Raw genomic sequence first — 62697 nt, 5'->3', positions numbered from 1 at the left:
AACCACCAGGACCTGCTTGACCATGAGGAAAGCGATAGTGCCTACTAGTAACTACATGGGTGAGGTGGGTGGTGGACTCGGTCTTCGTATGTGATCTGCTTATATATGGCACATCTTATCCACAGCATTCGCGGTCCAGCAGAAGCATCTCCCGTATATCCGGACTTGCATACTTGCCGTCGCACCAAACAGGTGGATTTAAAACAATCTAGTAGGTGCGCGGTGCGAGACATCGCGTTCGACACGAGCTAGGACACTCAGGCCCTTCAGACTCGCCGTCTTTATATACAAGGCTGGAGTTCCTGCCACAGACAGCTAGTAAGTTGCATTCTACAGTGGTCCCGGTTATTTCGGACTCACGGTTATCGACTAGCTGGCTTTGGTGTCGTTCTTCTCTCTGATCCATTCCGTCTCAGAGTCCCGCTAACTTTTCTCATTCTATCGTTTTCTCGCACCCGACGACTAACTTGTTTACAGCACTATCACAGAGGGTTTCTTGCTCTGACTCGTCAAGTACGGATCCCTCACGCCCTGATTCATCCTCGAGCAGATATTGCGAATGTGTCACACGGTCAGACGGCTCTCGGCGGGACTTCGCATGCTTCGAAAAGGCGGACCTCAACATCGAAACAACCACCTCGTTTGCCCGATGCGGCCACCATGAAGTTAGGCGTAAGCAAATCATACTTGTGTTACCCCCAAAGCGTTTGCACTTACTAATATCCAGGGTATCGTGAATCTAGCTGCTGCATCTATATGTGCAATCTGACATGACGGCATCAGCCTGCGGGAGGTGACCTTCCGGCCGTTTATTTTTGCAACGTCAATGATTTTCCTAAATAGGAATCACTTTCAAACGACTTAATCGCTTGTGCTAGTGCGATATACTAGTATTCTTTTTAGGCAACCAGCCCTGGTCTTGACTAACGTATAAAATGCGAGCTGGCCCAGGTTAGCTTCATTCCTCACTTGCACTCCCTCAGGCTTGACTGTTTCATTCATTCTCTAGCCAATTTGAGCCCCTGCCACTATGTCGTATGTCGAGGGCCAGCAAAACGAGGGTAACACCTCTGACGTCGATGGCGAAGGCGAAGGCAGCACCTCGCGCATCGAGAACCAGCTGGACGGAGATGATGTTCAGCCGCAACAATCTCAAGCAGCAGCGGCACATGTGCAAGCTCTGCAGCGACGGAAAATTGCTCAGCTGGAGGAGAAGCTGGAGGTCCTGCAGTCGGGGCGCGCAGTCAAGGAAAGGTGCGGTTGCTAACGCACGTATTGGGACGCATTGCTTACCATCTGTTAGGCAAGCAATCTGGTATGTAGCTAAAGGAAGAGCAATCAGGCGTGTTGTCGCCCTGTTCGACAGTATCGAGGACCTCGTCGCCGAAAACGACAGAAGATACGAGACCGATGACCCAGATACTACTACCGAGTAAGTGTTTCACCCTTTGTTCGTGCACACTACTCATTAGCATGGATACGTAGACAGGATCGACTGCAAATAGGTTACACCACGCTTACTAGAACCTTGCCGTGGTTTTACAAGAAGGGTTCAGAGATGGAGTACGAGGAGTATTCGCACATGTTGAAGATGGTTTGTTTAATAATATCGATTGTCTGTGTCATAGCTAAGTCTTTGTCTAGCTTCGACAGGGGGCTGATGGCGCTCGAGGAGATGACACCTCGAAACTGAAGACCCTCGTTTCGGAATGGGTCAATCGTGAATTCAAGCCGGCTTCCCTCGTTGACCCCAACGATAAACATTCCCGTGGATTCGCCCATGATGTGTGTGGCAAGTTACTTTGTCCGGCCGAGCTTGATTGGGATAACCCAGAGTAAGTCGATGTGCCCTCGGTATCCCGAAAGACAAGGTTCACCGTTCACTAGAGTGAGGGCAGGAATCAGAAATCGCTCGGATGGGTATATCGTCACAGATCTATCCTTCCCCGCTTACTTGTACGACAAGTACACTGCCAATCCGGACGACCTTGAGGAAGGTCTTTTCAAAGGCAAGATCCTCATTCAGGTTTGTTTTACTGAGGCAACTTGACAGCAAACTAACTTATGTTTTAGGGCTACAAGGCCGTATTCACGTCCCCTTCCTCAGCAAAAGATGTCGACGGCGACGGCGACGGTGCAGATGTCATCAGCAACAACCGACGGGCCAGGAAGTCTCTGTCCGGAATCAAGGTCAAAAAACACGTGGCACAGATCATCCAACTGGAAAAAGTCACTCCTCGCTCGATCGCATACATCGTATGTCAAGTAAGTTATCATGTTTAGTCAAATTTATTATACGTTTTCACTACATACTGGCAGGTGCGATTCGCACTTTCTTCCATTACCTCATGGCGGTCCATGGATGGCGACTTCGACTACGAACAGTTTTGGCGGACCATCGTGGACTTCTTCGAAAGGGCCCCTGGTCGAGAAGCGCACCGCAGGGTGGAAAGACTTCTCGAATGGTGGACCAGGTGCGTTATTTACCCTCCATTCCAACCTTTCCAAAACGCTATTTCAGAAAAGTTTTCGGGAGGAATCGCCGAGGTGAACTTAACGACGTAATGAAGGCCAATATGTCTGTCAATGCTCTCGCAAGGCAGAGAGAACAGCGTGATGACGCTGCGTTTGATTCACCCTAGATGTATAGCTCATATTAGATCTCTTATACCTTTGTTAATTAGTTTGCAAGTAATCAATGAATGTTCTGGAGTACGATTCAATAACTAATGATGAGAATACATCAGAAGGTCCCACATCTACGCGTAAAGTGTATTAAAATTGCTCCAAAATCTACGAGTAAAGATTTCCTCCTGAAAGTGTGAACAAACACACTGCGCTGATGTCAAGTCCTGGTGCGCGGATCCCTCAGCCTGAGTCGGATAGGCTGAATCTAGATGATAGAGCGCAGGCTGCGCTGTCCTTGTAACTGTTCAGTGTCGTGCGAACCGGCCGTCACCATTGCGAGCAATCCCCGGGCCATCATTCAAGTCCTGGTGCGCGGATCCCTCAGCCTAAGTTGAATAGGCTGCATCTAGATGATAAAGCACAGGCTGCGCTGTCCCTGTAACTTTTCAGTGTCGTGCGAACCGGCCGTCACCATTGCGAGCAATCCCCGGGCCATCATTCAAGTCCTGGTGCGCGGATCCCTCAGCCTAAGCTGAATAGGCTGCATCTAGATGATCAAGCACAGGCTGCGCTGTCCCTGTAACTTTTCAGTGTCGTGCGAACCGGCCGTCACCATTGCGAGCAATCCCCGGGCCATCATTCAAGTCCTGGTGCGCGGATCCCTCAGCCTAAGTTGAATAGGCTGCATCTAGATGATAGAGCGCAGGTTGCGCTGTCCCTGTAACTTTTCAGTATCGTGCGAACTGGCCGTCACGCATGCGAACAATCCCCAAGCCATCATTTAAATCCCGGTGCGCGGATCTTTCAGGTTGAGTTTGATAGGTTGTATCTGGAAGATAGAGCACGGGCTGCGCGGTTTCTATATTTTTTAGCTTTGTGCCAACAGCCTGTAATGAACACGTACTTGCGCCAAACGGTGACTTTGTTGTTCTTTGGAGGAATTATGTTACCAGGGTCACCAATACGCACGCGCAAAAATCCTGCAGCATGGTGCAGAGACACCCAATTGCACTGATACGTATGTACTATATGAGATATCTATCAAATGGTAAGTGAGATATCAAGGCAAGCTATGACCCACTGTTGTCAAGTCCTGAGCTAAGATAGTGAATCATGAAGTTGCAACATTGGTGCTGAGCTACAGAATCTTGGGATGCAGGGCAAGTGGATTTACAGCTGTCAGTCATTAGAAACTCATGGAAGGTCATGTGGAGAGTCGAAGGAGAACATAAATTGATTATCGCCCGCTCTGCGAACACACCTCGGCTGGTGCGCAAAGGAAACGCTTCTTCCCACGGATTGCTAACCGATGTAAAGCAGATGGTCATTAGATAATCTAAGAAAAGACTAACCAAAATTCGAAGTCCAAAGACGGTGGCTCAAAATTTCAAGGAGAACATGAGTTAATTGTTGCTCGCATGATGAACATATTGTCACCCTCCGGAAGGCACTTTTCGTCAGTGTTACATGGACAGTTGTCCTCTGATTTACAAACATCAAGCATTTCAAACAGATGGCGTCAAAATTCAAAGCGGGGTACAAATTTATTGTCGCTCACTTGGTGAATGCATTGTTATTCTTCGGAAGGTGCCCGCTTTACAGCTTAGCTTTCAGGTTAAGAATATTACTTCCAACATGGCAGCTATGGTTCGCTCGGCTCTACCATGATATTTGCAGGGAATTAATTTATCATCGCTGATCGGTAAACACATTGTCGTTTTTTGGACGGCGCTCGCTTTTATGCCTAGTTTCGACATTGTGGCCCGTAATTCCAAGATGGCAGTTGTAATCCATCTTGCTTGTTCATCGGTGTTCGCTCCACCTGCCCTCAAAGTTTGAGTTTGAGCAATGCGAGAGTTTTTTCCCGATCACGAGCTGGTTTAGGGACATCAGAAACGCCTCTTTCCTCTATAAAGTCAAACATGGTAATGTGACGGTCGATAGCAGAATTATGCCGATGCTTGTGATTATTGACTATATATTACTATATATGTCATTTTAATTTGTTCACCAGTTCACTGATGATGGGTTGAAAGCATTGTTCATACTAAGCATGAGCGACTCAATGTGGAGGAACGATACACGCGGGAGGTTTTACGACACGCTAGAACAAAGGTACGAGTCTCAGTATTCGTTTCGAATCTCTATTAACAATTGTTTGTACCTAGAACAAAGGTACGAGTCTCAGTATTCGTTTCGAATCTGAGACGCATCGACGAAAACAGCGTCCTCTTATACGGTGAGTCTGCCAGCAATAGCTTTGATGAAAAATATATACTTAAAGAACGAAAAGATTGCCGACGTTGACACGTCGTCGACGTTCTCCGTTTGGAGACGCTCGCACTCGATGTGCTCTATTCTTCGGCCGTATCGTCCTTTCCTTTCTCGGCTCTCTCTCTCTCGGCCTTACTTCCCTCGGACACATCGGCTCTCAACACTCAATTCCTTCAAAAATCGATGGTGTGTCTCACTTTTCTCGTCTTTCCATCTACTCCACGACATCTACTCCTTCGCCTGGGAGATGGTTGCGCGCTGATGCGAAAGAAATCGTTGATGGGGTAGTGGGACGGGAATGGTCACTGGTTCACTTAGAATAGTTGTTGTTTACTATGTAACAGCACGTAAAATTTTAGCATCAGGGGAGAAGTTTGAGAATTACAAAGACTGGGGCGTTGCAAAGAGACGGAATCAGAGACGGTTGAAGTCAACAATTCCCAAAGTGTCTCTGTTTCGCGGGAGAAATCGGAAGGGGAAATGTTTCCCAAGTCTTAGAAGTTAGAACTTAATAGCGCTTGGCATCTGGTAATTACGAACTACACCCCGCTAACACAATAAAATTCTAGTAACAGTAGGTCGTGAGTAATCAATTCAATACGCTCCTGCAGGTTCTACCGAAATTTCTGGCAACTTCAAATTCTGCTAAATCGTGCCCACAACTTGACAAGTATGTGCACGATATAAAAGCCAGCTGTCGTCCTATACTATCCCCCTATCCTCTGAAATACCATTCGAGATCCACCTCAGAAGATTCCAAATCACCTCGCACATAAAATGCGTTTCTCTTTCCTGGCCGTTGTTGTTGCTTCAACAGTATCTATGTCTGTCAGTGCATGTAGCATGGTACTTTGCAACACAATTGCAGATTGCTGCCCAACCTGGACTTGTGTGAGAGATCAGGCGAGTCTGAGCAGGTCGCTGTGTAACCAGGATTCAACCACATGACTCACCTACGCACCTTAGATGGGGGGCCCTATGTACTGCCAGTAGGTTGAAAATTGAGCTGGCAGCCCGAGCAGCACGTCGCAACAGTGCAGTTGAGCCGTGTTTCTGCTTTCGCTTTGGCAGTATCATGGCGCACCATCTAGTTCGGATTCAATCAGTACAGTCGTTTTGGAGAAATTTTCATACTACTCGAGCAATGCGGACGTTCGGATTTATCTGTCAATGATCGACCGTCCCTAGTCTTGCCCGCGGTCCACTAAGCTTGAGTTCGAGAGGGTGTCGAAACGAGCGATCATTGCTGTTGATGATTACACTGCACAGACAATCTCGAATCTGTTTATCTAACCTTGGCATCAAAGGTTAGCTCGTGAATCTCTCTCTCTCTGCCAGTTCGTTGCCGATCGTGATTCGTAATCCGTGGCAGATGTGTTATTTTCTGGTCGGAAATCAAAGTCCAAGGTCGTGGAGCGTGCGTTATATTTCTCAACCTCGTCGATGCGCAGGGTCACCAAGGCAAACCAAGGGTTTGCGATACGTGACAGATTAGTATGAGACATCGAGGATTCGAGCGAGCGTTGATGAGGAGAATTGTCAATGCCTGCTCAAATTTCAAGTGCGTTGTCTGAACCTAAAGAAACAATCATTTAAAGTTCTCCTTGATCATTTGCCGAGTTTGTCCCGAGTCGATATAACATCTTGCAGTACGCTTCTTTCTGTACTCGTCTTTGATCGCACTGACGGTGATTCAGTGAGCGTTGACTATCCGGATGTGTGACACACATACCACCATTAATTGCGCGTCAAGTCTCGCCCATGTCGTGTGCGTCCTATCCACCCGTATCGTTCCGCATCAAGCCTCACCGTGCCTGTGTCGTGTAAGCCTTACAAAGGCTACATCAGTGACACGACTCGGGCCGTCTTCAGTCTCAATCCAATCAGCGAAGCTAGCCACAAGTGGAAACTGAGTACCAAGATCAACCTTGAGATAAGCTATCAGTGCAACAGCTGTGCCACGTCTGCGGCAAACACGGCCAACAGAAATGAAGCAGCGGATGCCAGGTCACAGAATGAAAAATTTATTCTTAACTGGCGACACGCAAATAGCTTAAGTGGAGAAATTGTATTTTCGATTTGCAAAGACTGGAGGCTGTGAAGAGACGGATTCAGAGACGCTTCAAATCAGTAATTTATGCGGCAGAACTCACATAGCATAGACTATACCCCTCACACGATACGAATCTCAGCAGCCCAAATTTGCCATCTGACGATTCTGCCAAATGGATCAGAGTCGCGCCCATGAGGATATAAAAGCTGGTTGTCGTCCTATAGTATTCCCCCACCCTCGGAGATATCGTTCGAGGTCCCTCTCAGAAGATTCCATATTACCTTGTACACAAAATGCGTTTCTCTGTCCTTGCCGTTTTTGTTGCTTTGACAACATCTATGTCTGTCGGTGCATGTAGCACAATAGATTGTAATACAACTGCAGATTGCTGCAAGGACTATCTTTGTCAACCTGATGTGAGTATGAGCAGGCCGCTATGCAACCAGGATTCAACCACATGACTCACCTGCGCGCCTTAGGAGTTAAAAGTCCTGACCTGCACATTTCAATAAAATTGAGCCAGAAGCCTGAGCGGCATGTCGCGGCAGTGAGTCATGTTTCTGCTTTCGCTTTGGTATCGTGGTTAACAGTGCAAGACCTAGTTAGGAGCCAATCAAACAGCGGTTCTCGAACAAATTTTTGTGCTGCTTAAGCAATGGATGTTTGAACTTATCTGAAAATGACCAGTCGTGCCTGGTTTTCCTCGTAACTTAAGTTCGAGGCTGTAGAAGCGAGCGATCATTACTGTTGATGATTAATATTGGCAGGTCGAACGAAGACAGAACGCACTGCGCAGAGTCGCAAACATTTCCTCACAACCTTGAACTTGTTCGCATAACGTTGGCCCGAAGGTTGGCTAACGGATCTCTCTCGACGCATGTGATAGAGCCAACGAGACGTCACAAGTTCGTTGCCGATTGTGATTCGTGACTGACATGTTATTTTCTGGTATGTAGTTGAAGCCCAAAGTCATATGGGAGCGTGCGTTATGATGAAAGTGAAATAGTGGGTGACAAAGGTAAAGATAAAAAGGATTATCATTACTGCCTATGTCGTACTTTCCATCGTGGGGAGCTCGAGAGTAACCCTCTTCGTCAAACAAGTGTTGGATAAGGTGCAAGCGACAAAGACACGGCTAACAAGGAAGAGGAACTTGCAAGAGCGATGTACCTTGATAGTAGTTTTGTCAACACTGTTCATCGGTGATTCGGCTCCAAAGAAGTACAGGGTTGTCTGGGAAAAAGTGCGACGGAAATTCGGAACTAGATAAAGGCCGAGCTTCGCGCCGGCAGCGACCAAAGTGTACCATTCAGACCCAGTGAAAATCGACAAGAATGAGGCAGATAGGTAGCGATACACGTCTAAGTACCAAATGATATAGATAGAAATCTAAATAATTCGAGATGGAAAAATGCAAATTGTAAAATTAAATGCAAAGTCCAAACTTGCGAGAAATTTGCAGTGTATTTGCTAGTGTACGGTCAAATAGAGGGGTGTAAATTTACAGGCGTAAATTTACACCTGTCAATTAGCGTTAATCAGCATGTGAATCTCGAAGGGCATTTTGGGGGTGTAAATTTGGGTGAATTTGGAGTTTGCCAATCGGGCGTCTCCGTGGTGGTGAATCTGTGAATCTTGCAAAATATCTACACTGGCTAGGCCATTAAATGGAAAACATTCGCAACCATGAATTGTGAAACGAGAAATAAGCTACAGTTACTATCTCTTTATCTTCAAAATCTCCCCGAAACCATTCCTTATGCAGACCCTTCGATCCCACAGTATGGCTTCGATTTCTTCACCTTGGATGATGAAAAGATCCAGGATTATGGTCCCATCGGCGCAGTGAACCATGAACTCGAAGTGCGCATGGGTCAGCGTAACAAAGGTCCCATTTCTTTTAAGGAGCGCGGACCTAGCCTCAATGCCGTGACCAATGTGCTTGGTGGCTACTTGGATCAGTATCACGAGTCTCCCGAGACAGTACTTCTTGTCAAATGGGTGGATGACCTTACAATAGCAGCAGCTGCTGCATTCAAATCTGCCAGCATTCCAGTAAGCTCGTTTTTACTGTATTTAGGGGTGACAAATAACTTGCCAACAATTCAGTTACCATTCGAGTCTCGCACGATGGCAGCAAAACCTAAGGAGTCAGTGGTTCATCAGCCGATTCAGCCCCTCTCAAACTCCATTGACCAACGGTACATTGACTTACCCGAAGTTGCTGATCTTCGGACAAGTGGTGCCAAGATACACCCTCTCCTTCTTGAGGGAACAAGGCGCTGTTATAAGGTCCGAGAAGGCGAAGTTTGGAAGGAGGGTGTCTTGACTGCTCCTGCAAAGGTGCAACTTCGAGTCCGGTGCATTGGCAGTAAAAAATGTGGGACAACATGGAATGCCCCTCGTTCTCGTGACCGAATCATGGGACACCTTGCAAAGTGTAGTCACATTGATGAGAAGTTTCACGATCGTGCAACTGAGTTCTTGGCGGGTGTTGCCAAAGGCCCTAAATTGTCCATTCCAGATGTGACAGTGGAACAGTCAAATGCAAAGGACTCGGACGACGGAGAAGTCATGGTGATGACTCACCATGGCAGTGATGACCAGAAGAAGACTGCCAACAAGTCAGTAAAATCATTCAGCCCTTTTATCTCCAAGGGGAAGCAGGATCTCAAGGAACGAGTCGACCATGCTGTAATGAAGTTCATTGTCTGTTGTGGTGTTCCTCCAACGGTTGTGGATTCTGAAGAATGGAAGCAGTTACTTTTGGCCCTGAATCCAAACTACCATACAACGAGCTCTACAGCACTTACAAAAAGTCTGATTCTCAAAGAGGCAGCAAAAATCAGCGAAGGTATCAAGGATTATCTCCACATGGCTCGCCACCTCACAATCACCTTTGATGGTGGCAAAGTACGTCGTCCAAGATCCCTCTACACCATTCACATTACGGTCCCTGGTGGTCGAACATTCTGCATGGAGCTTAATGATGCTGTGCGCAAGAAACATACAGCAGAATACATACTTACTGCCCTCGACCGAGTAAGTACTTCAATTGGATGCAACGTCGTCACCTGTCATTCATCCCTAAATTTAGGTGATATGCAAAATAGGACCATACAAGTTCAGTGCCACATCTTCGGACAATGCAGGCAATACGAAGAAAGCTCGCAGGTTGCTTTGCGAGCGCTATCCTCACATGCTCAATCTCCAGGATCCCTGTCATCTTCTTAACCTTGCCATAAAGGATATATGTCTTCTCCCTGAATTTGCCGAGGTAAGCAGTGAGGCAACATATTTCTGAAAGTTTATTACTGAAACGGTGTTACCAGGTAATTCGTCAAGTGCGAGGAGTTCTTTCATTCATGAGCCACTCAACTTTTGCTGCAGAGCACTTTGAACACCAACGTGCTCTGCTGAATATCGGACGAGGCCTTGAGGGTATAGGCGATACTCGATTTGGTACCCTCTACTGGGCTGCTTTGTCAGTCCAGAGAGGAATACCAGCTTTTCAGGCTATCATTGAGGATGAGAGTCTTGGAATTGAAATTAGAGGCGTGAGTTTGATGCTATTGAGTGTTACTACATCATTACTGATGCTGACAGTAATAGAACCTTAACGAACTTTTTGTCCCTGGAGGGCCAAGGTACCGTTTTGAGATGGACCTTTCCAAATTCCTGTCCGTTGTCGGTCCCTGGGCCAGAGGGTTGAAGTGCCTCGAGGGTGCCCAAATCACTGCTGACCATGTGTACTTCGTGTTCCTCGGCATAATGTCACAGCATGAAGAGGAATTTCGTGAAAACAAACATAGGCTACTCAATAGTACAATGGAATCTACTCGCCAGATTGGGAATGGGCGTTTCGACGAGCTTATTAATGAGACACCACAGTCTCATGATTTGTATGTGACGACCTTTGTGCTGAATCCAGGTATGTTTGCTGTGGTTACACCGTCCTGATCAGATCTAACCATGAGATAGTATACCGAAATGCACCCATTTACAAGCAGGTCAACCCCATGGCAGGCCCGACTCTCACAATCACTAAATCTGTTACTGGTGTCATCACCTGTGCCACAAAGCCTCCTCAGGACATGGTATCGCGTGCTGCCCTTGCCCTACAAAGGATTTTACGACGCGAGTATGGAGATTCCTACGAGGTTGGAAAGTATCCTGATCCAGTAGGCGAGATGAAGCTGCGCAATCCTATGCTTGCTGAGTTCAGCCCCATGGATGCGCTGGCTTCTTTTCGGACCCAATTCAAAGCCTACATCAAGGGCGAGGACCCATTCAATCGGAAGATGAGAACAAATGAAAGTGCTCTTGGCTGGTGGAAAGCATTGCAGAGAGACGAGTTAGCTAATGTTCTTGCAGTAAGTCTGTGAGGTTCCCACGTCCAAGACAAAACTAAATATTTTGACAGCCTCTCGCAATCAAGGCTTTTTCAGTGTCTCCAACGTCCATGCCGGATGAACGCACCATGTCAACGATTAATTGGCTCAACTCTCCGCGCCGAAGTAGGCAGGAAATCGGTACTCTTCAAGATCATATTAAAATCCGACAATGGCATCGTTTTGATTCTAATGTGAGTAACATTTTTTCGCGTGTTAAGTTCTCAGTCTCATACTGACTACACAGAAACTAAAAACACCATACAAACCTCTCGTCAAGTGGCGTGATATGGAATCCACTATCCTTGGCAAGCGGTCCGCTGAAGATTTGCCTCCTGCTGGTCGAATGCCTCCTCCACCTGAAGCAAGGACAGTGGACTCGGACTCGGACTCGGACTCAGAAGAGTTTGACGATGGCGCAGATTGGTTGGATGGTCCAGCTGCTCTTCCAGGGTTTAGGACAGCGGAGAAAGACTCATTCGTGCTTGTGGCATCCAGCGGTATTGATTTGCGTGCACCCTACCTACGTGAACTGCTTGATTCAGTCGGAAAACAACCTTTACAATCGGGTCCCGCACCAACAAAGAAGGCCGCAAAAACTGTGTCTCCATCCGTCCCTGACCCTTCTGCTTGGGACGAGTGGAAAGTTGAATAACTCACCTAATTCACTGTAATTCACTGTACATTTGACCTGATTCACCTGTAAAATAGCGTTAATTTACAGACATGTTAATTTACGGTAATTCACAGTGGTGAATTTGAAGGCCTCTGGGCGCACTGTAAATTTACCCTGTGAATTTCGGACAGTTCCAAATTGACCGTACACTAGTATTTGCTGCAAATGTTGCAAACGACACTTTGCAAATTGCAAAGCTACGCCTAGATTAACATTGCGATTGCGCATATACGCTTCCTTGATCGCGATCACACAGCTACATGAATTCTATAACCTCCGAGAGCCTCGAGGCTGGCATACATCGACTTGCAAACGGTACTGATACTTACATATGCGATTGTGATGCCTGTCTTCGGAAGAACAAAGGCAAGCCCAAGCGTGTACCCCGAACTACTTACTTCCGGCACAAACCCAACAGACTCGCTAGACTTTTTCCCCCACCACTTCCTGCACAAACTCCAGCTCCTATACCGGCGCCATCGTCTAGCAAGCGTCCTCTGGATGCTTCTGATCACCCCGAACAGCCACCCATATTGAAGCACAAGGATGATCGGATTGATGGCGCAGAAGACGGTGTGTTCATAACCCTGTGATCAATATCAATTTGCTGATATGAATAATAAGATTTTGATATACCTGAGGCTGCTGACAATATTCCAGGCCCTGACGCACTCGATGGAGCTTTCGATCACCTTGAGGACACCAATTTTGGTGATACGGGACCCGAGGACAGGGAGGAGGAAGAGGAAGCTCGTGTTGAGGAAGTGCAAGCTCGTGTTGAGGACACCAATTTTGGTGATACGGGACCCGAGGACAGGGAGGAGGAAGAGGAAGCTCGTGTTGAGGAAGCACAAGCTCGTGTTGAGAACACCAATTTTGGTGATACGGGATCCGAGGACAGGGAGGAGGAAGAGGAAGCTCGTGTTGAGGACAATATACCCGAGAACTTCGATCAAGACATGCCCCCGGATGACGTCGATCTCAAGGGTGCGGACACTGACTTGGGAACCATGGGCTGGACGGACGAGGACTTGGACGAGCTACAGCAGATGGCATGCCTTGAAGATGCCCAGGATTCAATGTCATTCATTACTGCTCTCCGAAAAGCATCCCTAGACGACACACACTCTAAACTACCTCCAGACGCACTAGACAGACTTCGAAACCCTCCCCGCGAACTCCCCGATATGTCAGATCCTGATCTTATCCTTTCATTAAAATATTACTTTGCAAATACAACAATCGCTGCTTACAATCTTATCCGCGAAGCCACGATCGAACGACACCCCGAAGATGATGTATATAGTCATTACCGGGTTAAGCAAGCTGTCTGTGAACTTAGTGGTGTCGTCCCGATCGTTAATGACATGTGTACCAACACATGTCTCGCATTCACAGGTCCGTACGCCGAGCTCGATCATTGTCCTCGATGTGGAGAAGATCGATGGGACACCAAAAAAAGCTCACCTCACAAGAAGGTAGCTCGGAAAACGTTTGACACATTTCCTGTTGGACCGCAGCTCCAGGCCCTATGGCGCCATCCAGACCAGGCAAAGAAGATGCGATGGCGCCAGGAGTACACCAACAAGATCATCGATGAATTGAAGACAACCGACGGCGTTCCGGAGGTATATGAAGATGTTCTTCATGGGAAGCAATATCTGGACGCGTGCCAATCTGGCAAAATTAAAGATGGTGATGCGGTTCTTATGTTCTCGATCGATGGTGCCCAGCTCTATGAATCCAAACAATCCGACTGTTGGATATATATTTGGGTAATTTTCGATCATGCGCCAGACGTCCGGTACAAGAAGAAGTACATACTCCCGGGCGGTATCATTCCTGGCCCCAAAAAACCCAAAAATCTAGATTCTTTCATTTTCCCCGGCCTACACCATCTTCGCGCAATTCAGACAGAAGGGCTTCCAATTTGGGATGGCGCGAAGAAGGCTCTATTTCAATCTAATCCCTTTCTCTTTGTTGCAACAGCTGACGGCCCCGGCATGGCATTTCTTACTGGCCTCGTGGGTCACCATGGCAGATTCGCATGTCGTCTCTATTGCGGACTCCCAGGGAGACACAAACCAGGTGCACCTACGTACTATCCTGCCCTACGTCAACCTGAAGGTACTGATCAACCTGATCACCCCAACTTCTTCATTGATCGGCTTCCCCTTCCCGGATCATTCGATTATGAACGGAACCTCAAGCGTGTGATCCGCTGTTCCAACATGGCCGAATACGAGCTTGCACGCCTCGAGACAGGCATTACGAAACCAAGCATCTTCTGTGGCTTCGACACTGACCGTATTTTGCTGGTGCCGCTGTGCTTTGGCTCTGACATCATGCACATCGCTGCCATCAATACCGGTGATCTCCTTCTACCCCTCTGGAGAGGAACCTTTAGAGCCGAGACTACGGATGATAAATCCACGTGGGCCTGGGCTGTTCTGACGAAGGCGACTTGGAAGGCACATGGATCTCTGATCACAGATGCAACACCCTTTCTGCCGGGTTCGTTTGATCGACCTCCTCGTAACCCAGCAGAGAAGATCAATAGTGGGTATAAGGCCTGGGAATGGCTTCTCTACCTGTATGGGATGGCACCGGCCACACTCTACGGCATCCTTCCTGAGCCCTATTGGTCGCATTTCTGTCGTCTTGCCCGGGGACTACGTATAATGCAACAATACCATATATCTAGATCAGATCTCATTGAAGGCCACCATCACCTTCTTAACTTCGCGGATGAATTTGAAGAGCTCTACTACCAGCGCCGGATCGATCGACTTCATTTCGTTCGACCATGGCTCCACTCGATCACACATATCGCTGGTGAGACAGTCAACAAGGGACCACCTATCTGCTCATCACAATGGACTATGGAGCGAACTATTGGCAACCTAGCTCAAGAGATACGACTACACAACTCCTCTGTCTACGCTAATCTCTCTCAATGTGCTGCCCGTCGTTGTCAAGTCAATGCCATCAAGGCTATCATACCAACAATCGAACCATCGGATAATGCTTCCCCGAAGGGCTCGTTGGATATCGGCCAGGGATATTTACTGCTGCGGCGAAGAGAGAGGACAGCTCACGCAGTACGTCCCTGTGAGGCCCAAGTACTACTTCGCTACCTGTCCGACAACAATGTTCATGTTACCTCCGCCCCTCTCATCACTCGATGGGCTCGTCTTCGCCTTCCAAATGGGCAAGTTGCACGGTCTGCATGGAAGGAAAATGCTATGTCCAAGCAACCAAGAATGGCACGCAATGTGAAGGTATGTTTTTCATGGTCACTCTATTAGTATTATACATTGACACGTACACTAAAGTTATTGATTGACGGCAAGACCACTGTTGCCGAAGTCTTATTTTATTTCAATATGATGCTTCACGACAAAGAGAAGACCTTTGCTTTCGTATCTGAATTCAGCCAGCCGCACACAGATCTATTTGAAAACTCGTCGCAAACGGTCTTTGCCTGTCGTTATCGTGGAGACGCTTCATTGAAACTTGTCGAGGTTCATACTATACAGTCTGTGGTGGCTATGATTCCTCATAATTTTCCGGGTATTGATGGCGTTCTTTTCTACCTCGTGGAACGACCAGGGTTGGACATTATAAGAATGAGTGGTGTGGAAGAGGAGGGTATTCTTGACGAAGAATGAGTTCAATTACTTTTTTATACGAGATGCAAGCATGTTTATTTATCTGACTACTGCATCACTAAAGAGCTTCTTCAAGTTCTCGTTTCATTGCACGAACCACAAGAAAATTCTTGTCTGTACGCGATCGATCGTACCATGCTTCATCCTCCTCCTTCGACACGTACTTCCAGTAAATTGATCCAGGCGGTGGTGGGCTTGGCGTTGCAAATATAGACTTCATATTACTTTTGGGCATGGAGAGAACTGGTCGGGTGATAGTGGACGAGTGTGCCATTGGCTCAGGTGGGTCGCTTTCAGGCTCGGTGACGCTGTCAGGATCATTCACACAAGGAGGGGTGATGACTTGCTGTGGTGTTGGCTCAGGTGGGTCGCTTTCGGGCTCGGTGATGCTTTCAGGATCGTCCACATGAGGAGGGGTGATGACTTGCTGTGGTGTTGGCTCAGGTGGGTCGCTTTCGGGCTCGGTGATGCTTTCAGGATCATCCACACGAGGAGGGGTGAAGACTTGCTGCAGTGTTGGCTCGGGTGGGTCGCTTTCGGGCTCGTCAGGCCAGGGAGGCATAGTATTTGGGTGATGCCTTCAATATAAGTTGTTGAACCGAGATATAATCATATAATAGTGACTCACAACAGTTGCTGTCTGATCAAGTGTTCTTTCTCTGGATGCGCATGCCAGTATGCTGGGTTGACAAACATATCATCCGAGGGTGTCATCTTTGGTGTGCTGGAACGACTGTCTGAAAAAGATATGCTAAGATACATTAGTGATAACAGTGTTAGAAGTGATGGAGAACATACCTAGTATCAGCATCGTAGCCATCATTATCCTGATCAAAAGACATATCTAAAACTCGTTGAGTGGATGTAGGATGAATTGATGATACTATAGAATGAATTGGACTTAGTCCGAAGTTTCCTTTCTTGACTTGTACTGCAGCGCCCCTTCTCATCATACCATCATTATGCCCGACACAACGACTTCACCGACAGGATACGCCAATCTCCTCATGTCTCAAATTTCTCCACAACATTCTTTTAATTCACAACTTAATTCCGGCGGCTCACATAATTTTCAAAATACCCGGCGTGATTGCGATACCAATAATACCGTGAGTTCTATGATAGAGAACTTGTTACATTAATGAGATACACGTGTCATTAGTCTACCATGTTGCCCGAAGGGCTCTGGGCTCTTCTTGATCAGGGTCGTTTATCTCCCAATGATCCTGACGTCAACATGATCTCACAATTGAGGCGAGAGATATCGGAACTCCAGCACACAGTCGCCTTTCTCCAGTCGGAGAAAACACAACTCGTCAATGAAAACTTGTGTCTGAACACAAAATGCGAAACATTGCAGTAAGTTCCAGTCATATCATGCGCATATATGCGCACCGTGTTTGCTGATGCGATCAATGATGTCATGGTATATCTTCTCTCAGGACCATACTTGTTAACAGTCGAGGTTCTGCCAGCTCGACTGCATCAAGTTCTTCTTTGTCGGTTGCAAGTGACAGTACTGCGGATCGAAAACCTACTCTTCTGGACGTCGCTCGTGAAGATTCTGATCATGACCTCAATGCAATTGATTACCCACTGGTCAGATCATGGACGAAGAAAGACTGGCAGGAGAACATGCCGTCAAGTACATCAGCCAATCCTGGATCCTCTGGGAAAAAGCGAGGAGCCACACGCATGGCACGAGGCATCAATGTAGCATGTACCTACCTGCAAGACCAAGCTGGCCAGCTGGTGTCTGCACAACGGGCAAAAACCATCCGTCTTTTCATGCTGTCATGTTTTCGACAACTCGAATCTCAAGGTCTCGCGCCCGAATCCATCGGCCAAGCATCGCTCAAAGTCCTACATTGGCTTATTCACATGCTACGCAAACATTACATTGAACTCCGTCTATGCGCTGACAATTGGAAAGCTATGAAATTAATGATCGACAACTATTCCCAATGGTACAACTACCACGTCGTCAAGAAACAAACTAGCGGTCATGTCAAGTCCGAAGACATAGAGACTGCCGACGATGACAACAACATTACCCCTCCTTCTTCCTCACCATCTGCGACACCTGCTGTTACCCCTCCTTCTTCCTCACCATCTGCGACACCTGCTGTTACCCCCCCTTCCTCATCTTCTTCAACACCTGCGGCTACCCCTCCTTCCTCATCTTCAACTTCTCATAAACGAGTTAACGTTGATATCGACCCTGTTGCAGAACCAGCGTTGAAAAGACAACGAGTCGAAGTGGAGGACCTCTCACCTTCACCTCTTTTAACTGGCCCTGATAATGATTTGTATATTGCACCGGTAAGTCAAATTTTCCTTCCGTTTTACTTATTAATTGTTGTAGATTATGCCACCTGCCTCACCCCGCACTGAGAACGAAATCCCGCGACACGCATCACCAGAACGTGAACCAACCCCACCTCCCCGTACCGACAAAGGAAAAGAGAAGGAAGTGATTACTGTGGAGGTCAACAATCCTCTGTAAGTGATCGCTCTATTGCTCATTACATTCTACTGATACTATTAATTTAGTTCTAATCTTGTCTTCAAACCTCGCCCCAAGCCAATCCCAAAGAAAGCTCCTGCCTCCATCGACTCTGCCACTTCTGGAACGACTAGCGCCGAGCCGACTATCATCACCCCTCCATCCAATGACCCATCGGATACCAACGCAGCTTCCCTCGCTGTCAAGATGGAACTCCTGGTAGCGACCCCCACGGAGCCCATTCCCGGTGCAATCAACTCGAAGGCCCAACCTGCAAAGAAGCGTCAGCCGAGCACAAAGCCCATGCGTGTGAGCTCGAAGATCACGGCGCGGTAAGATTTATCTATTGCGGTCACAGCAAGTAAGGCTAACACTATTATTATTATAGGAATCTTTGTGCCCTCGAATGGCAATCGAACGGCCATCAGAAAGAACCGGCAAGCGTCTTTGCAACCTACTGGAACAGTCTATCGAAGACTGACAAAGAGGTATGTCGTTTTTGTATTGATGTCATTTATCTACTGACTAGCACTATTATTGAAGGTATACAAGCACAAAGCGGCTCTACAGGTGCGTGGTTTTCATGATATCCGCGAGTATCTTCATACTAACAATGATTTGCCTTATAGCTCGGCTCGGCTGGACCCACTGAAAGGAACGGCGCCGGCGATGATGCAGACGAGGAGTAGCGGATGGATACGAGGCGGGATGGCGGGCGCGGGATGGCGGGATGTCGGGATGGCGGAGGCGGGCGCGGGCGCAGCGATACCACTACCTAACCATAGCGATACCTATAGATACATCATTCAATGGCATTAGATACCTATTCATCTCATCTAATTGGAACATTTTCAGCACATGTTTGCATCTAAAACCCATCTAAAACCAACTAAAATCGTATCGAAGCTCGTTTCGGTCTCTATCGTTTTTCGTCTCGAAAAGTCCCACTTTTCTAAAGAGGTCGAAACATAACGAAAAATTTCATTCCCTCATATTTTTTTCGATCTATATCTACACGTATCTACGTCATTCTTGTCGATTTTCACTGGGATTCAGATCATAGCATTCACAAATATTACATAATATTGCTCGGGCAGTGCGAAATTTTTCCAAAAACAACTGTAACTCAGTACTAGATGTCCACTAGAGTTCGCGCATTTTTGGGAAAACATCTATAACTCTACAACACATCCACATAAAAATACGATTTTTTGACGGATGGATAGCCTGACATCGAAAGTACAAGGCCTGCTAGTTTTTTCTTTTAAAATCGACGTGTTGAGTCCAGCGGAGACTTACCGCACAAAAAAGTGCGGGTTTCTATGGCGCTATATCTGCACATTTATTATTTGCGCGTTCCGCGGCTTGCGCGCTGCGCGTTTTCGTCAATCCAGAGTGGGCGTGTTTTAATCAAGAGGTTCCGCATTCCCGCACTGCGCGTTTGCTTGTTCAAGTCTCTACTAACCGAGTCATTCAAGTTGTGCAGAGCTAACTTAGCGGCTCACGCAGTATTATAGTTTTTCTTCTTCAAATACATACTGTTTTGATGGACCCACAAAATGAGATGAGGATGAGGATGAGATAATGGTATGTACTGCAACGCACGAGAAATGACAAAAACTAGTACCAAATTAGCATGCCTGTCATCAACAAATACTAGACCTGGTCACTTGTCAAACATTGTTTGGGAAACGGTAACCGACCCTCCTAACATGAGCTGGAGGTTAGCGGGCTTCATGGAATAGCGAGAATCCCAGGGATTGATCTGCTCCGGTGCAAAAGGGTCGTCAACGTGTGATCGACTGCGACACAAGACATCCGCCTCGCTGACTGACACGAATTCAGGTGGGGACGATAATGCACTCTTCGACTTTAGGAATTGAATGGCAGTACCAGCTGGCACTCCGAGTGGACTGCTATGAAACGACGCCGTTTCTGGCAACAACAGCACAGGTTAAATTTTAAACAAGTAGCACGAATGGAAAACTCACTGAGGCTATTGGACTGAGCAAGTTGAGTCAATGGAAATGGCTGAGAGCCTGTCGATGGCCCAGATTCCGTCAAAAACAAGGGAATGGCAGCTTGCCCACTCCTCGTCTGAACCATCATGCGAGTCTGATGATGAATCTTCTGCCTCCTCAGTGTCTGAGTCTTGGGGCAGTGTCGACTCAAATGCTAGTGAAAAGGTCAGTGCATGCTTTTGAACTGACACTTACATATATTGACATACCGAGAGCGTCTTTGACGAAGGCTAGAAATGCAGCCTGCACCACATCAAAATTGGCGTAAGTCTGATCAAACTGTGCCCCACTCTCAAGTTCGCCAACGTGATAGCTTCATAATATTAGGTAAGCGCACTTCCTCATCAACTTGATCACGCATCACTCACTTGAACACAGACACCTCACGGCGCTTATTCAGCTTTGGCCCGCGGTCAGTAACATTCTGTACTCTGATTTCGGCGTCTGCAGTGTCCTTGACTTTTTCTCCATAGTATTCATAGGAGTAAATGTCTATTTTTTGCGGTGCCCGGGTCCCCTTAAGTTCTACACCACCAGCTAACACAGTGTCGAACTTCAAAGCTCCTTTAACACCACTCGTGCAGCCCAGGCGAGCAGGGTTTTTCCGCCAATGGTACCATGTAGTTAGTTGCTAATCAAAATGAGTTGGTACGTGTGTTTCGCATGCTCACAGATGGTAGTGCTTACCTGTTCACGACTTTCCACAGTATTTGCCAGATCTTGCACTGAGTGTCAAGACCCAACTGGTTGCAACGAGGACTGGCACGCAATTTGGTGGAATGGTATGGGCCGGTTTCTTCTTGATGGTAGGAATCCACAGCCGTACGACGACACTGTCAAACACTTCAAGGAACTGCAGTTTGGATGTGTCAGTGAAGGATGCAAAGACCTCATGTTCAAGATTCTCGATCAGGGAGCGGCATTCAAGCACGCCGAACAATTTCTTTCTGAGACTTGCAGCTTCCTAGTAGAGAAACTGGTTTTCGAGCCTGAGCCTCCTTCGCCATAGTCTTACTAGTACTCATGTTAGTTTTACTCATGTTCAACCACAAGGACTTCATCCATCGTACGACGTAGACTCGTCGTGTTCAATTGTATAGAGTGATGTTTGTACCAGTACAAATACTATACTGCAGTGGTCCGAGTCTCAAATTGCTTGAAGGAAAGTAGAGATCATAATTATCATGGTGGAAACTTCAAGTCGAGTTTTGAGTCCAATCAAAACGCGCCAGCTCTGGATTGGCGAAAACGCGCAGTGCGGGAATGCGGAACCTCTTGATTAAAACGCGCCCACTCTGGATTGACGAAAACGCGCAGCGCGCAAGCCGCGGAACGCGCAAATAATAAATGTGCAGATATAGCGCCATAGGTTTCCCTAGAGTTCGCGCATTTCGTCACACCATGTCACACGTCTGCCGCGGTGCCGTTTCACATTCCGCACCGTTCGAAAGTCGACTGCAGCGTATTTCGGCACAGCGGAGTTTAGATGTGTGTAGTCTCATTGTAACGCTTTGGATAGATTGTCACGTCTGGGCTGTATTTCATTCACAGCAGATGATTCTGACAAGCATGTAGCCCCGGAGAAATTTATTTTAGCATTCTATAATCATGTATAATCATCATATCGCATCCCAGATTTTTCCGTGGTGATCTGACCTTCAGAGGGAGTCATCTATGCACAAAATGAGCCTCGAACACCTATAACTCGACCATGGCACGAGATCCACTTCATTTCTTGCCAAAAGAATTACATGGTCATGTGTATTATGTTGGGAGAAACCTATATACAACATACATAAGGATTCCGTGCAGAATTGCGTGTGCTAGAGCCAATGCGCGAACTCTAGGGACGCGCGAACTCGTGGGACTATCTAGTACTGATTGGCTCTGAACTAGGTATTACACCATCAACGTTGTCAACCATGATAACAAAGCGAAAGCAAAAACATGACTCACTGTCGCGATGTGCCGCTCGGGCTGCCCGATTGATTTCAAGCAGGCTAGCGGCAGACCAAATTTCCTCCCTAAGAGGCACACGTGAGTCATGCAGTTGAATCCTTGTTACACAGCGACCTGCTTACACCGTCGCCAAGACAAGTCAAGGGCTTGCAGCAACTCCCTTTTCCGCACAATTGTCCCTTGGTCCCACATCCGGCACTGACAGACATAGATGCTGTCAAAGCAACAACAACCGCGAGGAGGGAGAAACGCATTTTCTGTGCGAGATGATATGGAATCTTCTGAAGGGGATCTCGAATGATATGGGAGAACACTGTAGGACGACGACCAGCTTTTATATCCTGCATATGCTCATGGGCACCATCCTCATCGATTTGGCAGAACTGTTGTCACACGGAACAAATTTTGGCAGAACCTACGGGGGCGTATCCAATTAACAACGACCATTAATTCATAGCCTGCCTGCAGGCGTCGAGTGTCCACAAAACCCTTACTCGACTCGCCGGTCTCGTCCTAATACCTCATCCTTCGCTTCATCATTTGAACCTGCGCTGACCCTGCAATACAACAACAAAGTCAAAAATTTAACATCATTCCCGCCGATACCTCTGATATGTACTCGGTGGATATCTCGCGTCATTTTTCGCTTACTGGCTGTTCCGTTACATGTAGCACCTGGAATTCACCTGGGCCATTCGTAGGCCAGTGACCTGCAAGTACTTGCTGCGCAGAGATAATGAGGTATCTTTCGGAAATTGATACTCACTCTCATTCTTGGCATGCGTTTGGTCGAAGATCCCTGGTACAGTAATCATGGCCACAGCCATCACAGCTCGCTCTATAGTTTTAGACAACCACGACGGTATCAAGTTATTCCATGGCAAACCCCGATGACCCTAGTGTTCGTTGAATGTTGGTTTCGGTGTGATGGGGCAGTGATGCGTTAGTGGTGCGGCAAGTTGCGGCAGTGATGCGGCAAAATACCTGAGCCCGTCCGAACCGGTGGTTGTCCGAAGTTGTGGTAGCCGATAGTATCAACAACTAGCGTCACAGTAATACTCAAGCTTCGTCGATACTTCCGACGCTGATGCTGATGATAAAGAACAACTGTTGTATTCTATGATCCTCAACCTCCAACTCAAACCCCTCGCTTGAAATTCCTGTTTTCTCGTTTTGATCTCTCTCCATCATCCACAGCTCCCTTGATGTTTTCCCCCCATCCGACAATCACGACGGTATCAAGTTGGACCATGGCATACCCAAACGACTCTATACTCCCTCGAAACCAAGTAATAGTGTTAACCGCGGCTGGCCGGCCACTACTATCAAGGTACAGCGTTCTTCGGAGTTCCTCTTCCTCGTCAACTGTGTCCGTGTCCCTTGCACCTCATCCAACACTCACTCGGTGAAGAGAATCACTCCTGAGCCTGCGATACTCAATGCCAACAGGCCCAAATCTCTCTCCCTCAACATAGCCTTCACCAACTACGCCCACATCTACTACAGGATCCCAAACCGCCACGAACCTCTCCCTCCCAAACACAACAGGTACACAAACCCCTTTCGTCTCTACAACGCAGACGTCTTCAAATGTCTCTCAGACTCCTCTACGGCTCGATCCCACTCATGCATGCGCATTCTGCAACGTCGACAGTGGCTGGTCTTCAATACCATGGCATTGGACCCAGGACACATGAATCGAGTTGGAGATACCATGCTCATATTATTTAGATCGTTTGTGCTTTACATCACTGATGTTCATTGCTTTCATATTTTGATCGACCGTGCCAGGCCCGTTTTGAAGCTCCAACTTACCTGCTGGGTAGTCCGTGGCAAATTTACAGCTGACGAGGTTTTCGAGCGTTTTGTCATTACGTTCTTAAGTTATGAGGCACTCCTCATTCCGACGTAATGATCAACGTGATGAATCCTAAAGAACTGCATCGCTTCTCTGATTGCCCGCATCCCCTGCAGGATCGTTGCTCATCAACGGCACTGACCGCATGAGACAAGATTGAGGTGTGTGAAATTATGCATGCATGTGATTTTGCATTTACTTTGGATACTTACCAGGTGTAAGTTATCCAGTCGTTCCCAATGATTCATTTGTTCCCTCGCCTGTCAGCAGCAACTGCTTTACGCGTAACACGCTGAACATTCGAAATTATTCTACCCATTTTTGCTGTTCTTCCATAAGGTTTCAAAATCGTGATCCAGGCCACGTGAGAGACGGGTTTTCAATGAGGTTGTACTGCGCCAACTTTCTCTACTTCCATGCCGGGCCCGCTGTGCCAATCATCTTACTGATTGGTATGTGGACTTATGTGGATCACATGCTCTGAAGTCTCTGGAAAAGCGGGGTTCATCAACCCTGACTACCCCCGTTCTCGTTGTCAACCACAGCGGTTCTGAGGTAATGAGCTCAGGGGTACAGATGTCAAGTCGGGAACGTTTGATGATGATGGAATTACCATATACTTAGGCTGCATATGAGGTAAGTATAGTAAGCCTGTCAGTGCATCTGATGGAGTATGTGACTATGATACTCACCCACATAGCTCTACTATCTTCAGCGGACAACATAAAAGGAAGACGATCATTATTTCAAGTTCGTTCGCTCAGGATGGGTCAGTGTGCGGATCTCAATGGACGTCAAACTATGGCAGTGCGTACCCTATTTCACTTGCCATCCTTTATTTTCTTATTCGAATTCAGTATGTCGAAGGTAGTCTATGCTCGTCGGGTTGTTGTTTGTCCTGCACAACTGAATTTCTATGACAGTTGTGTCCACAGCGGTTTTGGTATGGAGCAACGAATAACATGGTCGAACAATGACCAAACTCTTTTCCAGCTGTTCGACTTCTGCATTACTTTTGACTCGGAGGTTTGTGCTGTTCGATAGCCACATGAAAACACTAACATAATATCAGGTTCGCTGGACATGGGGGAGAAAATGGGAGATTATGAGGATAGCCTTTGTCATTTCTCGCTATCTGCCGATTGCAAGTGTTGCTATGTACCGATATTGTGAGTACTCAGGATCGTCTGTCTACTTCTCGCTCTTTATTGACAAGTCCCTGCCATAGACAACGTTCAGTCACTTCAAAGAGGAATTGTAAGCTTGAGTTTCTGTGACAGAATTCAAGTACCTGACAATATTTCAGCCTAATCCTGGGATGTTCATTGTCGTAGATGGCAGTTGCGTATTCAATAACTTTCAAAGCTCTGAACGCTCAATGTGTTTTGCTAGCCATGACTACCTTGGGTTCTGCTGCTGCTGACGGTCAGTATCAGCCCCAAGTCAAGTCGCTTTACCCTCATGACTTCTTTTCCAGTGCTGCTTGTGGCAAGGACATATGCGTTTTGTGGTGGCGAAAAGAGGATTTTGATCGCAATATCATCATTTGGCATGGTGACCTTGGTCCTTCGTCCTGGCCATTTTCTTGTTGCTCAAAGATTACACATCATTTTAGGCCACAACGGCAGCTATGCTAACAGTTATAATTATTGTCGTGAATCAATCTGGAAGTCAGATTGTGTTTCCTTTTCATATTTGCCTTCTACTGACCCCATATTCCAGATCCTCAGTGTGGCGCATGGGAAGGACAACAAAGCATCATTCACGGTTTGCACACAATCTTTCAGCTTGGTACGTAGTGTTTCTATGATTCTGCTTAGCGCTCACGATCCTCTGCTAGTGTTGATGTTCCTGACACTCTACAAACGCTTCAAATTTCACCGAACGGAGAATGGTCAGTTGGTTACTGCTATATATCGGGATGGTGTATTTTACATGCTGTGCATTACTCGTGAGTCCTTTACAGATCCTTGTCAAGATCACAGCATTCATTTGCAGTGTTTTCAATGTTGGACTGGCTAACCATGCTTGTGCATCCTGTGAGTATCTTCAAGTTGCCTTCAGCCTCGAGATAAGTTTTTGACCAGATTGCCCAGTTATCATTTGTTTGTGGTTTCTATGGGCCAGGGTAAACCCCATCACAGTTGATTCCATATCTGATGCTGAATCAGAAAAGCCCACAGACAGTCATGCACAGTGTTCTCGCCTCACACATCCTATTCAATCTACTAGCAGCGAACGAATCAGGGGACGTCATTGAAAACCTGCCAGTTGCCCCGAGGATGGTCTTTGCTCAACAGATCCAAACAGCATCTTGTGTGGATCATCTAGAACTGTGGGATAATACGGACCCGTAACTTATTTTTGACTATAGTGCTGTTAAATATAACTGAAAACTCAACACACGCTCGTTCTTTGTACACCTTTCCAACACTTTTGCCATTCCAGCGTCTCAAACTTCGGCATTAAAACTCTGGTGGATGACAAGGCTAGATTGACATCATTGCTGTTGTGTGAAGATCGAGCCCACAAAATTGTGAACTGCTGCCATGGAGCTAGGAAGTGAAGGGTGAGAAATTCAATGAATGTGTCATGATTGGCCAGTGACATCGAACCTTCAGAAGCTTCGAGAATCAAAAGCAGATCCAAGCAGCATCATATTTTTTCCATCAACACCAGTGACCACTTCCTCCAGCGTTTACTCCGACTTATTCCTGGCATGTCTCCTCTTGCGACTCCCCTACGGTGCCTGAACAGCTTAAGATATCCCAGGGGCCAGGGGCCATGACTATGCGCTTGCTTGTAGTTTAAAAAAAATCGTATTCTTTCTTATCAATGGCATATTTACGTGGCACAACCTCCGACTGCTTCCTGAGTCAGGAGTCACCGTATTCTTGCCGCTCTTGCGGGCATGATTTACCGCATGGTAAAAGCGGCATGTGTTCTCTGAAATCCCATTCGACTCTGTCCGTGTGGGACAAATACAGGGTTTTAGTCCCTGGTATACTATTATCAGAGGTGAATGGGGTCAGCGCCAAGCCTGCGTGCTCCGGAGCCGCCCCGTGCCCCACGACAACCTTCTTTGAAGCCTTTGTTTTATCAAAGAAACGTTCTTCCCGTTATAGTAGGCTGTTCCTTGCGTCGGATTCTTCAGTAGTGATGAAGAGAATTGCTTCGACTCTCCATTCGGCGCTGTCTCGTTTGGAGAAAGTATACATCATGATAGATAGAGATTCTCTGTTTCTTTACTCGGTCCATATGCAAGCTTCAGAGCCAGAAGAATGTTGCATATACAACGGGTAAAGATTCAGGCCTGAATTATCAAAAACCTCGCTGGCCGGCTTGCTGCGCGTATCGTATGAAAGACTCGGATTTATGTATGCAGGGTCTTGAGATTGTGGATCATCGAGTAAGCGGTGGCTGGTTCACTACCCACCACCCAAAGATAGCAAACGTTCGGCGGTGGTAGGAGTAAGGTAGGAGACCTTCGAGTGCAAAGGCTTGGTCAGCGCGCGAGGTCGAACGTTGACCGGAATGGACCGAGAACTGTACAGTTAATACGAAACCACGTCGCATCTCTGGCTCCTTGGCACGGTCAAGAAGGGAATTCTATCTCCAGACCAGATCCTTTCTTTAGAATTTGGAAGCATTCTCTTCGCTCACTTATTTTTCTTTTTTCGAACAGCCCCCCCTGGTATAATGAAGGAACTGCGCAGCGAGGCTCCTTCTCGTTGATATGTCGTACAACCTCTGATGGGGCTCGGTCAAAACCTACTGACGTTTTTTTTTTCATTTACCTGCCCCACTCCGCCTTAGACACCACACCATAATCATCACTCTTCCCCTGTTGTCCTCCCGTACTAGGACATGAAGACGAGGACAGTTCATTCGTGGTGTCGACGCTCCTCGCCAATGTGCCTAATTGTCGCTCGCTTGATGAAGAGGATTACTTCCCGCTTGCTACTGTCTTGCTGAAAGTATCATGCGGACAGTATTTCTCTTCGTCTTTGTTGCCGGCTTGTGTCACTTTTATCAGATGTTCATCGATTATATGCGCTCCATAGACTTTTTCTCCTTTTCTTTCTTTCTGGCGCCCGCCAATAACGACATCATTCAAACTCGCTTTTTGTTCATACTCACGACATTAAATAGGCTGTGACTCTGGAGAAGAATTACTTGCCGTGAGCGACTTATTGTTCATTGACTTTATCGTTTTCATGTCTTCCTTGGAACGCACTTGTATGAATGTTTCTATTCTACCATATGTTGTGTTCTTAGCAAGACTGACGACAACGGTGTGTTCAAACCCGCTACCTGCCTATATATATGTCCACCGAGACATCGAAGAAGTCAGGAGATCTGATACCCAACGGTGATGAAGATAGCGCTATGCGCTCACGGTATGAGGAGTCCGTTCTTCGTTATCAGCGTGGTGGCACCTACGTACATTGCAATTGGATATTGATACCTGGAATGCTGAGTCTGGTATGGTCTGCCATCAACAAAAGACCCTTCGCTTCTCAGATAGAAGTTTGGAACTTACGGTGAGCTTACGGCGATGGCGATGCGGGGAAATACCACTGATGTAACAGTCTAAGACTTGTCCGTAAACCGAACATCGTCCAACTGAGCTATACCAGATATAGCTTGATCAGAACAGATTTCGACTTGGTGTCGACCAACTCGACTTTTTTAGATGCTGGTCTGGCCTTGATTTTTGGTCCAGAAGGAACCAGTGAAGCTTGCATAAGGCCTATCAGGTCGCTTTAGTGTATGTGTCGTGTAAACTGTGCGACTCAGATTCAGGTTGCAGATTAATGATTGAGTAATACTAGTGCCAGCCCTGGTCATAGCGATAGCTGTATCTGCCGGCCAAATATTGAACTATCTGGCCGTCATGTTCAGTGATAGCGATGAGTTGCCAGTAACATTAAGAGTGGAAGGGGGAGGTCCAAGTTGAACGAGCGCTCGGAATGGACCGGGGACTATATAGTTGAAAGACCAGAAAAGTTCCATGTATATGATCATGGCATGGACAGCATCGGCAATACGAACATATATTTATGAATCTGAACACGTCTGCGGCCGCATCTGTCGCGATGGCAGACTCTTATTTGACTGGGTCTCCGGCCTGAGAGCCAGTCAAAAGAGTCTCATGCCTCTGGTGTCAGACATGACAGCTGTTGCACTGAAGACTCGGAAGAGAAATATTCAAGCGTGTACGAAGCTAGGACAGGATCTCACCGTGACGTGTACCGATGCGTGCCAAGATGTGATATAAGGGTACAGAAACTCTGGAGGCTAATCCTCCAGAGTTGGTAACTTAGCGGGGTAATACTGTTCAACTCATAGTCTCTCGTCGGTACAAAACTCGGATGCGCTCGTACTTATGAGCTTCTTTTGCGACCACGACAATTACGGAGTACGTACCCACTATACCTGCCTCACTACCAGGAAGTTTGTCAACTTCTTCGTAAGACTTGAAGGGTTTTCTATGGCGTGCCTTGACCCTGCAGTCGTCTTGGGCTGCAATCGATCACGTCAACGATTTTTTTCCCTTTCTCGTGTCTAGCAAATTACGACACTGTCGGTGACCGGGCGCGCGTGTGATGGCGGCGTTATAAGAAGCCAGTGCCTAGACCACTACTATATCCGAGTTAATTTGAAGTGAAGCCTGCTTATCACCCTGACGGGGATGCTGGGATGAATTGATTAAGTTCCGAATGTTCCGAGTTCTTAAAGGACATGCACCATGAACGCGTTTTAATGGTCCTCAATGTCCCCATTCCGAATAACTCGCAGATCACTCAGAGCTTATATATTTCTGGTCATCTTTGCTTCCACTTTCGTAGTATTCACCCTAACACCAAGTCATTCAGTGGTCAGTACTAACCTTCCTACAAATTTTAGTATATACCTCCCTCGAGTGTATCAAGCACACCGCTCTGCACCTACAGGATCACCATGGGATCTAGACTCTGATACCCTATACCCTGAACCACCACCACAACGCCCCTCCCACACTTTCCGCTCAGACGGTCTCCTCGAAGTACATCCAGGCGGTAGACACCCCATCCTTGACCTCATCGAACACGCAGAAAAAGAGTGGGATGCAAAACTCGCACGCGCTAGTAAAACGCTTCCCGAAGCAGTTCGTGAGTACCACCTCAGATACTCCAGAGCACCTCCACCTGGCTTCGATAGATGGTACGTTACTCGCATCCCTTCAGACCCTCCTCTAACCCCAAACAGGTGGGCATACGTCCAAAAGCACAACGTCCAGCTCCCAGACGAGTACGACCAGATCAACCTCGACCTCGCTCCTTTCTGGGGTATAAACCCTGCACGGCTCCAAGAAATCCAGCTCGCTCACGAAGGTCACCAGCACAGCTACACCATCGCTAAATCAACAACCTCAGGTCCTGTCCACATCGGAAACGAGTCACTCCCCGCAGACGAAGACGCTCGCAAAAACTTATTAGTAGCCGCCAATCAGCTCCTAGACTTGCTGAAGGGCGTGCAAGACGAGTTGCCGTTGTTTAGAGCTGTGTTCAGCCCCCATGACAACCCAAATGTCTTTCTCACCCATGACATGAGGAGAAAGGTTGTCGAGGCTGGGGAAAAGGGGAAATGTACGTTACTCCCTCTCTCCCTACCAACCATATCCAATTCTCACACGCACCCGAACAAGCACTCGACTTCCAAACACAAGACCCACCCCCGTACATCCGTGGCTGGATGCACGCCTGCCCCTTGAACAGCGTCGCACGCAATCCACCCCCCTCCCCACCCCCACATACCCCAAAACCCAGAACATTCATCCACGACCACCTCCTCGCCATGGACCCCTGCGCTCACCCTTCCCATCTCGCCCAGCACGGCCAGTTCCTGAGCCACGGCCCCGGCCCCGTCGCGTACCCCTTCCCAATCCCACAGTTCAGCTATTGCAGTAGCCCATTGCATTCTGATATCAGGGTCCCGATCATGTTGAGTTGGGTGGATGACGTCGAGGGTGTAGAAGAAGGGGACCTGGAAGAAGCGTGGATGCAGAAGGATGAGGAGAGGTTACTTTGGAGGGGGTTGAATACGGGGATTCATCATGGGAAGGAGAAGCCTTGGAAGGATTCGCAGAGGGGACGCTTGATGGATCTTGTTTCTTCTTCTCCTTCCTCTGGCCTTGAGAAACGTACCACCGCCCACCCAAAAACCATAGACGCTCTCGTCACCGATCCGTCGTCCCCCGACGGTGTCGTAACGCAGACCTTTAAGAAATCAATCGTGAACCCTGCGATGATGGATGTAGCGTTCGCTGGCAAACCGGGTCAGTGTGAGGAGGAGGTGTGTAAGGAGGTGGAGGAAAGGTGGGAGTGGCGGCGGAGGATGGGCTTTAAGGAGGCTGTGAAGTACAAGTATGTCCTTGATGTGAGTCCTGTCTTATTTGTTTATTGCGTTGCTGGGTGTTAGTTTTACTGATGTTTTGGCAGGTGGATGGGAACGGCTGGTCGAGTCGGTTCAAGAGACTCATGACGAGTAATTCGGTTGTGTTCAAGTCTACGGTATATCCTGAATGGTGCGTTTCCTTTTCTTCTCGTGTTTTAATTTTCCTCAACGATTTCCTTTCCTCCTTCTACCCAACAAAATCCCTCATCCAATCCAAAATCAACAATCCCAACCTAAAAAGGTTCACCCACCGTATCGCTCCCTGGGTGCACTACGTCCCCATTCAAGTCGACTACTCGGACCTGTACGACTCGCTCCTCTTCTTCCGCGGGGACCCGAGCGGGCATGGTGCACATGAAGACCTTGCAAAGAAGATTGCGAGGAGAGGGAGGGAGTGGAGTTTGAGTTTTTGGAGGAGGGAGGATATGGTGGCTTATTTATATAGGTGAGTGGGGTGGTGCGCGCAAAGGGCTGGATGTTGAATTCCATCTCGCGCGCAATGTCGACTTGTTCTTATTCTTATCCACATCCCTCAGATTATTTCTCGAGTACGCAAGAGTCATGGACTCGGATCGGGATTCACTTAATTTCGAGTTGGAGTCATAGGGTTCAGATTCGAGTCGGTGCGTAAACCTCTTACTTTTTCGATGGAACGACCCAATTAAGTCTCGTCACAGAGACTTCTAGAACAGCATCTCTGCGTGTCTCAGATAGTAGACACAGCACACACGTTTATACCTCGCACACCACGCGTGTTTTCATACCTCATCACGTACTTATTCCTACACCGCACACACGCACCACCCCACGTTGTACCAATCCCGGTGCTGGTCATTGATGTACTTTACGCTACTCTATGCGCCGCGTGCACTCGGGCTGCGCGTTTATTGTGTACGCATATTTTATACCCGTCTAGTGAGAAGCGTGGATACCAATTGTATATCTGATGGTCGAGAACAAGAACCGGGTGGTCGGTTGACCCTGATCTATTAACTTGAAGCTGGATTTCGAGATAGTTGCAGGCGCGTGTCATGATGAATGTACTGCCTATACGGTGCTTGACATTTAAAGGGGAGTAGTTTTCTTTATCGAGCGAGTGTCGGATGGGGTACAAGGGACAGATGATGAGGAAGAGGAACTTGGCAGTGCGTTAGTTGATAGTTACTAATTCCGTCGACGCTGTTCCTTTTGTCCAGGGAAGTGTATGGTCATCGGGGTTTGCCATGGGATAACTTGATATCGTCGTGTTGTCTAAAACTGTAGAACGAGCTGTACCATGACTACTGTACCAGGGATCTCCGACCAAGCGCATGCTACGAATGAGACTCAGTATCGGTTTCCAAAAGGTACCCCATTATCTCTGCACAGCAGTTGTAGAGTCGCTGACCTACTAGTGACGTAGGCGAATTGCAGGTACTAGATAAGGGAGCAACGAGTAAGAGAGATATCGACCGAGTACATATCGCAATGACTGAGGCCGATGATTCCAGCGAGCGTTCTGTGATTACGAAGAAGATAATTGTCGATGTCTGCTGGCAGGTTATGATTTAATGGTCGTCATTAATCGATTCCACTCCGAAATTTCTCCCATGTGACGATGATAATCATTCTGCCAAATCGATGAGAATCTTGCCCATAAGCATATGCAGGATATAAAAGCTGGTCGTGTTCCCTCATCCCCCTCAGAAGATCCCATATCACCTCGTACATAAAATGCGTTTCTGCCTACTCGCTGTTGTCGTTGCTTTGACAGCATCTATGTCTGTCAGTGCACAGTGTGCGACCGAGGGAGAAACTTGCATAGGCAGCATTTGCTGCCTAGGTTTGTATTGTGTTGTCGATAGTGTGAGTATGATCAGGTCGCTGTGTGGCAGGGATTCAACCACATGACTCACCTGCGCCCCTTAGCAAGGAAGTTTGGTCTGCGGGACAAATTGAGCCGGCAGCCCGAGTGGCACGCCGTGACAGTTAGTCATGTTTTTGCTTTCGCTGTGATATCATGGTTGATAGTGCAATACCCAGTTCATAGCCAATCAGTTCAGTTCCCGCGGTCCACTACTAAGCTTGAGTTCAAGAGGCTGATGTTTACTTCTTGACTTGGTCGGTGCACTGGCAGGGTCAGCGCAGGTTCAAATGATGAAGCGAAGAGTGAGGGGTTAGGACGAGACTGGTGATTCGAGCGAGGGTTTTGTGGTTACGAAGAAGAGAATCGTCGATGCCTGCAGGCAGGTTATGATTTGATGATCGCTGTTAATCAAATATGCTACCACGAGTTCCGCCGAAATTTGTCCATGTGACAACAGTTCTGCCAAATCGATGAGAATCGTGCCCAAAAGCATTATAAAAGTTGGTCGTCGTCCTACAGTGTTCCTTCATCCTCAGAGATATCATTCGAGAATAGAGATCCCCCCTCAGAAGATCCCATATCACATCGTACATGAAATGCGTTTCTCCCTACTCGCCGTTGTCGTTGCTTTGACAGCATCTATGTCTGCCAGTGCAGAGTGTGCGGCCAAAGGAAAATCATGCGAACTATGGGAATGCTGTGAGCAGCTTTCTTGTGTGAGCAAGGCAGGTAACAAGGATTCAACCACATGACTCACCTGTGCCCCTTAGAACAACCAATTTATCTGCGTAGTCGACCAGCCTGCTGAAATTTAAGCCGGCAGCCCGAGCGGTACGTCGCGACAGTGAGTCATGTTTCGGCTTTCGCTTTGTTATCATGGTTGATGGGTGTGGCAATACCTAGTTCGGAGCTAATCAGTACGGTTGTTTTTGGAAAAAATTTGTACTGCTCGAATGTTTGAATTTATCTGAAAATGATCATTCGTGCCTAGTCTTGCCCGCGGAAGCTTGACTCCAAGAGGCTGTCAAAACAAGCCTCTATTGCTATTGCTGTTAATAATTGATATTGGGAGGTCGTACGAAGATGGAACGCACTGCACAGCTTGAATCTGTTCGTCTAACGTTGGCTGCTATCTCTTGATGGAGCCAACAATCGCGAGACGTTACATCGTCACGTGACAGACGGGTTATTTTGTATGAGATCTCTGAATGCCGTTCCTTCTGGTACACCGTGTGCGGTGTAAGCTGCTATCAGCGGCAATCTCCAAGTTCTGGACCATCATGCATGCTGTGCTCCAATCACAGCATAGTGCGACATAGTGCCTCGCATCAATGTATGATCATCCATGCATCATCAGATAACCATCAGTTTTGAGCGCCTTATATTTCTTTGTACTTACAGCCGTTGCTACGTGTCATCTACGACCACAGCAGTGCACTGTGTTGCAGTGCATACTGCTGCAGTACTTATTGTTAACAGCCTGCCATTCATCTGTTGTATCACTCGAAAATGTCAGTCTCAAACACCTTCGGTTTGCAATTAGCCAAGGTAATTCATTTGTGCTTTTGCAGTCCGACTCCTCTAATGCATCATCTAATTACCAAAGTATACTAACGGTAAGGTTGGCCGATGACAGTGCTTGTCATTATTCACAACTCTCTTTTACTCTGAAGTCGCTGCATCAGCACTCCTAGTAAGTCGTATCGTCCCAGTCTCTTTATAATGATTCTCATGTATCACTAGATTTATGATTACTTTATCACGTCACATTCTGAAGTCAGTGGAATCAGCCATCCATGTCTCGTCGCTAATTTTTCTTGTAGGTCCAATGGACTTGGGGACGGAAGTGGGGAATTATTCGCATTACCTTCACACTTTCACGATATGTACCTTTTGCTGGTGCATTTATGACCTCGTATTGTGAGATACAGCGGTGTGCACTACAATGCAAAGCTGATTATTAACCAGCCGCTGTCAAGACATGGGGCACCCAAGATGTGAGCACAACCTTTATCAGCGCAGTATCGACTACAACTCACATTGAAATATAGTGTGCACCTTTTAACGATGCTGTAAATGGTCGGTCCAGACGGCTTTCATGATGTGACTTTACGACGACATTTCACAGGCTTACATTTCGTGGGCATCATTGCCTCGGAAGGTTGGCTTTGGCATACCATGTTAGCATCGGGCATTCACATTCACGACAGGTCTGTTGATCGCCAGGGTTCATGCCTTCTCCGGCAACAAAAAGGCCAATCTTATTGTTCTTTTATCCTTTGGCTTGGTGCAGTGATGTCTCTATTTCCTTGTGCATCACTAACTCGTATAGTGCAGACCATCATGGTGACGTGTGTGGTCCTAAGTGCCGCCCCCATCCATTTCAGCAACCCAGAAGGCGAGGTCTTAAAGTTCGCCTCTTGGTCTTAATATTCATTTTTTCCAGCTGGCCCGCCTTGCACGCTTGAGGGGGCTCGTAGCAGTGCTTTTGGGTATGGACTCTTGATGATCTTCGAGATTGGTGAGGTGGCGATTAATTCAAATATGTTATTCTGACGATTCACTTCTAGTTCTCATGCTCATCACTGTATTTGTGAAATATCGGCACTATTTTGGTTTTCATAACACGTTAATAAGAAGTGTCTACGGCGATGGACTCCTCTACATGTCCTGCATCACAAGTATTAACACCATTGTTATTATGATTTTCGTGCTGACATCTCTATAGTGGTATCCACTCTTAATGTGATTGTCATCTCTGTGTTCCCTGTGAGCTTTTTTCTGATTACGTAGGCTTCGAAGAACTGAGCACACCCTTAGCTCTCATACAGCGAGATGTTAAACGTGTTAGCCTGGTCATATATATATATCGTCAAAAGCTCATATTCGACATTTTAGACCCCAGATTGTTGTGCACAGCGTTCTCGCTTCGCGAATACTATTTAGTCTTCAAGCGAACAGGGAGCAATCGGTCATCCCCACATACCTATCGACGAATGCACCGGAAATGCAATCCCTTCCCGATGGGTTTCAAGCGTGGTATGAAGGCAGGGAGACATTTACTGATGCTGGCCAACTAGATCAAGCTTAGATGTGCTAATAATTTTGTGGGTCCCATGGATAGCATTGTCATTTTAGTTGGCTGACTATGAGTTGCTCGTCTCCTAGTTTCTCTTTGTCGTTGTAACGGGGATGTCGATTGCAGATAGTAGCGTAGTCAACCAATTAACATCGTTGACCGGTCAAACCATAATGCCAGAAATGGCTTTAGCTGGAGCTCCGGCAACACTTGAACTTTAATGAACCACGAGTAATATCAGGCACAATCGATCGTTTTTCAGATAAGTTCAAACATCCACATTGCTCGAGCAATACCAAAACTTGTCCCAAAACAACTGTACTGATTGACTGCGAACTAGGCATTGCACTGTCAACCATGGTACCAAAGCGAAAGCAGAAGCATAACGTACTGTCCCCGCGTGCCCTTCGTACTGCCGACTCAATTTCCAACCAATATGCAGGTCAAAACTCCATTCTAAGGCGCGCAGGTGAGTCATACGGTTGAATCCTGGTTGCACAGCGACCTGCTCATACTCACGTCAAGTCCACAAACCATGTTTGAGCAACAATCTGTATTTGATTGGCAATATGTGTTACATGCACTGACATGCATAGATGCTGTCAAAGCAGCAGCAATGGCGACGAAGGAGAAACGCATTTTCTGTGCGAAGTGATATGGAATATTCTGAGGGGATCTTCAATAGTATCTCTGAGGATGGGGGAACACTGTAGGACGACGGCAAGCTTTTTATATTTATGGGCACGACTCTGATCGATTTGGCAGAATTGTTATTGCTATCAGGTCAGACGGCAGAAATTTCGGTAGAACCTGCAGGAGCGTGTCCAATTACGACCCTTATATCATAACCTGCCATTAGGTACTGGGGCCATAGTTAGTATAGTAGTTCATCAGAGTGAGTCCCCTCGCATAAATCACTCATTTGAACCGTCTCTGGCAGCACTCCGCTCTTTGCAATTCAGAAATACAAATTTCTTCACTCGTGCGATTTGTGTGCTGCTAGTCTTGAAAGAATAACCAGTTCATTCTGCGAACGAGGCGATGGTAAGATTTACGCGACACCGACACGACGAAGCTTGATGCAGCACGATATGGGAGAGACTTGACGCGCAAATGATGGTGGGTTGCGTCTGTGGCTGGTATTGTGAAACGTTCCCAATGACAATATTGATGTGACCTCGTTCCAACCATCATGCTTGTGACTGTAGTTAGACAACCTCAATCTGATCTAGAATGGCCTGTGGTATTATTCCTTGTTTAACCTGGTCAAACTCATCGAAATCAAAAGTATTCTTTGGAGCGTTTTGACTTCATTAATGCTTTGAACTTCTTTAGTCAAACTCATCGGGAGCCAGAAATTCGGTAGCAACGTCGTCAGGGGAGATACTACTCTCTGGACCAAAAAGGACATCCACATCACGAATCTTGGTCGAGAGCAAAGGTATCCACGCTAAAGACGCTTGAAGATCCTGTGCGGTCTCAATAGTAATCCCCACTTGTTCACGAGTGTGCATGTGAGCATGTCGACGGCAGGTGGACTTCCCAGCTTCCACAGCTTTGATGAAGCTGTGTTGTCGAACGTCTGGCCTTATTTTGCTGAGTGTTTCAAATGTGTTCAGTCCCACTGATAATGGAGGTTATGATACAATGCCCGTAATCAATCAAACACGCTATTGCAGGCATCTGACAGCAATAACAAATTCTGCTAAATCAATCAGAATCGTGCCCATGAGAATACGGAAGATATAAAAGCTGGCCGTCGTTTCCCCATCCTCAGAGATATCATTTGAGATCTCCCTTAGAAGAATCCATAGCATCTCGCATGTTTCTCCTTCCTCGCCGTTGTCGTTGCTTTGACCGCATCTATATCTGTCAGCACATATGGCGCATCTACATCAACATGCAAAACAGATGTAGATTGCTGCGCAAAGCTATATTTGTAGAATTGATGTGAGTATGAGCACTCGGGAGTCGGCATGATGGTGGATGTTTGGCTATAATTACACTTCAACTTCGCCGCTAAGCCGCACAAATTTTGAAAATCCGATCAGGAATATTATCATTTATTTGTGATGTACACCCCTGGTCTAAGGCAGAATTCAGGAGGGAACCTCGCAGAACTTGAGGGTACCTGAAATTCGCAGGGATGTAAATCAGATCTTATACAGTCGTTTGCATAAAGATTTTCAGTTGCGAAACCGCGCAACATGTATTTGTAGAGCAGGAAAATACCTTGGTATCGTGACTTTGGCCACCCATTTCATACTGTGACAAATATATACAAACACGTGTTGCGCGGTTTCGCAACTGAAAATCTTTATGCAAACGACTGTAACACAATTGAATTCAATAGAACATGAAAACTGACGTCCCTGAAGTAAGATGGTCACGTGATGGTGTACGCTCAGGCTGGAGCTTCGAGTCAAATCACTCTCGAGCTCTCCACACTACCCTTTGATAGAAAGTACCGCATATAGGTGTTGCCTCCTTTTGCCACCTTCATCATGACACACGCTCCCATATAAACTTGGGCTTCGACTATATACCAGAAAATAACACATCTGTCATGAATCACGATCAGCAATCTAGGCTAGTGGTGTCTCCAAGTCGTTGGCTCACACAAAGAAACAGATCTACCAGCTAGCCTTCTAGTCTAACGTTAACATTAGACGAACAGATTCAAGATCATTTGCGCAGCCCAAGTACGTTCCCTCCCAATATAAATCATCATCAACAATGATCGCTCATTTCGACAGCCTCCCCAACTCAAGCTTACTGGACCACAAGAAAAACCAGACACGGTCGGTCATTTTCAAATAAGTTCAAACATCTGCATTGTTCGGGCAGTATGAAAATTTGTCCAAAAGCAACTGTACTGATCTACTCCCAACAAGTTGCACCATCAACTGTGATACCAAAGCGAAAGCAGAAACATGACTCACTGTTGCGATGTGCTTCTCGGGCTATCGGCTTGATTTTCAACCTACTGGCAGCAGGCGATAATGTCATTATGATGTATTATATTGCTGTCATGGTAGAAGGAAGGTGATATATCCTGGTTTATGACACAATGTGTGGGAAGATGATACATCAATCATAGCGCTGTGATATAACACCTATTTACTGAGGATATACCAGCAGTAGAACCATGATATATCAAAGATATATCATATATTCCCCGGCTGCAGTACTTGCATATATCACCTACTACTAGTAGTACCTGTGATATAACACCTATTTACTGAGGATATACCAGCAATAGAGCCATGATATATCAAAGATATATCATATATTCCCCAGCTGCAGTATTTGCATATATCACCTACTACTAGTAGTACCTGTGATATAACACCTATTTACTGAGGATATACCAGCAGTAGAGCCATGATATATCAAAAATATATCATATATTCCCCCAACCGCTGTACTTGCATATTTCAATGATATATCATCTCCTACCTTAATGCCCCCAGTAGAACATGATATATCATAGATTACCCTGGCTGCAGTACTTGTATATTTTAATGATATATCACCGGTGACCTACTAGCACATTCCTTAATCTCACTTGCTTTGTAAATTAAAATCCACAACGAGTGACACACAAGGGCACAAGTCCCACAAGTAAATAAGTCGAAGCAAAAACAAAAAAGTTGATAAGTACTAGTACTACTAGATATGCTGAGATCATCTGCTTTGAAGTTCCATGATCTCGCTGTGTATGAGCATGGCTATGCAAGTGCTGCCGCCATTCGGTTGGCATACATGTGAGAATTTCCAGTCTATTGGTATGGTACTCGCCTTATGGTTTGCAGCGCAGGTTTACCACCTGCCTCAATGTGAGCAAGACGGGGCTGCAGGTTAAACCTCACATCTTTGAGGCAGATCGCAAGTCTTGTGGTAAACGCAAGCCCTACTATATGGCCGCTCTTGAACAGAACATCGAGGGTCAAGAGGTATCAAAACGCAAAGGCTCGACTCCATACATCCTGGATGCCCTTGTTGATGAGGGCCATCACCTCTGTGGGCTTCCACACTTCATATATTGTTCAGGTAGCTACATTAAAAACATGACAGACTACAATATATCTACTTGCGAGACTTTTTCTTCGACCCCTCACCACTGCGCTGGACTTCGGTCTGCTTCCTCTTTGGTGCAGGCTTTGTTCCTTGCTTGACACCAATTTTGTTGGCTTCAGCAGCTCCCGTAGAAGGACATGGTGGGCGCTTGGTGCGTCTGTTGGAGGCAGCAGAGACAACAGGTAACAAAGACACCGTCCCTGTCTCCAAACTGGGTTGGAGAGTTTTACCAGCCAAGACTCCCCTGATGTCACAAGGTGACAGCTGGCGAGAAGCCGCAGAAGATGCCCAGTCAATGGACAATGGTTGATGAGGAGCTGATAGGGGTTGATGTTCGGTAGACTTGAAATGAATTGACTCGGGTGGTGTGGATGTAGACAGGAGTGACGGTGTGATAGTCATTAGCAAGGACAATGGAATATGGGCGTCTGGGGGTGTGTGCGGCCCCAAATTGAACATTGGTTGGTTGAATGGCAATGGATTGCCATGCAGTTCCATGGAAAGTCCATTGACCTCCTCAAGTGCAGAAAATTGATTCATTTGCTGAGCCAAGAGCGAAGCAGGCTGGGGCAAGAGGGTGGTGTGAAACGATGACAACGGATGAAACATGAGAGGAGGAATAGCTTCGACTGATGGATCCGCCACGCTGACACCTGGCCATTGAGTGCGATTAAAGGTGGGGGATGATGTAGTTAGCAGGTATTCATCAAATGCTGTCGACTTTCTCCAAGCAGTGATTGGTGTATCTGTCATGTTATAAGCAAATGTAATAGGGTTCAAGTCAGTGCGCATCAACCACTCACCATGTTCTTTCGTTCCTGCAAGTGCATTGAAGTCCAGAGAGGGATCAAGCACATTTATGACCAAGGACTTGTTCTCCAATGAGATCAGGCCAGGTGGAAGATGGGGTGAGGTTGACTCGTCCTCTAGTGAGATCAGGCCAGGTGGAAGATGAGGTGAGGTTGGGGTGGATGAGGGAGCCACTGGCAGCGTGGACTTTGAAGATGCACCCATGGTAAATTTTCATTAATCATAATTTTGAGTCACATAGCCAGGAATCACTTACCATAGATGCATCCAAGGTGTCGTTCAAATGGTGATAGGTACTGTTCATGGAAGTTTGGCGTACATGCCTTGAAGCTCAGACCATCTGCAGTTTTACCGTGGTGGTAGCTATTGATGCATTGATGAATCAACACGTGCAATTGGCACAACAAAGAGCAAACAACACACCTTAATGTCATAATGTTGCCTTCACACAAAGGGTCGACTCAACCCATGAGAAGGGTGTAGTGCCATCCACCCATCAATACTGAGAGGTCCTCGAAGATTTGACCTAGAAGGATTGGTAGCTCTTGAATCGCACTTTAAATTGTAAGTGATCAGCACTATTTTTGATCAAGTACATCACGTACTGATAAACTTCTTCTTTTGTTCGTGAATCCTGTCCCACAACATCACCCAATCTTCTGGCAGCATTAAGACATACAGTCTCCTCCCGAATTTCCTTCTTAACTTCGTCCGACTCATCCGCAAAGCAATCAGTGGTGTGTTGCCGGACTGCGCTTAGCCTTTGTGTAGGTTGTACAGGATTATTTTTGAGTGCGTCAGAGACCAATGGTTTGACTTTGGACTCATAGTGAAGTTTTTAATACACTTCAACTTCTTTGAGGTTTCGAGTGCCTCGCGCACGCTGGCCAAGTAGTGCAGATAGGGCTTTACCGGTTGAGCTACTGCCAGGTGTAGTTTTTCCCTTAGAATTATTCCGAAACCATTCCCGCAATTGCTAACCAAGAAAAACTATTATATATTATAAATAGGACAACGTGAATACCACGTACTCTGCGCCGTTCTCCTGCTTGCATCAGCCGTGAGTTTGACTCGCTGTCTTCTTGTTCGGCGGATTCAGGTTCATTTATAATATCAGGCTGGGCTGTTTTGTTAACGGAGTTGATAAGAGCTCCACCATGTTCATCAATACTGGTGTTCTCGACACAAGGTGGGCTGCTGTTTAGCTCTATCTCTTCTGGAAAGTCGTTGAACCACCTCGGAAACAGCGACTCAAAAAATCAAGGTAGTTTCTTCTCCTTTTGCATCTGTAAGTAGTTGGGCAGCTCATTCTGCAGCCAGATTAATTGTTCTGCGCTCATCCACCTGGGAGGCGCCATCTGTATGTTGGGTGAGTATCAATTCGTTCGTATTTCATATGTCACTCACTGACAATTTTTTTACTTGGTTTTGTATACAGGTGCAATAATGAACCGAACTGTCACTCAGGTCCTTACTTGACCTTGAAGTTTTTTCATCTTTGATGACTCAGGATATATTTCACAAACCAAGCAATACCAATCATACTGTATTTGTTTACACACGAACTGATACCCTGATTATCTCTACACCTACTGTCTCTCCTTGACATGAACGACAGTCACTCCAACATCAGATGCCCCCACAGTCAACCTGTACAGATGCTCCGTCACCCATGTTTCACAATGGAGCAATTCATCGAGGCTATTCACTTGGTGCAGAACGGTCACGGTAAGTCTTTATTATGATATTCTCAAAGAATTTTCTCATCCTCACATTTTACACAGTTCCCCGTCATCTCCTTGACCATACGCATGGCCTTGCCGACCTGAAGACCAGGTATGTCCAGTCCATGCGCAAAGGGGTACGTTGAACTCGCCTTCGTTTTTTCTTTCATTTTACTCATAATTACACAGTTTTGAATAGTTCAGATGACAACTCTGCAGACATCGAGGACAATTCCTCAGATGTCTCTATTGATGATCTTTGGATTGGCTCTGAGATGGTCCTTGCCGATAATGGTTTCGAGTCCTCCTCCTCCTAATGAGGGGGATAATGAAGCGGAGTCTGACACCAGCGCTGAGACACTCGTTGACCTTGACCCTGCTAGCCATTTTGATTGGTTCGTAACCACCAGTGTTGTTGGTGTAGGACTCTTTAGCGAAATGTAGGCATTTTTTAAATTGATTCCGGTCCATAACGCATCTAACTATACATAGAATTACTGCCCGGATGCTTCGTGCCCCAGGTACAACAGTCCATTACTTTGTCACCCTCCATGAAGCCATGCAGCATTTCCGTCTTGCTTTGGCAATGTGGAATGGCGAGACAGTTTAATGTAAATGTAGTTGTTTTTGTCGCTACTTGTCACTACGTACTTATTGCTATGTACCTAAAATATTGTGGGGTGTCCCCAATGAACAATCTATGTACTCCGTCGCCAGATGGATATATGTGTTTGACAAAATATTGTGGGGTATCCCTAATGAACAATCTGTACCTCGCAGGCAATATCATATACAATAAGCTTTGCACTCAGATTGGACATATTCAATGAGTCATAGCCTAGGCCTCACAATAAGCTTTTTGCTCCAGCCGAATGTGCTACATGCTACGATTGATCATCAGACTTGCACATCAGACTTGCGCATCAGGGAAACGTAATTCAACTCCGTATTACGGAGTTGAATTACGTTTCCCTGATGCGTGCAATGATGATATATCATGCTGTCAAATGTACAGCCCGAACACATTCTGCAGTCGTGTCTGGTGAATATCTACTGCAATGGTTTGCTTTAGATTTGCCTGTTTATCAACTTGTGCAGTGATACTGACATATAACACGCAGTGCAGAATTTAATTCGTTTTATTTGGATTGAATGTTGCCTATGTACATGCACATTTCATCTGTCCCGAAGTAAGGCTCGCATAACACCAAACTGTACAGTGAGTTATTGTGTAATACTAGTACAGTACTAGCCTAACTACTAGTCTCCCATCGCTATCACAATGGCACCACGGTATAAAACTGCAGAAGAACGGCGCAAAGCTCGATTGCAAAGCAAACGAGCACATTATCAACGGTCAGAGTTCATCACTCTGAGTCTATCATCATACTCACAATAAATTTTATTCTTCCTTTAGAAATAAGACTACAGAACAGGCGAAGTCTCAAACACGTTGGTGAACACGTTCTCATTTCAATGATGTATGTATTCCCTCGATATACACTATATATACAATTTATCTACCATTGTACACTTTCAAACAGGATGTCATCGCGTTGTTTTCCACCTTGGACCGATTGAGTGACAAGCTAGGGTACAGGTCCGGTGTTCCTGAGGCAAACACCATGCAATCTCGTGTTATTGCAGTGCTTCAGAGAGTAGATGTCGAAGGTTGGACTCTGCTGCGCCCTGAGTTGGACGATTCCTCGATCGTAGTGCTGAATTTGCATGAGTGTGCTACTGAATTACATGAAGCGGTGCGACAACTCAGATGTACGTCTGGGACCGGTTATCAGCTCTTATTGAAACAGAGCCAGGAACTAATTGACTTGATGGGGAGACGGCTTGCAGTAGAAAGGGAAATCATATCAATAATAGATGACGGGGGTGTTGAAGCTTACAATGAGGCAATGCTTACTGACTCACTCAGTTGGCAGACAATACTAAGTTGATATATCAGGTAGTTTTTAGAATTACATCATCACACGACTGAATTGTTGACTTACTACTATAACACTGTATCTGACTTGAACTTGAATGGTCGGAGGTCAAAGACAGCGAAACCTGAAGCACTACCAGCACTATTTCTATGCACACAACGCTGCTGCTTCAAAAGCAGTGATTAACGATATAAATGACGCACCTCAACACACTTGCAATGCTCAACAACGCAAGCACAGCAGTTTTGAAGCAGGACCAAGTGGATGTCTAAATGTCTCTTCATCTTACTATACAGTTCCTAACTCTCCAGGTAAACGACATCGTGGAGAATCAGATGTTCCATTAGACACCACGGATCTCAACCTTTCAATTATCAATGACTTTTCTGATAACCTTCAGAGTGACACTTTGGAGCTTGTGGAATTCACTAAACCAAAACGTACTGGGGTTCAGGGTGAGGTCTTGCGTTTATGGCGATCTGATTCCGACTTGTTTTTGGAGGAATTCCTCTGCCTGGAGGGTCGAGGTGACTATTCACAAGACATTTGTGTTTGCGGTGAGGAAGCAGTAACATATTGTTGTCAGGATTGTCATGGTTGCGAATTATTTTGTCATTTGTGCATGATCCGCATACATGACAGACATCCGCTTCATAGAATGGAGGTACGTGTATATATACTTTACATTTCTTACATAGACTGACTCTTTTGCACTTTGAACTTAGTGATGGGATGGTATCTCATTTTACAGCTTTACCTTGAAGTCCATGGGGATCCGTCTACAACTTGGACATGCTTCTGGTGTTCAGTGCATCAACCCACTCCCTGCTCACAACAACGACTTTGTTATCATCGACTACAACGGCATCTACGAAGTAGGGTTAGATTTTTGTGGATGTGCACATGCCGAACTGCACATAATTCAACTACTACGTGTTCGCCTCTTTCCTGCCACAACAGTCGATCCAAAAACAGCTGCAACATTTCAAGCACTGGAATACTTTCAGATGCTGTCTTTTGAGTCCAAAGTCTCCACTTTTGAATTCTACAAAACAGCTGCTCGTTTGACGGACAATACTGGAATTCATATACCAAAGGTACGTGCTAATTCTATTATTATTTCAATTTATCATATCACAATCTAGGATTGTTATGAGGCATTGTTACGCATGATGCGAGAGTGGCGCTTCATCAAGCAGATGAAATGTGCTAGTCAAAGTCATCACCCTGATGGTATTGGTGCAACTAAACCAGGTGCCTGCGCCATTTTGTGTCCTGCATGTCCCCATGCAGGCAAAAACTTACCAGATGGATGGGAAAATGCACCATCCGAAATACGGCATGTATAATGCCACCTTTCCACCTGACTTTTTCTCACACAGTCCCAGATTTTTATATGCCTTATTCCTTGCCATCGACACCAATTTCCGTCTCGCTCGCCATAATGTCTCTTCGGACATTGTTGATCCGGGTCTCAATCGTGGATATGTGTTTTTTGTGGAGGAACATGCATATAAAGATTTCATTGGTTCATGCGAGCGAGTCGTCCAGGAGGTAAATTCAACTTTTATTTCTCGTGAGCACTAAGTCTAACTCTCTGTAGTTGAGTTCATGCTCCAGTCACAACGCGGTCAACCTTGCAGATTCGAGAGTCTCACGTGGCCTTGCAGCCACTGGTGCCAGTACTATCGATTGCGCAAGACACAATTTCAAACGGCCCTGCTCAGTCGGTGACCTACAGAAGGGCGAAAGGTGCGCAACATTCCACATTCTTGCTGTATTGCTAACAACAGAACTTATAGGTACCTTAACATGGATTATTTATTCTTCTCGAGCATGCAGTCTTCATCGGAGATATCGACATTGAACATCTCATACGATATTGCTTGTCAATGGAGCAAACATCTCTGGACACGAATGTCCGCCTTCCCACACCAGTACCACATCAAGCACGACCAAAAGTCAATCACATTTCTCATACCGAAATTCCACCTGCCGGCCCATGTGGCCAAATGTCAGTCAAACTTTTCCTTCAATTTCATCAAGGGTGTTGGTCGCACGGACGGTGAAGCTCCCGAGCGTGGCTGGGCCGACATAAACCCCATTGCGACAAGCACACACAAAATGGGTCCCGGTTCGAGGCGCGACACCTTAGATGACCACTTCAATGACTGGAACTGGAAGAAGATCTGTGCAATGGGTAAGTTTTTTGCCTTGAACATCTGAATCTAAAGTATCACTGTCTCTTAGGTTTGATTTTCCGCCAAAAGTACAACTTTGCATTAATTGAGGTGCAAGAACGTGCCGACGATCTCATTGATTTTGAAGCTTCCTAGCTGCAGATGAGTTAGTTGAATGGAGGAGGGACATCGAAGCATGGGAGGCAGACCGTTCACAACCGAACCCGTTGTCTTCTTAGATAGATGATCTATAGATAAACACCTATAAAAACAAATATCTCCACGGTCAGCGATTCAGACAAATACCAATGACTGATAACGTGGTCGTTCATGGGTGGCTAGTTGTATACTACCCAAGGTATGTTCAGCTAAGGATACTTCTGCAAGATCAGTAATACAATGGTCAATCCAATCTTTGGACTTGACAGGAAAACAAACAAACAATGGTCAGCCCGACAGTATGGCGATGACCGAAAGAATATATGGGTTTCTTCCTCAAGTTCCCTTTCAACAACAGTGCCTCGTACCAACTATACTCCAAAGAAATGGTGCAGAATTACAATGATAAACCCCCTCAGCACAAAACAGGTAGAATCAAAGGTCAAGACTAATCAAATGCTTTATTGTAGAACTCTTAGCTCAATATTGAACCTGCTGTCAAGGAACTCTTCTTTGAGTATTCAAACAGACTCAGGAACGGACGTCCTTGGGTTTACTACCAAGTCCCCTCTTCAATGGCTAAAGCCTAGCAGGCACAGAATATCTTGGCTCAGTATCGCTACTCAGATGAGTGAGGTCAAGCTTCACTATCAATTCCTAAAGTCTCCCCACTATGCTACTTCTGAGTCTTAGGTGGACGTAGAGACAACACAAATATTTTGGAAATATATTTCTGGACAAAGACCACCAAAGGTTGGTGAAAGTAAAAGAAAAGAAAAAGAATAATAGAAATCAGAATAAAAGTGTGGCTGTACCTTGCTTGCTGGTTGTTGCACACAGTGAGCTCACAGCGGGTCGTTCAGTATGATGAGCTTGCAGTATTACTGTCTCTTGAGAGTGTTCCTCTCAGTCTTGAAACAGTTCTTGACACTGGTACTGACACTTATCACACCTTACTTCACAACTTAGTGTTAGTTGGGCTGAGAAACACCCTACTACCTGCTGGTATCTGCTTTTTTTTATTATTTCAAAAACTGGGGTCATTATATACACAATAAATGTGGCTGTGCTACTAGTGTATTCAAGAGTCATCAAGAGTCATAATGAGTCATATGTGCAAGGTGAGTCATAGTGAGTCATAGTAAGTATTTTAGAGTGAGTCATAGTGAGTCATTGGGTATTTTGCTAAGTCATGTGACCTGTCCAACCCCTGATGACAAATCCAGAAGGAGAGTAAGAAGTGTCACATGATATGAATCCTGTGTGTGGCTGTCTTTGCTTTGCTTTGTTTGAAGGGTGAGAATGACGCGAGCCTAGTATTTAGGGGTTTACTAATGTTTTTCCAGGACAACATATGTGGGAAATATTTTTCACAGTCACCTGACATGTGTGGGATTTTGTCTGGGTCATCACCATGGCTGACTAAGCAAAACTCATCGCAGAATTAAATGTACTAAAATATTCAGGCTGCTGGCATATAGACTTGAAAAAAATAAAAAGAAAAGCAAAAAATATTCCCTTAGCCTCAGTCCAACTTCAGATAAAAGGGAAAAGGGTTTCATAGTGGTATTTCAGGGTATATGACTCATGAGAGAGTATTGGACGTCCATGCACCGAACCAGTTTGGTGCAGGTCACCGTTTGAAGGCAGAGCTATGACTAGTACGTGTACTCTATATTGACACATTTTGAGAAGCTGATGGCATTTTCAATAGCAATGACTCAGGCTGCCGTGCGCCTAGCCTTATCGATGGCTGAGGCTGCAGAGATTGAGCGTGGCAACAACATGTCCCTACACGATGATATATCACCCTCTGTGTTAATTTCGTCGGGATTAGAACTCGAAGATCAGCAGTTGAGTGTATATTTCTGGATGTATTGAATCACGCACTGACTCTATTCTAGGCACCATCTTGGCTTTGATGCCAAGGCAATTGGACACCACACTACAGATGTCCAGAAGGGCAAGATCTTACAGCGCATGAATGCTCTTCGCCAATGCATTGACACCTGGGCCCGGGTGCAGGTGTTGTATATGCCTAGTGTCTCCCGCCTGCAGTCACCAGATGACATTGCCACTGAAACGAAGGCCCACAACATCAGCCTTTTTCTGCCATCCTCTCTGCCCCAGCGAGTGCCATGTGATGATCGCTTGCTCAAACACGAGTGGGAATTGTGTGAAGCTCAGGCATATGACATGCTGAATGACCTCCACACCATGCTTAACCTGTGATACCACCTTTACAAGTATAAGGACACCTTTATTCGGGGACAGCGAGCAAATACCCGAGCAAACGGAATCATCAACAATGCTGAACATCGCATTGACACCTTATCACTTAAGTATTCTACCACTAGAGATGCACTCGTGAATCTGGCAGCAAGGCTAGGTAAGACCGATGACTGAGAGAGGAGCCTCAAGCCACTCGACAAGCAAAGGGATGCCGTCCCACTCAAACATGACAATGGCCGAACGGTGGGACAACAAAGTATATCATGGATCTGGAGGACTTCGGGCTTTAACAGCAACGAGCTAGGGCTACAGGACTGTAAGTAGGCTCTAATGACTGGTGCTTCTTGCTGACCTGGCCATTTTATAGCGCTACATGTTGAATGGTGTAAGGCATGAGCACAAGCTCATCGCTGGGAGGAAGAAGTGCAACTACTACGGGAGGAAATGTGCCACATCATTGCATTTCTTGACTGGCAGGCAGGCTGGTGGGACATGCAAGGTCCGCGGTGTGCTTTTAACTCACTGCAGGCTGGAGAGGGTGCTCTTGCTTATGCGCAGCGCCAGGCTAATCTACGTCAACAGATGGTCATACACATCAAATCCGTGTGGGCAGCCAACCCTTCATGGCAAGAAGCTCCCCTTCTTGCAGTCCATCTTCGTTCCGAGTTGCCAATGCCAAACTCCCATTCCCCTGTCCGTTGAGGTGTCTGTCATGACTTGATTTGAGGTTACAATGGAGGATGATGAGGGCAAATATATAATCTACTATATTTCTGTGTTTTAACGGACGGGCTGCAACAAGAGAACTATGACATCATTTGAATTATTTGATCCTGGCTCGTGATTGGTGGAAACATCAATCAGTGAGCCCCGAAGGTGATATATCACGCGAGCCCAGAGCTTTAAAGGTGATGTATCATGATTCACGAAAGGCTTGAAAGTGATGTATCACGCAAGGCGATACCAAGGTGATGTAACACAACTGTAAGTGATATATCATGTGAGTTTCAAGGGCTTTGAAGGTGATATATCACTTTCAGTTGTATTTGGGGCTCGTGTGATGTATCACTTTCAGTTGTGTTTGAGGCTCGCATGATATATCACTCAAGCCTCAAGGGCTTTGAAGGTGATATATCACATGACGCGAGCCCTCAAACACGACCAAAAGTGATATATCATGCGAGCCTCAAGGGCTTTGAAGGTGATATATCACATGACACGAGCCCTCAAACACGACCAAAAGTGATATATCACGTGAGCCTCAAAGGCTTTGAAGGTGATACATCACAGGATGAGCCTAATATATCAATGGTCTATGTGATACATCACAGGACAGGCAGCGAGAAAGGTGAGGGAGGTGATACATCATGGTTTATGGACCACAGGCTCTGATATAACACCAGCCTTCTACAATACTAGACATTGATATATTATACCTACAAGATATTGTGCTGGCAGGTCATATTTCCATTCTAAGGCGCGCAGGCGAGTCATGTAGTTGAATCCTGGTTGTACCGCGACCTGCTCATACTCACGTCATCAAGTTCACAAGTCCAGTTCATGCAGCATTCTTCATCATATCTGCAAGGTGTATTGGTACATGCATTGACAGACATAGATGCTGTCAAGGCAACAACAACAGCGAGGAGGGAGAAACACATTTTCTGTACGAGATGATATGGATCTTCTGAGGGAATCCAGAATGATATCTCTGAGGATTGGGGAACACTGTAGGACGAAGGCCAGCTTTTATATCTTGCGTATACTAATGGGTACCATTCTGATCGATTTGACAGAATTTGTTATCGCTATCAGATGGTGGAAATTCCAGTAGAACCTGCAGGAGCATGTTCAATTGATTATGACCATTGTATCGCAACCTGCTGACAGGCATCGATAATTTACTCTTCATCATCACAGAATGCTCGCTCGAATTCTGAGTATCTCATTTAGATCTTATACTTGTCAACATGTTAGTAAAGACTACACCTAGCAACACATGGAAAAAAACTATATAGAAAAGAAAAGAAGACGATTCACATCAAAGACAATACACCCTTCACCTTCCCTCCCACCTTTCCTCCACCTCCTTACACACCTCCACCTCACCCTGACCCGGTTTGTCGGCGAACACTATATTCATCATCACAGGATTCATGATTGATTTTTAGAGGGTCCACGTCATGGCGCCATCGGGGAATGAAGGGCCAGTGAGGATGTCATCTATACTTTTTGGGTGCACGGTGGTACATTTCTCAGGGTGAGAGGAAGAAGAAACAAGATCCATTAAGCGCTGTTTGAGGTGGAATCGGTCACCTGGAGGGAGGAGGAACGTGCATTTTCCCTCAACAACCTTGCTCCTCATGTCATGGGTTACGAAGACATCTGGGCTATTATGAGGGCTTAACCTAGCACTAAACAGCGACAACTCATCTTGCATACCCCTTCATCAACTTTAGGAGCTGGCTGACAGCTACTAATAAGTCTTGGCAAGTGTCTTTATCTGCAGAGTGATTTGTTTCTGATGTGGAGAGGCCTTAAGGGGCTGATTTAGTGAGGATGTAGCTGTATTGTGGCCTTTGTAAGCGAGCTGGATTACTTGCAGACATGCAGGGTTTACACCCCAGAAAGGAGTGAGATCAAGGTTATATCCCTCTGGGAGCTGGATGTTGTGCTCTTGGATGTAAGCTCGCCTGCTGGGATTTAGAGCAAGGATTGAAGGGATGAGAGTAACGTACCATCTATCGAAGCTGGGTGGAGGTGCTCTTGAGTATCTGTGGTGGTACTGGCAGACTGCTTCTGGTAGTGTTTTACTGGTATGTGCGAGTTTTGTGTTCCATTCCTTTTCCATGGGTTTGGTGAGGTTGAGGATAGGGTGTCTACTACCTGGGTGTACTTGGAGTAGATTGTCTGGATGAAAAGTGTGGGAGGGGTGCTGTGGTGATGGTTCCGGTATATCTAATATCTCATGCTGGTGCAAACCGGTGTACTTAATATGCTCGAGGGGGTGCACTAAAAGTAGAGATAATGAATATCACAACCCGAGACCTTCATTACCAGTGCTAATGGCTACGACATTCATTAGAATGAGGTTGGAAAATCTAAAGACGGAGCTCCAGAACCTAGTACTGCATGCCGACTCACGAATCACAAGACCTGGGGCAATGATTAACGGATCATGAGCTGCCCAGTACCCTTGAACAGCTTTATGACCCTGAGAAATGGTGGGAGGTTCTGCAGGTGAGGAATTGAAGGCAGTCATCATCAGCAAATTAGGGGGTCAAGCAGAACCAGAGCACGGCAGCTGCACTGAGCAAATTCTGTTTCCGAGCTGTGCTGCAGTAAGTTCACTGGAAATAGCTCGTTCTGCATCAAGCATCAGTGTGCCGATGTCACGGAAGCCTTACCAAGACTGCATCGCTTGACGCGGCCTTGGGTCGCCTCAAGTCTCAATCAGCGAAGCTAGCCAGAAATGCAAACTGAATACAAAGATGAATCTTTAGTGAAGCTGCCAGCGAAACAGTCGCATGATGTCCACGGCAGACACGGCCAGTAGAAACAAGGCAAGGGTCACAGAATAAAACGGCTGTTCTTTACTAACGGCACGCAAATAGCATAAATGGAGCAATTTAGATTTCCAAATTACAGTGTAAAGTGCTGTCAAGAGATGGATTCAGAGACGGTTCAAATCAATAATTCATACGGGAGAACCCACATATTATGAATTATATTCCTAACACCACAGGATTCCAGGGACGGCAGGTTCTGATGCAATGGTCGTAATCAATTGGACACGCTCCTGCAGGTTCTACCAAAATTCCGCCACCTGACAGCAATAACAAATTTTGCCAAATAGATCGGAATCGTGCCCATTAGTATACGCAGAATATAAAAGCTGACTGTCGTTGTACAGTATCCTCAGAGATGTTATTCAAGATTCCCCCCAGATGATTCCGTATCGCCTCGCACAGAAAATGGGTTTCTCCCTACTCGCCGTTGTTGTTGCTTTGACAGCATCTATGTCTGTCAGTGCATGTGCAAAAGTAGGACAATTATGCGAAACAGGCAATTGCTGCAATAACTTGGTTTGTGCCGCTAATGTGAGCAGGTCGCTGTGTAACAAGGATTCAACCGCATGACTCACCTGTGCCCCTTAGGGAGGAGATTTGGTCTGCAGGACGCGGTCCTAGCCTGCTTAAAATGAATCCAGCAGCTCGAGTGGCATGTCGCGATAGTGAGTCATGTTTCTGCTTTCGCAGCTTCGCTTTGTTTTGATGATGCTAATACCTAGTTCAGAGCCGATCAGTACAGTACAGTTGTTTTTGGAAATAGTTTGTCGGTGCATGTATCATGTACAACAAGTTGCGTAGTAAATGCAGATTGCTGCTATGACATGGTTTGTGAACCTGACGTGAGTATGAGCAGGTCAATGTGCAACCAAAAATTCAACCACATAACTCACTCGCGCGCCTTAGGATACAGGAGCCAAGGTCTGCATGACAATTCAAAATTGAGCCGGTAGCACGAGTAGCACGTCGCGACATGTTAAGCTCGACCAACCTGGCTAAGTTATATAAGGATGGTCGATCTCGGAGAGAAAAAGCACTGAGTTTGAAAACTTGCAGTTGCCGATTGTGCCAGCGGTACTCCGATTCATGATAGTCTCCGTATCTATTACTACTTACTATTCGTGCATATATTCAATTGTAAAGATTGTGGCCTTGCAACTACGGATTGCGAGACCAGCTTTGTTCCACAGATGTCCCTTGCTGCGCTAGATGCACTTGACAACCTTTCGACGGATATCCTTGAGATGTATCCCGGCGCCAGAACATTGTGAACTCTTTCGCCCCACTCGATTTTCTTGCAAAAGAAACGAGTTGTGTCGACTCAGGTACCTCATATCATTGCTTGCATCAAGACACGTTGTTGTCAGAGCTGCGACAGGCACTGGCAATGATCCTTTCATTGTTCTCTCCTGACGAGATAGCAATCGCCGTCATACCATTACAGGCATACATTTCTTGGGCATCATTGCTTCAGAAGGACTTACTATATCACGTCGGTAGTTCAGTCTACGTTGCATTGTCATCTATCGGCATTAGTCTCTCGACGCCAGCAGAAACGAACAAACTCTCCATCTTCGTCGCATACATTGCAAACCGTCTCTCATCCTGCTCGTCATCCCATCTTGCAAGCACCCTATCCAACCCCTCATTCGCCCTCACGACATCCTCCCTGAGACCTCTCGCATACTCCATCTCATAGCGACCCAAGAAATGAAAATTGATCAAGTTGGAAGGGTTGTCAGATTCTGAGCGCTGTTCTGCTAGGGTACGGAGGCGGCTTTGCTCGTATACGAGTCTGGCTTTGGGAGTAGGGGGTATCTGGATCAGCCCTGACCATGCAAGGGAGAGCCAGGTGCTGGTGAGGTCTGCGAGGGTGAAGGGGATAAAGGAGGTGGGAGCGCCTATGAATGCGAGGGTGGGGTTGTAGGCGTAGAGTATTTGGTTGTGGAGGGAAGGGATACGGGTGGGTACTGTTGTGCGTGATGTTAATGGTACAAGTGTGCGAGCGTGGGTCTGAGGGTCCGGATCTGGGCGAAGGACGCGAAGGTAGGGTACATGCGGATAGTAGCCTGTTCCGAATAAGACGATGTCAATATTTTCGATGGCGGTTCCATCTTGAACATGCGCAGTTATTTTGTCGTTGTTGGTGGTAGTGTAGCGACTGACGGGGCCGATGTCTTGAATGCGGGTGTCGGGTAAGGAGGGAAATACAGAAATTCGGCGGGTGGATCTGTATATTGGTGTTTGGGCTACGGGCGCGAGCTGAGCGGCCATTTCGTTTGCAGAATTTGCATTTCCGATGACGAGGACACACTACAGGAATGTTGGTTTTTCATGGAATATAAGAAGGGAAAATTTACCTTTCCCTTGTGATCATCATCTGGACCCGTCCAATTGATGGCGTGCTGGACTTTGTTGTGTTGTTGCTGCTGCAACTCTCGAAGACCTGGTACATCTGGAAAATGGGGGTTATCAAACCAAACCGTAGCGATAACCACCGCATCCCAAGTTTCTTCCAGTACCAGATCACCTTTATTCCAATCTTTCATGCGGACCGTCCATCCACCGCCCTCCACCTCCTCCACTCCAGTGACCTCGCAGCTTAAACGTATATGCCCGTTCTCGATGAACGGGCGCGCAAATTCCTTGAGGTAGGCGTTTGTCTCTGCTAGCGTAGGGAATGGCTGATGTTCTCTGGGAGGTGCCGGAAAAGGGTGTTCTGAGAAGGAGAGAAACTCGGATATGACATTGCCTATGAGACCAGGGTATGCGGGTGTGGACCATCGTGAGCGATAATTGGAGGCGTGGTTTTGATACCTTGTAGGATGGTTTTGTACTGCAGACTTTAGGTGGGCTAGAGTACGTGATGGACGTACCAGACGCCGCCTACGTCGTCACGTCTTTCGACGAGCTGGACTTTGGTGAAAGTTCCGTGGTGAAGACAGTTACGGAGCGTTATGAGCCCGCATGGTCCTCCACCAATGATGAGCAGGTTCTTTGGTCGGAGAGCCATTTCCATTTCAAGCGCGGAAGTTTCACCTATTAGATGGACTGCACATATGGCAACTGACAGCAAAGTGCCGACACAGCAACATACATTATTCCCGACTCCCACAGTAGTGGGGGAGGGTTTTGTCTGCTATGATCTATCCTCGGTACCCTCGTCTCTCGTCTTCTTTGAGCTAACACTGAGCGGGTCAAGGAACATTCACTGCACTGTCACTAATATTTTTTTACGTATGTATTTTGCAACAAACGTGCCGTTCAAAAGCATTCAAAGTTCTCTACCAAATCGTGCGTGGGAAAGTAAGTCCTCCCGTAGGAAACTGAGAGACCAAGCAGAAGCGGTAGAATAAAACTAGGTATACAAAAAATGATCGACGTTGAGGCTGTATACCATGCACATGTTCACCGGAGCTCAGTCCCTAATCAAAATTGAGCTTTGTCCGGCTTGTCTTTAGCCTTCCTCATTCCTTGCAGTCCTTTTGGTCTTGGTTAGAAGCAGTTTCGCAGCCGAAAACTCGTTGAGCGAAGGCAGCGGAGAATCTGCATCCGTCCTGCTGCCACGGACAGGTACCATAACCTTGAAGCGCGTCAGTGTAGCGCTCGAGTTGAACTGGTAGTCCAATTAGGCGAGTACAATTCAGGGTGAGCGCTGAGCAGCAAAGCGATATATTCGGCAAAAAACGCCTCATCAACGCGACTGTCGGAACTTCTTTAAATTGCGGTAAAGTTCAAACTCACTTTTAGTTTTTGACGCCTGCAGGGCCTTGATCGAAGGGGCTTTCAATTTTTTTTGGAAAACAAGGTGCATATTACTTTCCACTGCTCTCAATTCAAAGTATCTTGAAATGTTGCGTTCAGAGGCCTGGTTGCTGTTCTTGTGGAAACTTACTGCCCTATTCAATTCATGCGGTACGCGTTCGAAAGGAGCACCACACCTTGACCGCGTTCCAGAGCGCCTATTGCGCTCAGACGAAGAAGGTGACTACTTGCCGCTCAGATACCTCATGTATCTCAGGGTGCATTCATAACTGAGGCCCTTCTAGGTTAGTGGATGAAGATAAGAGGTTAGGCAAAAGGATTCTTTGCAGGAGGTTCTGATTTCTGAGTGCTTCTTGTGGGAATGGTTTGCCAATAGCCGCTCATATCTGATGTGTTAGTCGTGCTGCTGACCCGTGCACAATGCACAGGACAGGTTGAAGCATGGTGTTCATCAGTTCCTTGGTGTGCTAACATGATACCACAACCAGATATAAATTCAGAATTCATGCGGGAATGAACTGACTCCAACTCAGCCGCATCATGACACACCACACAAAACATTCTAATACTCCTCGAGATATAAAAAAAGGTACAGCTTTGCTACGTGTAGTGCCTGATCCCATGTAAGTTTTGTTCATGTCCTCTTTGTTTCTCTGGTTTGACCGATTTATACTCTTCCCAGATACCGACATGCGGCACCATCGGGACCATGGCCATGGATGAACTTGGATGTCGACTCTGACTTGGCTGCCAGTGATACGACCGTCATGGATGAACCCTCGCTGCCCTGGCTGGACTACCCTCAGAACAAGTTCAGGAACTGGACGGCAGATCCAGTACAGCGAAGTGAGATGTTCGAAAAATGTTCAAAGAATAAATCTAGCACTATTTACTGGATGGATGTGCGTGACTCCGAAGACGTCACCAAGAGGTTTACCGTCCCAGATATGGGGGAAAATGACCATGGTACTACAAAAGTGCCGATTGAGGACCCCCAGAATAAGTTTTGGAAAATGTTAGAGCAGAAAGCGAGTCTCATGTTAAAGTTTGTATGTCTGTTAAATAAGATGGGTTTTGTAGCGATCAGAGGGAATCCGAGTGCGAACGTTGTTTGTGGATGATTTGACGTCACCGGTCTTGCGCATGCTAGGGACAAGGTATATGGCGTCTTTTACTCGTCTACATGCTCTGAGACCTCATACATAGATACAACATCGAACCATTCTTTTTCACGTCCTCCCTCAATTGGATACCCTCACGATATCAGGAAGCGCCTCGTCATGGAGAAGGAGATCGTAAGTCTAAACCTTGCATTTTGAGTCACATGGCTAATGTGAGTAATAGATGTCACTATCACCCTGCCATTTTTACGATCACAACAGAAATCACAATCGCCAACTGACCCTAAACCATTGGATTCCAAGACTAGTGAGTGGTTCATCACCTGCCATAGTCATTTGATTTACCTCCGGCAGATACCCCGATCGATATCCAAGCTCCCTTTTCGACAGGCGGTATGTCTATTCATGTCCTCACATCAATACATTCACGCTAAAATGTCCTTGCTAGGTGGCCACATGTTCTTCATTGATCTCCTCGCAATCCACATGGTCCGCGGGAAAGAAAGCACTATCATATCCTATCATCCCGAATCTACAGGGCAGCTAACATCTGCGAAGCACCTCCGCTCGCTCATACAGCTCGTGGGGAAAAGTGTGTACTGGCAAAAAATATTTGACAAGTCCAAAGACCCGACATTTCTCTTCCTCGCATTTTTATGGTATGCGCTATATGAATGGGACGAGTCCCTTGATTCGCTGTACAGCTATGTTGGCGAGCTGGTACGTGGCTCTCGCGCAGCATGGAAGTAATGTTACTCAAGCACATCCAGGAATTACAAGTACTGCATCTGGACAATATCGCACTCACACATGACCTTCATGTTCTTGAAGCGCGTCTTTTACACTATCAATCACTCCTCCATGGCTTTGAGGTATCAGTAAAGTTTATCGAGACGAACCCCAATCCGGCCATGGAGGTTGCCGCCAAAAAAGAGCGTATGGAGTCTGGTGCACTTATGAAGAAGGAATGCAAGAATCTACTCAACGAGATTGATCGTCTGGAAAGGCGACGGAAGATGCTGAGCAGTCGGCTGAAGAATGCTATGGAACTTGCATTTGCGATCGTCAATACTGAGGACAGCAGGCGGATGCAGAGGTTCACATACCTCACGATAGTCTTCCTACCAGCGAGTTTTATTGCGGTAAGCATAGAATTCTTATGGACAGATCATTTCTGATTGCGTATGTCCTCAGTCTATCTTTGGGATGAACGTTATGGAGATCAACAATGGGACACAAACACTCACTCACTATGCGGTGGCCACCGTTGTGCTCACGCTTTTAACGATTTATATCATCATCATGCTTCAGAAACAGAACAGCGTCCACAGACGCGAGGCTACCTTGCTGCAGCGCGCAGTGTGGCCCATTCTCTCTCTACAACATGTGTGGGTGTTACAGTACAAGAAATCGCTAGATGACATGGCGTGAGGATATGGATTCAAACATATACATACTCACAGTAACATACCCGTAAAATATTCCATGCTACATTCACTGTTTTTGGCGGAAAGATCTAGAGCCTGGAAACCACATTTCCAGTTGTCGCATTGAGATGGGAAGAACCGACCTCAGGCCAAAACGCTCCTCACAGTCTTGATTGTGGAAGGTGTGGAATGTCTTAATCCGATTAGAGCACGGCGAGACGGAAAATCGAGTGTGTCGCTACTGTTCGGCTGCCAAGCTGTGGCGATAACAAGGTACCAGCAGTGTAACGTAAAAAACCTTGTCAGCTCTGATTAGTAAGTAGTCTCTAGAAAATACTCGACTCTCCAAGCTTAACTCTACTAGTTCTAAGTTCTTCGATAAACGATAATCGACTGAGAGTCTGAGACCTTGCAAGAAAATATGAGCATAAAACCATACACACATCGGTTTTATCGCCCGAAAGTTACCCGAAGCGGTTATTGCCGCCCAAAACGTGTCCTAATTTGGTAGTTTTCAAATATCAACATTTTCTGGCCAGCCTCAGCAGCAGCCTCACCGGTGCTCCCTGCTCCTCCCTGTAGAAGTTGCTACTAACGTTAAAGGGGTTGCATACTAGCTACAATTCTCTGTGCCTCGTTTACAGGAAAAAGAGCGAAAATAATAATGGACTTGTTATGTAGGTCCATGCTTGCCGAGCGGTGAGCGAGGTCTTCACCTAAGTTTTTGCTCGTACCTTGATGTGGGAGCGAGCCGAACAATTTGGGAGTGGTAATAGGTCACTCATTGCATGACCGTGGAAAATCAGAGTAACCATGATTTTCCAACGATACATATCTAGGCTGTCACTGGGCAGGCACCCAAATTGCAATGCGCACGACAGAGGCACATCAGTCACTGTCAGTACGGTCCCTGCAGTCAAGGCAGACGTTCAGCACTGCCATGTTTGTATGTCGAAACAGTCGCAGCGATGCTTGTATGGACAGTGTACGACCGCCGCGATACCTGCTTCACAAGTTCGTCGGTTCAACGTCAGATGATCAACTGGCGATTATAGCGGCTTTGATAGTATTATTAGACTCGAATTTCGACTCGTGGGCTGTGCGGGTACGGCCTGATGGCCGGAGTCCGTGACACATTTTGACGTCACTTACAAGGCAACAACGTTATCCGAGTCGCCTATTTACCTGCCAATAGTCGCCATAACTTGGACAGGCGCACATACGAACGAATGTTTATCATGAGCGCCCATGCCAGTGCTACTGAGTATTATAAAACGCGCTGATAACAGCGTGGTGGCCGACGTTTTCTCCGACCTCCATAGTTCAATACAGACTCGAACTTTTCGGGGTTGACAATCCTAAAACCTTCCCTGAGGCACACCTTACTCAGGCTGACTAGGCCATTTCCGTAGACAGGTGGTGCATTCACTAGTGAAGGAAGCAATGCAGACGATCAGTCAGGACTTGACAGAAACGTAAGTCGTGCTTGCCTATTGTTCGTCTTTGCATACTTGATTCCCGTCTTTTCAGCCGTCAAACGATCGTACGTTGTCCTTCATCAGTGAATCGATGAACATATTATAAGACCATAGTTGACTATATATAGTTAAAAATCACAACAATCTCCATAAAGGTGGCGGTGGGAGTTACATACAGATGTTTGGCCTTACATAGGAACGATGAATTTCCAAGCCGGCCAACCAAGTCCTCCCATGCCTAATGTACTATCTTCTACTTGAATTGTCATGTAGAGGAAAACTGTAACTCGGAGCCAATAAAGTGAAATCCAGGTCTATAAGTGTCAAGATACTGCCCAAGTCGCCACCAACCATTGGCACGAAGTTCTTCCATCACTCGACAATCAAGTAAAATAAATTGCCCGGTACAAAAGCTGCAACTCTTCTCACTGATTACGTTGACATGGAGTCCTGCGTCTAGCTAACATCACCTCCATCACCAATATATATTATCAATGATGCACTTCCGGTGCCGCTTTGAAGAGTGCAGTTAACGTATAACACGGGATACTATTGCCGGTGATGTCCGATGTTCAGAGTCAGGAGGTGGGTTAATCTTACTAAGCCAGTGGTCATGATTGTTGAATCGAACAAAATATTGCCATGCTGCCGAATCTTCCACTATAAATTACGAAAGTCGCACGTCCCCCATCAAAACAGCGTTCCGCAAGTGTCAATTCAACTGGTACATTTGGCGAGTGCAGGAACAGCGGGAGGTATTAGTACATCAAAATACACGTCACTTAATACGACAGTTATCAGAGAGGATTCCTAGTTTGAATATATGTGATTCAGTGATCAGCATCGGAAAGTCATTTAAGATGTCGCGCGTCAGAGCAACTATAGAGTGCATTTTGAATATGAGACACTACGTCTAATCTCGAAATTTTAGCAAATTGGTTGTGAAACAGATGCAACGCGCTACTGCAACACTTTTATATACTACGTACGATTGATACGATACAAGCCCATCTCGAAGACACAGCAGATGCTAAACCTCAAGCCCAACACTGTCAAGTTCGTACCAGCTCTAAACAGGAACAGGAAGATCTTTTGCCAGGAAGCCTGCCAGCAATCGACTCGAAGGCGCATGGTGCTGGAATTGCCTTCCCAGGGCAAGTCGGTTTATTCTCATCAGCCTCAGCACAGACAAATAATAGGAATAAAAAATATTTATCTGTTCCACCAATGCGCACGTCGCAACAAATCGTCTGTGCAACAGTAACTCGTCCCTCGGAACCTGAACAACAAGATGGTGGTTTTGCAGGGAGTTAGTGAGATATCGCTAATGGCTCATTTGGCAGGTTATTCTCAGCTTTTGCTCACGCTGCCGGCGTCATGAACGAGTGATAAATTTTCATCAGGAGAACAGGTCATCATCATGAGAGGAACTTCGTGGGTTAACTCTATTGTCCATTAAAATGTATTTTGATTTTCCTATATCCGCTACAGCTCCATGACGGAACCAATGTGCCCTGGCAGTTTGTAACTGTCAACTGATGCTGTTGACTTTGAGATTGCAGATGATTTCATCCACCAGGGGGTTTTACCTGTCGAACTTTGTATCTTAGTTGTCACCATCATAGATACAGTCGGTTACATATATATCGTCCATATAATTTGGCTGGATTGGAACGAAGAGCAAGTTTGATAGTAGATAGCCTGCTGAACAATACTATACACCAGCATTACAATTCTCAGTCAATATTTCGAGCGGTAGAACGTGACATTATAATTGCATCATTATTGTACAAGGTATATACTACGATGA

The 62697-nt window shown here is 46.4% G+C and overlaps 13 protein-coding genes across 13 annotated transcripts; 9 read left to right on the top strand and 4 right to left on the bottom strand.

Annotated features, from left to right (window-relative positions):
- Positions 1 to 1030: 1030 nt before the first annotated feature.
- F5891DRAFT_1223337 (uncharacterized protein) lies at positions 1031 to 2642 on the top strand (the record flags this gene model as incomplete). Its single annotated transcript, XM_041369460.1, has 8 exons — positions 1031 to 1254; positions 1304 to 1432; positions 1486 to 1594; positions 1645 to 1835; positions 1888 to 2026; positions 2074 to 2265; positions 2320 to 2474; positions 2522 to 2642. The coding sequence occupies 8 exons, from the start codon at positions 1031 to 1033 to the stop codon at positions 2640 to 2642; spliced, it is 1260 nt and encodes a 419-aa protein (XP_041216810.1).
- Positions 2643 to 8674: 6032 nt separating this feature from the next.
- F5891DRAFT_894578 (uncharacterized protein) lies at positions 8675 to 11438 on the top strand (the record flags this gene model as incomplete). The annotated part of the gene is made up of 7 exons (XM_041373349.1): positions 8675 to 9275; positions 9312 to 9949; positions 10203 to 10232; positions 10288 to 10512; positions 10568 to 10886; positions 10937 to 11328; positions 11379 to 11438. Coding segments are annotated over 7 exons (2265 nt in total), but the record flags the coding sequence as incomplete, so codon positions are not given.
- A 5217-nt stretch (positions 11439 to 16655) lies between these two features.
- F5891DRAFT_1200179 (uncharacterized protein) lies at positions 16656 to 18888 on the top strand (the record flags this gene model as incomplete). The annotated part of the gene is made up of 8 exons (XM_041368808.1): positions 16656 to 16802; positions 16856 to 17052; positions 17136 to 18015; positions 18059 to 18195; positions 18247 to 18531; positions 18588 to 18687; positions 18743 to 18769; positions 18829 to 18888. 8 exons carry the CDS (start codon positions 16656 to 16658, stop codon positions 18886 to 18888), a joined length of 1833 nt encoding a protein of 610 aa, XP_041216808.1.
- Positions 18889 to 19865: 977 nt separating this feature from the next.
- F5891DRAFT_1200178 (uncharacterized protein) lies at positions 19866 to 21227 on the bottom strand (the record flags this gene model as incomplete). The annotated part of the gene is made up of 8 exons (XM_041368807.1): positions 19866 to 20134; positions 20191 to 20238; positions 20303 to 20374; positions 20430 to 20533; positions 20589 to 20851; positions 20908 to 20939; positions 20965 to 21073; positions 21159 to 21227. 8 exons carry the CDS (start codon positions 21225 to 21227, stop codon positions 19866 to 19868), a joined length of 966 nt encoding a protein of 321 aa, XP_041216807.1.
- A 2003-nt stretch (positions 21228 to 23230) lies between these two features.
- Positions 23231 to 24327, top strand: F5891DRAFT_259706 (uncharacterized protein). The gene is made up of 5 exons (XM_041371116.1): position 23231; positions 23282 to 23509; positions 23629 to 23917; positions 23971 to 24198; positions 24253 to 24327. The coding sequence occupies exons 2-4, from the start codon at positions 23385 to 23387 to the stop codon at positions 24025 to 24027; spliced, it is 471 nt and encodes a 156-aa protein (XP_041216806.1). The 5' UTR covers position 23231; positions 23282 to 23384; the 3' UTR covers positions 24028 to 24198; positions 24253 to 24327.
- Positions 24328 to 24716: 389 nt separating this feature from the next.
- Positions 24717 to 26839, top strand: F5891DRAFT_1079606 (uncharacterized protein; the record flags this gene model as incomplete). Its single annotated transcript, XM_041363420.1, has 16 exons — positions 24717 to 24844; positions 24895 to 24904; positions 24961 to 24980; positions 25031 to 25063; positions 25110 to 25206; positions 25266 to 25294; positions 25344 to 25377; positions 25430 to 25462; positions 25515 to 25591; positions 25653 to 25707; positions 25760 to 25828; positions 25878 to 25988; positions 26036 to 26076; positions 26134 to 26165; positions 26214 to 26606; positions 26659 to 26839. Coding segments are annotated over 15 exons (950 nt in total), but the record flags the coding sequence as incomplete, so codon positions are not given.
- Positions 26840 to 29716: 2877 nt separating this feature from the next.
- Positions 29717 to 32229, top strand: F5891DRAFT_259613 (uncharacterized protein). Its single transcript, XM_041371115.1, has 6 exons — positions 29717 to 30244; positions 30290 to 30669; positions 30729 to 31459; positions 31522 to 31922; positions 32014 to 32100; positions 32155 to 32229. Exons 1-5 carry the CDS (start codon positions 29814 to 29816, stop codon positions 32081 to 32083), a joined length of 2013 nt encoding a protein of 670 aa, XP_041216804.1. The 5' UTR covers positions 29717 to 29813; the 3' UTR covers positions 32084 to 32100; positions 32155 to 32229.
- Positions 32230 to 34542: 2313 nt separating this feature from the next.
- On the top strand, positions 34543 to 36533 carry F5891DRAFT_259529 (uncharacterized protein). Its single transcript, XM_041371114.1, has 16 exons — positions 34543 to 34871; positions 34930 to 34939; positions 34997 to 35016; positions 35067 to 35099; positions 35147 to 35243; positions 35292 to 35320; positions 35375 to 35402; positions 35452 to 35484; positions 35534 to 35610; positions 35661 to 35721; positions 35770 to 35844; positions 35894 to 36004; positions 36052 to 36092; positions 36144 to 36169; positions 36222 to 36430; positions 36492 to 36533. Exons 1-15 carry the CDS (start codon positions 34833 to 34835, stop codon positions 36412 to 36414), a joined length of 873 nt encoding a protein of 290 aa, XP_041216803.1. The 5' UTR covers positions 34543 to 34832; the 3' UTR covers positions 36415 to 36430; positions 36492 to 36533.
- A 3828-nt stretch (positions 36534 to 40361) lies between these two features.
- F5891DRAFT_988465 (uncharacterized protein) lies at positions 40362 to 42347 on the bottom strand (the record flags this gene model as incomplete). Its single annotated transcript, XM_041378007.1, has 8 exons — positions 40362 to 40438; positions 40524 to 41228; positions 41286 to 41408; positions 41549 to 41655; positions 41898 to 41926; positions 41972 to 42053; positions 42138 to 42268; positions 42324 to 42347. 8 exons carry the CDS (start codon positions 42345 to 42347, stop codon positions 40362 to 40364), a joined length of 1278 nt encoding a protein of 425 aa, XP_041216802.1.
- Positions 42348 to 45578: 3231 nt separating this feature from the next.
- F5891DRAFT_1132270 (uncharacterized protein) lies at positions 45579 to 50229 on the top strand (the record flags this gene model as incomplete). Its single annotated transcript, XM_041364728.1, has 12 exons — positions 45579 to 45620; positions 45721 to 46053; positions 46102 to 46226; positions 46339 to 46510; positions 46560 to 46708; positions 46759 to 47156; positions 47293 to 47346; positions 49010 to 49155; positions 49225 to 49428; positions 49543 to 49662; positions 49705 to 49843; positions 49925 to 50229. The coding sequence occupies 12 exons, from the start codon at positions 45579 to 45581 to the stop codon at positions 50227 to 50229; spliced, it is 2187 nt and encodes a 728-aa protein (XP_041216801.1).
- Positions 50230 to 52111: 1882 nt separating this feature from the next.
- Positions 52112 to 52480, bottom strand: F5891DRAFT_889449 (uncharacterized protein; the record flags this gene model as incomplete). Its single annotated transcript, XM_041373261.1, has 1 exon — positions 52112 to 52480. A coding segment is annotated over one exon (369 nt), but the record flags the coding sequence as incomplete, so codon positions are not given.
- Positions 52481 to 54564: 2084 nt separating this feature from the next.
- F5891DRAFT_1079582 (FAD/NAD(P)-binding domain-containing protein) lies at positions 54565 to 56266 on the bottom strand. Its single transcript, XM_041363419.1, has 3 exons — positions 55973 to 56266; positions 55457 to 55913; positions 54565 to 55409 (listed from the first exon to the last, which is right to left on the bottom strand). Exons 1-3 carry the CDS (start codon positions 56113 to 56115, stop codon positions 54603 to 54605), a joined length of 1407 nt encoding a protein of 468 aa, XP_041216799.1. The 5' UTR covers positions 56116 to 56266; the 3' UTR covers positions 54565 to 54602.
- Positions 56267 to 57401: 1135 nt separating this feature from the next.
- F5891DRAFT_1177725 (cora-like Mg2+ transporter protein-domain-containing protein) lies at positions 57402 to 59476 on the top strand (the record flags this gene model as incomplete). The annotated part of the gene is made up of 9 exons (XM_041365791.1): positions 57402 to 57484; positions 57544 to 57910; positions 57942 to 58018; positions 58068 to 58156; positions 58206 to 58289; positions 58337 to 58375; positions 58431 to 58702; positions 58753 to 59124; positions 59177 to 59476. 9 exons carry the CDS (start codon positions 57402 to 57404, stop codon positions 59411 to 59413), a joined length of 1620 nt encoding a protein of 539 aa, XP_041216798.1. The 3' UTR covers positions 59414 to 59476.
- Positions 59477 to 62697: the final 3221 nt, after the last annotated feature.

The sequence above is a fragment of the Suillus fuscotomentosus genome (assembly GCF_016647785.1).
Source record: "Suillus fuscotomentosus strain FC203 chromosome Unknown F5891scaffold_223, whole genome shotgun sequence".
In the NCBI taxonomy this organism is placed as follows: Eukaryota; Fungi; Basidiomycota; class Agaricomycetes; order Boletales; family Suillaceae; genus Suillus; species Suillus fuscotomentosus.
This window is presented reverse-complemented; position numbering and strand designations above follow the sequence as displayed.

Excerpts from the sequence above, each read along its gene's own strand:
- F5891DRAFT_1079582 (XM_041363419.1), bottom strand. The coding sequence starts at position 56,115 with ATGGAAATGGCTCTCCGACCAAAGAACCTGCTCATCATTGGTGGAGGA. Across the intron at positions 55,914-55,972 it reads GACGACGTAGGCGGCGTCTG|GTATCAAAACCACGCCTCCA; the intron begins GTACGTCCATCA and ends CCATCCTACAAG. Across the intron at positions 55,410-55,456 it reads ATGATGATCACAAGGGAAAG|TGTGTCCTCGTCATCGGAAA; the intron begins GTAAATTTTCCC and ends ACATTCCTGTAG.
- F5891DRAFT_259613 (XM_041371115.1), top strand. The coding sequence starts at position 29,814 with ATGTCCCCATTCCGAATAACTCGCAGATCACTCAGAGCTTATATATTT. Across the intron at positions 30,670-30,728 it reads GGCTGGGGAAAAGGGGAAAT|CACTCGACTTCCAAACACAA; the intron begins GTACGTTACTCC and ends CACCCGAACAAG. Across the intron at positions 31,460-31,521 it reads AGTACAAGTATGTCCTTGAT|GTGGATGGGAACGGCTGGTC; the intron begins GTGAGTCCTGTC and ends ATGTTTTGGCAG.
- F5891DRAFT_259706 (XM_041371116.1), top strand. The coding sequence starts at position 23,385 with ATGTTTTCCCCCCATCCGACAATCACGACGGTATCAAGTTGGACCATG. Across the intron at positions 23,510-23,628 it reads GGCCGGCCACTACTATCAAG|GCCCAAATCTCTCTCCCTCA; the intron begins GTACAGCGTTCT and ends CAATGCCAACAG. Across the intron at positions 23,918-23,970 it reads TCATATTATTTAGATCGTTT|GCCCGTTTTGAAGCTCCAAC; the intron begins GTGCTTTACATC and ends CGACCGTGCCAG.
- F5891DRAFT_259529 (XM_041371114.1), top strand. The coding sequence starts at position 34,833 with ATGTCAGTCTCAAACACCTTCGGTTTGCAATTAGCCAAG. Across the intron at positions 35,611-35,660 it reads TTCTTTTATCCTTTGGCTTG|ACCATCATGGTGACGTGTGT; the intron begins GTGCAGTGATGT and ends CGTATAGTGCAG. Across the intron at positions 36,005-36,051 it reads CTACATGTCCTGCATCACAA|TGGTATCCACTCTTAATGTG; the intron begins GTATTAACACCA and ends ACATCTCTATAG.